General features: G+C 38.0%; 5 protein-coding genes and 1 long non-coding RNA gene across 11 annotated transcripts; 1 reads left to right on the top strand and 5 right to left on the bottom strand.

Annotated features, from left to right (window-relative positions):
• Window positions 1-4995: 4995 nt before the first annotated feature.
• LOC136223906 (protein phosphatase 2C 51-like) lies at window positions 4996-8405 on the bottom strand. 3 transcript variants are annotated; one of them, XM_066012089.1, is made up of 4 exons: window positions 7615-8405; window positions 7086-7191; window positions 5513-5865; window positions 4996-5170 (listed from the first exon to the last, which is right to left on the bottom strand). In XM_066012089.1, exons 1-3 carry the CDS (start codon window positions 8302-8304, stop codon window positions 5528-5530), a joined length of 1134 nt encoding a protein of 377 aa, XP_065868161.1. In that variant the 5' UTR covers window positions 8305-8405; the 3' UTR covers window positions 4996-5170; window positions 5513-5527. The 3 variants fall into 3 exon arrangements, with proteins under 3 accessions (XP_065868161.1, XP_065868154.1, XP_065868147.1); XM_066012082.1 differs by having other exon boundaries at window positions 4996-5161; XM_066012075.1 differs by having other exon boundaries at window positions 4996-5865.
• Window positions 8406-19809: 11404 nt separating this feature from the next.
• Window positions 19810-28966, bottom strand: LOC136220883 (uncharacterized). The gene is made up of 4 exons (XR_010684761.1): window positions 28852-28966; window positions 28638-28719; window positions 20814-20876; window positions 19810-20165 (listed from the first exon to the last, which is right to left on the bottom strand). It is a non-coding gene; the product is annotated as an uncharacterized lncRNA (long non-coding RNA).
• Window positions 28967-31262: 2296 nt separating this feature from the next.
• Window positions 31263-35139, bottom strand: LOC136217159 (uncharacterized mitochondrial protein AtMg00810-like). The gene has a single exon (XM_066003749.1). The coding sequence runs from the start codon at window positions 32328-32330 to the stop codon at window positions 31263-31265; it is 1068 nt and encodes a 355-aa protein (XP_065859821.1). The 5' UTR covers window positions 32331-35139.
• A 745-nt stretch (window positions 35140-35884) lies between these two features.
• LOC136223876 (rust resistance kinase Lr10-like) lies at window positions 35885-40330 on the bottom strand. The gene is made up of 4 exons (XM_066012045.1): window positions 38647-40330; window positions 38530-38562; window positions 37325-37354; window positions 35885-37075 (listed from the first exon to the last, which is right to left on the bottom strand). Exons 1-4 carry the CDS (start codon window positions 39395-39397, stop codon window positions 35991-35993), a joined length of 1899 nt encoding a protein of 632 aa, XP_065868117.1. The 5' UTR covers window positions 39398-40330; the 3' UTR covers window positions 35885-35990.
• On the top strand, window positions 40152-42067 carry LOC136217149 (rust resistance kinase Lr10-like). Its single transcript, XM_066003737.1, has 2 exons — window positions 40152-40839; window positions 40920-42067. The coding sequence occupies exons 1-2, from the start codon at window positions 40152-40154 to the stop codon at window positions 42065-42067; spliced, it is 1836 nt and encodes a 611-aa protein (XP_065859809.1).
• LOC136223859 (rust resistance kinase Lr10-like) lies at window positions 40579-47095 on the bottom strand. Of its 4 annotated transcripts, none has more exons than XR_010686175.1 (6): window positions 46244-47095; window positions 44648-44686; window positions 43971-44000; window positions 43432-43698; window positions 42488-43332; window positions 40579-42367 (listed from the first exon to the last, which is right to left on the bottom strand). XR_010686175.1 is itself a non-coding variant. In XM_066012038.1 (4 exons), exons 1-4 carry the CDS (start codon window positions 46962-46964, stop codon window positions 42557-42559), a joined length of 1932 nt encoding a protein of 643 aa, XP_065868110.1. In that variant the 5' UTR covers window positions 46965-47094; the 3' UTR covers window positions 42461-42556. The 4 variants fall into 4 exon arrangements, 1 of the variants encoding a protein (XP_065868110.1); XR_010686171.1 differs by having other exon boundaries at window positions 40579-41984; window positions 42251-42367; window positions 42488-43698; window positions 46244-47094; XR_010686169.1 differs by having other exon boundaries at window positions 42488-43698; window positions 46244-47094.
• Window positions 47096-71806: the final 24711 nt, after the last annotated feature.

Here is a 71806-nt window from a genome sequence, read left to right as displayed (position 1 = left end):
GATAACCATCCTTTGATCCGAAGGGGCAAGATTATTCCATAGTTTGTCATTCCTTTGCTTCCAAATAAACCACATCACTGTTAAAAACAAATCCCTTCCATGACAGGAAAGTAGCGAAAGGATACCAAAAAACCAACCCCCAAAACTATCAGCGGTAGCCTCAACCGACCGAACAGCTCCCGCAATACCCAATTCAACCCAGATAGCTTTGGCAAATTGACAGACAATAAAAGTATGCCAATTATCCTCAATATCAGTCCCACACAGAACACAATATTGATTAACATTAATACCTTTCTTCATTAAATTTTGTTTATTTGGTAAACAATCTCTAGACGCCCGCCACGCAAAATATCTGACCTTATATGGAATATTTGCCTTCCATATCAGACGCCAATCCCCCGGAACCACCAAGTCACCCAACGGCGAAAGGCGCGAAATTATCATTTGATATGACGATTTAACAGAATAACATCCCGATTTACTCTCCCTCCAAATGATAGAATCCGAACCAAAAGACCTAGAAGGCTGTAATTTCAGAATTTCAGAGACGTCTCTAGGCAAAAAATACTTCACTAGCAGCTCCCTATCCCATGAACATGAGTTAGTAATAAAAAGATCCTTTACCTTCATATTCCTTAACTCATCAATTGTCGGTGTAATTACATGACTGTTCTCATTGTCTTTCAACCACGGATCCCCCCAAACCATTATTTTGCTTCCATCACCAATCTTCCACCTATAACCTTCACTTAACACAAGTTGGGATTGCCAAATGCTCCTCCAAATAAAGCTCGGAGAATGCCCTAACCGGGCAGCGAGAAAATTCCCTTTTGGAAAATATTTAGCTTTGTAGATACGTGAAACAAGAGCATTAGGTTCCGTTGTAAGACGCCACCCTTGCTTTCCCAACATAGCCAAGTTGAAGGCAGAAAATTCCCTAAAATTTAATCCCCCCTCCCCCTTCGGCAGACACAGCTTCTCCCATCTCATCCAATTAATAGACCTCCCTCCATCTTTTTTACCACCCCACCAAAAGGAATTAAGCATACGTTGAATCTCCTCCGCCGTAGACACCGGAAGGAGAAAAACACCCATATAATACACCGGGATAGCTTGACCAGTCGACCGAATTAACATGGCTCTCCCCGCTTTCGACAAAGGTTTCCCTCTCCAAGATTGCAATTTCTTCCAACGCCTTTCTTTTAAATGAGCAAAAATCGCCTTTTTCGATCTTCCAACCAAAGAAGGCAACCCCAAATATCTCCCAGTATCAATTGGTCTAGAAACACCAAGAATTGCAGAAATACCAGTAAAAAGATCAGCAGCCACATTATTACTACACATCATACCTGATTTGTCAAAATTTATGGACTGCCCCGAAGCTTTTTCATAAATTTCCAAAATATTTTTCAGTTCTCTACATTCCGCAATATCCGCTTGACAAAACAGAAACGCGTCATCCGCGAATAGAAGATGAGAAATAGCGGGTGCACCTTTACATACTCGACAGCCATGAATCTTACCCTTAGACACCGCATCCCCGATCAGAACCGACAAGCCCTCAACACATAACAAAAACAAATATGGAGATAAAGGGTCACCTTGACGCAACCCGCGGTGAGGAGTAATTGGGCCAATTAATTGGTTATTCATCTTCACCGAATAGCTGACAGACGAGATACACATCATTATCAATGAAACCCATTTTCCTGCAAATCCCAATTTGAGCATAATAGCCTCCAAATAGCCCCAATCAACTCTATCATATGCTTTACCAATGTCGATCTTCAAGGCAACCTCTCCTTTCTTCCGGTGCGGATTCCGCTTCATACTGTGCAAAATTTCAAAAGCTAACATGACATTGTCTGTAATTGCCCGCCCTTTAATAAAGGCCGATTGCACATCAGAGATAACCTCAGGTAGAATGAGTTTTAGTCTGTTTGCAATAACCTTTGAAAAAATTTTATACGCCACATTACATAAAGCAATCGGTCTTAGATCCTTCATCGTCTCTGGATTTGCACATTTTGGAATCAAAGCAATGATCGTGTCATTAAAGTTTGATGGGAAGAAACCTCTCTCCACCCACACCAAGGCTGCCCTAAACAAATCTTCTCCCACCACATGCCAAAATTTCTGAAAAAAAGCCGGATTGAAACCGTCCGGCCCCGGAGTTTTATCGGGATGCATTTGGAATAATGCCTGTCTGAACTCATCAATACTGAAGTCCCGCATGAGCTACTGATTCATATGTTCAGAAACTCTTGGTTTGACTAAGCCAATCAACTGATCAAAATTGTTATTACCTCTTGAAAATATAGAGATGAAGTAGTCCATACCAAGCTTTTCTAGCCCTGAAGGATCAGATACCCAAGCCCCCTGATCATTCTTAAGTTTTCGAACCAAATTTTGACATCTCCGACCATTTGCAAACGTATGAAAGAACCTAGTATTTGCATCTCCCTCTTGAAGCCAAAAGATCTTGGATCGTTGTCTCCAGTGATCCTCTTCTTGAACCAACAAAGAAACCAATTCCCCTTTAGTTTGCTCAAACTCAGCCACCCCTTCTGACGACGAATCACCCCTGAGTTGATCCAATCTATTATGACACCTGCCAACAGCTTTGCGGAAATTAACATTTAGCGATTTCCCCCACTGACCAATAGCCTTGCTAAGAATTAACAGCTTATCCAAAAACGATTCCCCCCCACTAGAATTCCAATTAGACGCAATCAGCTCCGCCAGCTCCGGTTCTCTGAGCCATTTATTTTCAAACAGAAATTTCCTTGGGAGGTAACCAGCACTAGGAGTACAAGTTTGAAGCACAATTGGCGAATGGTCCGAAGTGGGAGCAAACGTATTGTATGATGAGCCCGAAGGAAAAAGCAGAGACCAAGATCCAGAGACTAAAGTCCTATCCAATTTTTCCTGAACTTCAGAGGGCTTACCTTTTTGACGAATCCAAGTAAATGGATAACCGGCCATTGGTAAATCCACAAGCCCACACGCAGCCACAGTATCCCTAAACCCAGCAATACACCAATCAGGATGAGGGAGCAAACCTTTTTTATCCGATTGAGATAACAAATCGTTGAAGTCCCCAATTACAGCCCAAGGCAGAGTTGCCCCCTGAGCCAGAGTCTTCAAAAATAGCCACGAATCCTTACGACGTTGTCGTTCAGGATAACCATAGAACCCCGTAATTCTCCAATTACCCTTATCCACATCATGAACACAAACATCAATATGATTTTGAGAGTATGAAAGCAAGGAGCAATCCGACGAACGCTTCCACAAAGCACAAATTCCCCCACTCCGACCAATACAATCAACCACAAACGATCCATCAAATCTGATCCTATTCCTAATCTCCTCAATGCGAGCACCATATACTAGAGTTTCAAAAAGAAAAATGATATCCGGCTTATGAACTCTGATGAGTTCAGAAAGGATAGGAACTGCCCTGACGTTGCCCAACCCCCGGCAGTTCCAACTCAAAATTTTCATAATCCCGGGCGAACCTCTCCCTCGAGGCCCGCCAAATCTCCGTTTTTTGGTATGGCTACCAGCTGAATTAAAGGGCTCTTCTTAGAATCCAGGCTAATATTCCCTAGTTTCACCACCCCTCCGTCAATCTCCATACCATTCTGATTCTTAGTGCCACTACTCGTTCTTTTTTGATACACCTCATTGTTCCTTCTACATTTACGATCATCACTAACTTCCACACCTTCATCAGCCATTTGCTTAGGCGATTGTGCCACCACATTGGACTTCCCTTTATCCAGCATACAAGCTCCTAGATTACACGCCAAGGAAGCCAGTTGATTAGCACCTATCAACTCCCCAGCGCTACTAGCAACCTCCCAACCCCCTGTGCTGGAATCCTTAACCTCTTCTTCCTTCAACCACCGAGATTCACCCCAGACCGCTCTCCTACTTGGTGCTCTTATAGATGAGTCCCATTCCCTAATTGGCTCTCCATTCTCCGCTTGATAGAACCGATCACAGTTGCGATCTATATGACCAATTAGCCCACATATGAAACAGAAGGTAGGTAGCTTTTCGTATTTGAAACAGCAATTAATCCATTCCCCTCCTGCCCTCCTAACCTTCTTCCCAATTTTGAGTGGTTGGCGAACATCCATTTTGACCCTAATACGCATGTATGGACGCACAAAAGACCAAGAATTCTTGACATCATAATCCAAAAATTCACCAATATAATTCCCTAATACCCTACCAACATTTTCAGAAAAGAAACCAACAGGTAACCTGTGGATTTGGACCCAAAATCTAGTCGTGTGAAGAGGAACATTCAGCGGATCTTCCCCAGCCTGCAATTCGTGTAACAGCAACAAATTGTTGTCGAAAGACCACGGACCTCCCTCCATAACCCAACGGAGATCAAGACTGTGATAAAAACGAAACAGAATCACTTTTAATCCTAGTTCTGTAACCGTCAACCCCCTACCTGGTCTCCAAATTTCAGCCAGTCTAAATTTTAAGGCCTTGAAGTTCACAGTGCGGTCTGTAAGTAACGTTCCCACCAGGCACAGTTCGTACAAATTTGCATCCGCATCTCCTCCCACATCTGCAAATTCAAAACCATCCTCAACGGAGATCGGTTGTGACGATCTTGAATCCATGGCATCCCCGATTGAATTTGCCGAAACCCCAAGATCCCGCGGAGAAAAGACCAAGAAAACCAGAAAAGTGAAAGAAATCCGTGAATCCGCCGTAAATCTTCAAACCCCACCGGAAACCAAGACTAAAAAAACTCCGATTAGGAATAGATTGGTTGAAAAAGACAAAACCCCAACCCAGAAAGACTCTTATGAAGTATCCTACTTAACAACCTATACACCTGTGCATAAATTGGTCGGCTTTGAATTTGAATTTGAATTTGAATTTTTAAATATTATTCCTACAACATGATTCATGGAGTCGTTGATACTTGCGAGAAGATTATAATCCTCGTACAAAAAACAATAATAAAAAAATATTATAGATCAATTCAACAAATATTTTTTAATCGGAACATCTAGACAAGAAAAACAAAGGAGCGCAGTTGTTATTATTACATGAAAAATAAACAAATGAACCACTGTATGTACTCCTCCAAGATGATCAAATTAACTCAAACTCCAGCCAAAACCTTGGTTTGCTCCACAGTAGAAAGAAAGAAACAAACAAAATAAACATTCTCAGCTTTTGTACATTTCATGATTTTAAAATAACACCAGAATGATCCCAAAACTGAAAACTAGTTAAAGGAGTAAGGTACAAAACAGTGCAATCTTAACATGTTTAGCCGTAATTGTAATTTCAAATCTCGTTAAACGAAGATGAGTAACAGAAAAGTGTGATTTCAAGTTTTATTAAGGACGCCAAAGGTTGTTAAAGAGGTTTGAAATTTCACATAAATGCTAAAACTGCACTGTTTTGTATGTGGTTATTAAATCCGCGCTCCTTCAGTAATCATAGGGCTAAGGTAAAAGATTTTTACCAGTTCGGGGCGAGACTAGTGTGTCACTTGGCAGCGATTGGGTGAGGTTTTTTTGGCAAATTTGTTAAGCTCAACCACAATGACACTAATATTATCTTTGCTACCTCGAGCAATAGCAAGTTCTACTAAAACTGCTGCTGCCTCTGCTGCACGAGCTTCACTTACTACTTGTTGTTGTGATTTCCTTCTCATTTTCCCACTTAAACATCTTCTCCCAATCTGGCATGCAACTTCATTGGAAACAACATCCCATAAGCCATCACTAGCTAGTATTAGAAATTCATCGTTCTCAGCTCGATTACACACTGTAACTTCTGGTTTTGATATTACAAATGGTTTCAGATACTGATCACCTGCATCCAAATTTTAAAACCAATGTATGATTAGGAGTTTGATCTATTACAATGCTCTAGTTCCTTATATGTAAATTCATGTTTAGGCCTACTGCGACCAAGCTGGTTCATATAATCACATTCATGGTATCTAAATTATAACACTACTAATATTATATGTATGCAAATTCGTGTTTAGGCCTATAGCACACCGGCAACATAGGGTAAATTATATTCATGGTCCCTTAATTATAAGGCTATTAAGGGTATGGCTCCTAAACTTTATTTCTAGTCATAAAAATCTTGAACGTTACAGTATTATAACATTAAAGTCTAAATAAACAAATATCCTTTAAACATTTGAACAAAATGATAAAGACTAAAATAAGTATTTAATTATAATTTATAGCCACATGGATAAAAAAATAATAATTATAGTAAAACTTATTTAGGTCATTATTTCGTTAATTTTTTTTTTGTTGATTTCAATTTTAATATTACAATATTATAAAGTTATATTATGTTAAGAAATAATTAGTCATAACCATAAATGTATTTTACCATATATGATTATGATTGGTGGGTACATTTGGTCTACCCTATGAAGATTAAGGTGTCATTTTCTAACTTGCATTCACAAAATTAGAAAAGCAATAAGTTTGACATGATTATCATCTAGTTGCATTTACATGAAATATATAAATACAATAATATTATTATGTCTAGTGTATGAAAAAAAATAATAATTGGGAGAGCGCCCATCTTCTACCTTAACAACATCGAACCAAATAATCGGATTAATTAGAAAAAATAACATTACAATAATGATGACACTACAACTCGAAATAACACCAAACTTTTATATGTCAACATTCAGCTAGATGTAAAACAATTGTGTCAAGCATTCCATGTTAGATAAGTGATTAGGGTTCGAATCCCCATTTATTTCAATTATTGTACACGCTTCAAGTCCAATGGACTTAGCGTGCAGGTTGGGTCAAATATTAATATGACAACTAAGTTTAACCTCCTTTTAGTTAAATTGGTTCATCACATTCCACACAAGTAACTAGTGAGCTATAATATCATTTGTCTATGTAAAACACTCTTGGGTGGAGTTCGGCCTAACTTTAGGCATGGAGCATAAATAATAGTAATAGATATATATATAACAAGAAACATAAGCAAGTATTGAACCAAATGGGTTGTAATCACATATGGGGGGCAAACTTTCTCCATACCTATAGATCTAGAAGTGGCAAGTACTCCTAAAACACGATGTCCATTCCAGTTTATAATTCTTCCACCGGCAGCTTCTACTCTCTCCAATTCATCAGGTCTTTCCGGCTGTGTTTAAAAATGGTGTCAACATACTGATAAACAAGTGAAACGATGCCTATATTTCCTAGCTCAAATCAGTATCAACATATAATCGAAAAAGTGCATACATAAGATTCATAGCAGTCGATTCTCGCATGGAATACCGTACTCCTCGAATATATCAAGATCGAACAATAAATTTTTACTCCATGCGTAATTGATTTGAGTTTTGTACTTTTTTTTGTCACTAAATTACTTCAATCGAAATTATAATTCAATGTGTGGCCTGTATTAATGTACCGTACCATTGGATCTAAGCTCCCAAATTGACATGTATGAAGATATCGTTTGGGAATTTCTACAATTATTTCATTTTGAACAAATTAAACCAACTATTTCTTCGTATTTTATGAGTATATCAAGGCTAATTTCCTTATGGACGAAAATTACCTTATGATCAACGGACAATGGCACAGCAACCCCTGCTCTACAAATCACTGCCCTAGAATCCCCGCAATTCGCAACCACCACCTCATCTTTGCCGACCACAGCCACAACCGCCGTCGATCCCATCATCTTATCCTTCACTACTTCTTCATCCATCTTCCGAAAGCACGTCTCCATCACATTCTCCCAATCTATTCCCTTCCCCTCCGCCATCTCCTCCTCAAGCACTCGATGCAACCTCTCCCTACAAGCATCCGCCACGCGTGCTCCACCGTGACCGTCGTAAACACCGAAAAAATCGTAGTTATCGTCTCCTCTAGTAGTAAAACCTAACTCCACTCTCACCGCATCTTCCATCTCCTTCCTCCTCCCTATCACGGACACCGATCCATAACATATCCGCGTAAAACCCCCCGGAGCGTCAGGTTTTTCCGAGTCGTCCTTTCCATAACCAGCCAAAACGACTTCGTTTTCAGCTGATCCGTTTTCCTCCGACGACGACGTTAAAGATAACGATATCTCCGTTGAGCAATTACTTAAGTTGGCTTCGCCAACACTACCTTCCATAGATTTTCGCTTCTCTACTACATGCGTCTTCGGATTAGATTCACAAGTGTACTTAAGTCGCCGGATATTCAACCTTCGGCGGCGAGAATCTATAGTTTTGATAACAGTAAGTTGATCCATAACCATTTCAAAAGAAACGAAAATAAAAAAACAGTTTCATTTCATGAATTTGTTCATATGCATGAAAAGAGTGTGACAGAGAAAGAGCAGAAAGTGAAAAGGTACAACCGAAGAGGTGTCGATATATATAGAGACGATGGATAAAGCATTTAATAAGAGCCGTTGGATGGTTTTTTATGTCAGTGCCACATGTGCCTCTAATTCTCAAGTAGGTTGGATATTTCAAGGGAGACGTGGACGGCTGAGATTCAATGAGGGAGCACGTGGACGATGGATCAGTCAGTTCGTGATTCGATTTGGTGAGAGCTTGTGGGGACCACGCGTGTAAGTAAGTCTAGAAGCGGTTACGTGGCGAGTCTTGATGGTTAAAAAAGTCTATGGGCCATTCTTTTTTTTTGCTTTTTAAAAGTGTTTCTACCAGACAGGGAAATCGTTTCTGACTTGGGTACGTTGATGCGACACGTGTTGAATTATAGTGAGTCGCGTGTCCGATTTGGACCTCGTAGTTTGTGTTTATTGCGCGATTTTTTGGTTTCGGCGTCGGTTCGTTCAACAGTGGCTGGTAGGGTATACCTCTTATTAATCGGTTCGAGATGGACCTTTGAGTTGATTTCTCTATTTATTTTTGAAAATAAAACATTTAAAATTAAATTATTCTAAGGAATATCAAAGAGTTTTTTATTTTTATTTGAAATTATTTTTATATATTCATAAAGGCCTAATGTATACCCAGCCCCTTAAAGTTGTCCGTTTTGTTCATTTAACTCCCTCACCTTACGGGACAACTCTTTAACCCCATAAACTCCATAAAAATGGTATTTCTCACCCCCTTAACTTGTCCATTTATCCCCCCAATTCATAGAATGTTCTATTTACCCCCTTAACTCCATAAAAGTGGTATTTTTCACCCCTTACAATCCGTTATCGAAGCCTAAATTGATAACTTTTTTTAAACGTTAAACCTATATTTATGTTTTCCATAAAAGTGGAACCTAAATTGATACTTCCCCAAAAATCATAGGCCCATTTCGGTACATTATCCCTACATATAATGTATTTAACTTGTTTATATTAATGTTCTTGTTATTTGTATTTTTTATTCGTTCTTTCTCCATTCAACTTTTTTTACTACTATAAAGGGATAAGAAATACCATTTTTATGAAATTAAGAGGGTAAATAGGATCATAAGTGGTGAGAAATACCACTTTTATGGAGTTAAGGGGGTAAATAGGATATTCGATGAGTTGAGAATAGGTAAAATGACAAATTTGGACAAGTTAAGGGGGTGAGAAATACCATTTTTATGGAGTTTAGGGGGTTAAAGGGTTGTCCCGTAAGATGAGGGGCTTAAATGAACAAAACGGACAACTTTAGGGGGTTGGGTATGCATTAGGTCATTCATAAAATATAGAGTCCAAAATCGAAATAGTAAAATGAATTTAAATATCAATTTAGTTTATAAATTATTTTCTCTGTCTCATTATATAAGTAATTTTAGAAAGTAACTTTTTTTTTTTGCAAAATATAAATCGTTTTGGTTTTTTAAGAATTTTTAGTTTAGTTTTTTGGTCAAGCATTAAATTTTTTATTTTTATCTATATGTTTTTTTAACATTCCAATATTTATTGTCCAACCATTATATGAAAGATAATTTTTTTTAACTTAACCAATGTAAAATTCATTAATTATGTTCTACATTAATTGTATTTCTTAATTTGTGTAAAAATTTCTAGAATGACTTATATTATGAGGCGGAGGTAATACTAAATTATCCGTCATATAATTTATAGTTTCGACTTAGAAAGATGTATTTTTTTGGAATGATTTTGTTTTATCGGTATGTAAGAAAAAAATAAAAGATAAAAATATTATTGGTTGTAATCTTTTTTGCATGAAAGATTGGGACATGATTAAGTGGTTAGACATCCCAATTAGGTTGGCACCCCTAACACATCAAATCAACCCGAAATATTATTAATAAAAAAAAAAAATTACAAAGGGAGGAGAAAGAAAATAAAAAGGTTCAAAACAGAAAATTAAGAAAAACGAACATGTGCAACATTACATAAGTCGTCAAAAACAGACGATTGACAAAAATGATGAGCCGAATGCCACCATATAAGAGCAGTAGCTGTTTTGCCAAAACAAACAAGTTGATCCGCCGCCTGATTGCCCTCTCGATAAATATGAGTGATTCTACAATTCATATTCAAAAATCTAGACAAACACTGAAGTCAGTCTTGTCTAATTTTTCAGGAAGCCATGGTAGACTTTCTGTTTAACATATTATTGGTTGTAATCAAAACTTAATAATATATTCATAAAAAAAAAAATTTAACAATATATTTGAATTACTTTATTTTATAAATAAAATATATCACAAACTTCTATTTGTAAATTTTTAAATCACATCGTTCTGTTTATAAATTTGACAAACTATAAGATTTTTTTATATATTTTTTGGATAAATAATTATAAGGTCCATGTGTTTTTACCTAATACGCTACTTAGTCCATTTGTTTTTAAAAATAATTATTTAATCCTTTAGTTTTTATTTTTCTTAACTCCTTAATCCTTATGTTTGAGTCAATGGTCAAACTACACTAAATCAATTTTAAAATACCAAAATGACCCTTTACTCTATGTTTTAATAATAAAACATCCATTTTTCCTTTTTTTTTTATATATATGATCACAATACCTTCAATATAAAGTAATTGATTTATTAATTTTTATATAATTATAAAACTTTAATTTAACAACGTAAAATTTATTGACAAAAAAATTGAATGAAAAATATTTTAAAAATTATCAAAATAGAGTAAGACTATAATATTGCAAAAAGTAATTGTTTATATCTCTAATAAAGTTTAGAAAAGAAGAAAAAAATAAATATGATTTTAAAAATCGTAGAAAAATAATAATAATTTATGTTAGTTTAAAGATACTATATTAAAAAAATAAAGAAATAAATCATTAAAATTTAAGAAAATAAATAATACAGTTTTTAAAGTATATTAATTTTGGAGTATATGTAGTTCAAAATTTTTATTAAAATTTTTAGATTAATCTTGACACTAAAAGATAATTTTTTTTTTATGTGTATAACTAGGGGCAATTTTGAACTTTCATTCATAAAAACAGATGGAAGGACTAAAAAATTGATTAAAATAAAACTTAAGGACATTATAATAACATGATGGACTTACTAGTATGTTAAGTAAAATCATAAGGATCTTATAATTATTTACCCATATTATTTTTTGTAATTGATCTCATTTTCAGTTGTCGACCACTCTTAAATGAATCTTCACGGTTAAAATTATCTCAATAGTGTTTGGTTTTGTATTTTGGATCAATTGTTTAGTGTTTCATTTTAAATGTGAGAAATATAGTGTTTAGTTACGTTTTATACAACATTAACTTTTAGTCTTTTTATGAGAATAGTAGCGTTTCAGAAAAAAAAAAACTAATTTTAAAGTTTTTTTTTTGTTTTTATTTGATATTATAAAATTAACGTTTTGGATTGACATTTTATTTCTCTTATATGATATATGTTTTTTTTTTAGAAACGACTAATTATTATTAAGAAATAGAAATATTGTTAATACAAAGAGCATTAGAATGAGAATTATCTAAATAACTAGAAACAACAACGTCACTAAAAAAATTAGTATTGGAACGGGAATGCCAAACCATTGAATGAGCTACACAGTTCGCTAATCTAGGGATAAAAGTAACACAACAATTTGAATAGATAAGTAACAAATCTCGAATTTCTTCGATAACAACCCCAAAATCAGTAATATCATGGACCTTTATCGAAATACAATCCACCACCCATTTGGAATCCGTTTCAAACTGAACATTCCAAAAGTAAAGTGAAACCATTTGGAGTATTGCACCACGGAGAGCTAACACATCGACTAGCGAAACTTAAATACTACCTGCTGCAAAAGAGCTACAACATGCAATAAAATTACTGGTACAACACCGAAGAACTGCTCTCACACCAAAACTATACAACATAACCAACAATTGGCTTTTGCTAATTGACCGTCGTCTGTTCCAATTCATACAGAACCTCCCAAACTCGACCAGCCGCCTCCTTCCGCACCTCTTCCCATTCTAACAAAAAACAACATACACTCATAACAGCAGCCATGGGAGACCGGTACTTTTCTATCTAACAAGAAATTTTAGTAATACTAAAGTCGGAAATAACTCATTTAGGGAAAAAAAAGAGAGTAACATATAAGGAGAGAAATACGAAATAAATAACAAAAATAATATTGATAAAAAATATATCGTTCTCAGAATGTCAAATCGTGAAACAAGATAATTGTTGTTTTAAAATTTTGGTAAATTAATTTGAAACTGAAAGAACAAAAATATCTAAGAAATTAGGTTGGGATGGTGGATGATGACGGGAAAGCAATTAGTGAACTTTCCATTTCAAAACCAATTTATCTATTTTAGATTTGCTTTCTTTAGTTTTAAAGATCCATAAATAGCATATATTTTTTTCTAAAAAAATTCTTTGAAAAATAAATTATTTTAAAAAAATAATTATTTATTAAATTATTAAAATCTATTGGCTTATTATAAAAAAAATGCTTCAGAGTGTTTTTCTTTTGCAAATTATAAATTATAAGAGTATGCTATTTGGTGCAAGTTGTGTGAATTAATTTTGACACAAGTCTTTTAGGTAGATTGAATTTATAATAATATCTTTAAATAAATCAAGCTCTAGAATGTGTTTTTTTTACAAGAAACTCCAACTTCTCTCTTTAACATTTTGCACAGGACAACTTCCTCTCCCGTGAAAAACTACAAACGCCAAAAACCTCTTCCAATTAATTCTTTTTGTTGTCGAAAAATCTAATAATTCGCCAAAAGCAAATTAAAGACTAATATGTTAACCCCAAATCTTATTATCTTGTTGAGACATTACCTCCTTAAAAGGCACTAAGAATATTGATAACGATAAAAAAAAAAAAAAAGTGGTTTAAGTAGCAGATGAGGTCATTACGAACTGAAACGTGTTACAATTACAATAATTTATTTTTATTAATGGGCGCGCGTCAAAGTACGTGATACAAAAAAACAAATTTTGCAACAGACTTTTTTTTTTGTGCCCGTTACATATTGGTATTGTTATTTTTATGCGTTTCTTTTGTACTCGTTACATCTTGACAAAAAGTATTAAGCTCGATAGAAGTTAGTAATGTAATTGCAACGTTTTTTCGTTACTTATATTCTCAAAAATTGTAATTATTGTCAAAAGAATATGTGATGAAGCATCTGGATCCAAAGGGTCACACATGATGCCCTAACGAGAAATCAACATGTTAGTCAGGGGCATTATGGAGTTTGTACCGCCTCACAGGCCTCACCTATAAATAAGGAGATCCCACTCCACGGTAAAAGATCTAACATTTTCTCTCTCTACCTTCCGTCCCTCCTATACATTGTAATCTTGCCCTCAATAACTTGATTGTCACAGTGTATCCCAGGGACATCTCCCAATGCAGGTACCGAAGATAAAACTCAACTTGAGGTCCTTCGATCCCAATTCTCATCAATATGCATGCTTCATCATGAATGAACGTGTTTCAAATAGGACCGGTCTTAATATTTTACGGGGTCTATGCGAAATAAGAGATAAAGAGCCCTTAATAATAATAATAATAATAATAATAATAATAGTAAAAGTTATACTTAAAAATTTAAAATAAAAATTTGGACCTATTTTAGACTTAAAATATTATATTATTTGATTCCTTTTAAGCCTATATGGATATTATAACTATATTTATAATAAAAAATATATATATATATATTAGACCTGGCAATTATCGTGTTCGAGTCGTATTCGAGTCGTGTCATTTCGGGTTCATGTCAAAAAGAGTAAACCCAAACCCAACCCAAAAACCTTCGTGTCAAAGTCGTGTTAACATGTTCGGGTTAGTATCGATTTCGTGTCGTGTTTTCGGGTTACATGTAATTTTGTTATGCATATATATTAATAATAACTCTTAAAAATATAAGAAGATATGGTACTGTTTTTAAACATTTTATATCATTTTTAGATTAGTATGTTAACAATAATTATTGAAAAGTTCGATAATATCATGTTAGAGGGTCATGTAATGTGTTTATAACAATTTAGGAAATTCAAATCAATATTTGCAATTAATAATTATAATTTTATTATCTTTATTAATAAAGTGACATAAAAAAACACGAGAGAATATAACAATAATTTTCAATATCCGCATCATTTCGTGTCGTTTTCGGGTTCACATATCAACACTAACCCAACCCAAAAATTAGCGTGTCAGTTTCGTGTCAACTCAAAAAAGACCCATGTTAATTCCTAATTTGGTGTTAATTTCTAATTAGTGTTAATTCCTTTTTATTATTAGATTAGGAATTGTTTTCCTTTTGTGTTAATTCCTAATTAGTGTTAATTCCTAATTTGGTTTTTCCTTTTCCTTGTGGACAAGATTTTGTACTTGTATAAATATGTGAATGAGAAAGAGGGGGATTTTTACCAAAATATCATGGTATCAGAGCCTTGAGAGAAAATTCACGTGAGAGAAATTTTTAAACCCTAGCCGACTTATAGGGTGTGACCGAAATTTTGAGAGAAAATTCCTCAGCCGAAGCTACGGATTTCAAGGGAGAAAACGAAGGCGTTCTTGACAGAGTTGCTCTACGTACGCTTCTCGAGATGACTGAAGGTGACAAGAAGGTTGATATTTATTACTTGGATTCCAATGATAATCCAGGTAATCTTATAACTCCGATTCAATTGAAGGGAGATAATTATGATGAGTGGGCAAGGGCTATTGGGATGGCCTTGAAAGCGAAACGTAAATTTGGTTTTGTTGAGGGGAAGGTAACAAAACCAACTGATGAAGAAAAACTAGAAGATTGGGGAGCTGTTCAATCTATGTTGGTTGTATGGATTTTGAATACGATTGACCTAAAAATTCGATCCACACTACCTAACTATGAAGAGGTCCATGATTTGTGGACTTATCTGAAGAACCGTTTCTGTGTGGTTAATGGCACCAAGATATTTCAATTAAAAACCGCCCTTAGTGACTGTCGCCAAGGAAAGAATGAAGATGTAGCGTCCTACTTTGGGCATTTTTCGAAGATCTGGGATGACTTGACGACCTATGTGACTTTACCTGAGTGTAAGTGTGAAGGTTGTAAATGTAATATGAAAGCGCAGGTCGCTTCTATTCAAGCAGAAGATATGCAACACCACTTTCTTATTGGGTTGGATTCTACTTTGTATGGGATGGTTCGGTCCAATGTGTTGTCTATGGATGTTCTTCCTGGAATGGATAAAGCTTATGCTCGAGTTATCCAAGAAGAGAGGTTGATAAAAGGAGAACATACGACAGTGGAACGGGATCAAGCCATGGCGTTCAAAGTTCAGTTCGATTCCCGAAGCAAGCAGACTGATAATTCTGGGAAGTTTTGCAATCACTGCAACCATGAGGGTCATGATGAAGGAAGCTGTTTTCAATTGATCGGGTTTCCGGAGTGGTGGGGAGATCGACCCAAAGGAGGAAAAGTGGCTGGACGGACTGGAAACGCTTGTGGCAGAGGCGGTGGAGCTGGGCAGCGTGGCAGAGGTGCAGGCAGAGGCGTTGTTCACGCCAACAAAGCAGCTGGAGCGAAACCCGGCGCTGGAACCTCCGGGTTCTTCACAGAGGAGGCTGAAGGTGCTGGTTTGGCAGGAAACACGACTGCACAATGGAGCCAGCTTGTTGAGTTGTTAGGGCAGGTCAAAACTAATGAAAAATTACATAGTAAGACTGAAGATTTTAATTGGATAATTGATACGTGTGCTACACATCATGTAACTGGTCATCAGGATCAGATTTCCAACATCCGCAGAATTTCTACATGTCCAATTGGCTTGCCTGATGGAGAAATTGCCGTGGCCACTCATGAAGGAGATGTGACATTACCTGGGGGCTTGAGTCTGACTAATGTTTTATTTGTTCCCAAATTAAACTGTGAGTCAGTTGCTTGGAAAATCTAAATTTATCATTCAATTAACTGATGAGTTGTGTGTTATCCAGGACCGCAAGACGAGGAAGGTGACTGGAATCGGTGAATTGTACGACGGACTATATTTCTTTCGTGGGGTTCCGAAGAGCAAATCAGTTGCAGTTGTGGGCAGAGATTCGTTGGAATTATGGCACAAGCGTCTTGGGCATCCGGGGGAAGGAGATTGCTCAATTTTTACCCTCGAATATGGTATCTAGTAGAGTTAATGATAAAGAACCTTGTGATGTGTGTTTAAGTTATAAACAAACTCGTAGTAGTTTTTCTACTAGTATAAATAAAGCGGATGATATTTTTCAACTTGTGCATTGTGATTTATGGGGTCCTTATCGGACTGTTTCGTCTTGTGGTGCTACTTCTTTTTTAACTATTGTGGACGATTTCTCGCGTGCGGTCTGGGTCTATCTTTTGACTAGTAAAACTGAAGTGTATGCATGTTTTATGCGATTTGTGGCTATGGTTGATCGCCAATTTCAGAAAAAGATTCTGACTGTCCGAAGTGACAATGGAACTGAATTTAATTGTCTTGGTAAATATTTTTCTGATCATGGCATATTGTTTGAGACTTCTTGTGTGGGTACTCCACAACAGAATGGACGGGTTGAACGTAAGCATAGACATATTCTTAATGTGGCTAGAGCTTTACGGTTTGAAGGTAATTTACCAAAGTATTTCTGGGGTGAGTGTGTACTTGCAGCGTGTCATCTTTTAAATCGCACTCCCTCCTCTGTTTTGAAAGGGAAGACGTCGTATGAGGTTTCATTTCATAAATTGCCTTCTTATGAGATGTTGAAAGTGTTTGGTTGTCTTTGTTATGCACACAATCAACGCACTCGTGGTGATAAATTTGAGACGCGAAGTCGTAAATGTGTTTTTGTTGGGTATCCATTTGGGAAAAAGGGGTGGAGATTGTATGATTTAGACACAAAAGAGTTTTTGTGTCTCGTGATGTGAGATTTTATGAGCATATTTTCCCATTTGGATCACCATCAAATATGGACAATGAACCTGTTTCTGCACTGTCTGATACACGGATCAATGATGAAGAGACGAACAGTTCAGAACTGGACAGTCCTGCGTCAAAAAATAGGACAGAACCAAACCCAGAGATTGCAGTACCAGGTTCTTCAGAAACCGAAGCTGAACCAAACCAGGTGACTGAATCTCCGGGTTCTTCAGAAGCAAGGCAGGAACCGAATCCGACAATTGAAAATCTGGGTTCTTCTTTACTGGCAGAATCGGGTCAGAATGAGACAGAACAGTTTGGGCAGAATGAGGAAGAGGAGCTAGGAAGGGGCAAACGAACAAAAGTTCCTTCATCTAAGCTCCGGGATTTTGTGACTCACATTGTAAAGAAATATAGTCCACCCCAAGCTTCATCGATTTCATCATCTCCCTTAGGTACACTATATCCTCTAACTCATTATGTTAATTGTGATAAATTTTCTGCAAAACATCGTAGATTTCTTGCAGCAATTACAAATGCAGTAATCCCACGTAATTACAAAGAAGCAGTCAAAACTGAAGGGTGGCGTGGTGCAATGGCTGCGGAAATCAGTGCTCTTGAGGAGCAACATACTTGGGAACTTGTGAAATTACCGCCTGGGAAGAAGGCTCTAGGCAGCACCTGGGTTTATACAGAAAAGCGAAATGAGAAGGGTGAATTGCTGCGTTATAAAGCGCGGTTGGTCTGCTTTGGCAATCATCAAGTGGAAGGGATTGATTACAATGAGACTTTTGCTCCAGTGGCCAAAATGACAACAATTCGAACTTTCTTATCCGTTGCAGCTGTGAAAAAGTGGTCTGTACATCAGATGGATGTTCATAATGCATTTTTGCATTATGATTTGGAAGAAGAGGTATATATGAAGCTTCCACCTGGGTTCAGTGTAGATTCGCAGGGTTTGGTATGCAGATTGCGCAAATCTCTGTATGGATTGAGACAAGCACCACAGTGTTGGTTTGGGAAATTGATGGAAGCTTTGAAGAGATTTGGTTTCAAACAATCTTATTCTGATTATTCTCTTTTTACCTTTACAAAAGGGAGTATTCAGATCAATGTGTTGATTTATGTCGATGATATGATCATTGCTGAAAATAATGATGCTGCTTTGAATGCTTTTAAAGCATATTTAGGGCGTTGTTTTAAGATGAAGGATTTGGGAGCCTTGAAATATTTTCTTGGCTTAGAAGTTGCTCGTAACTTTGAAGGTTTCTTTATAAATCAACGGAAGTATGCACTTGAGATTATTGCTGAGACTGGTCTTCTAGGCGGCAGACCTGCTGTCTGTCTATGGAGCAGAATCATAAACTTGCTCTTGCGACGGGGGCATTACTGGAGGATACGACAAAGTATAGACGGCTGGTGGGGAGGCTCATTTATTTGTCTGTTACTCATCCCGATTTGGCTTATGATGTGCATATTTTGGCGCAATTTATGCAACAGCCTCGTATAGAGCATTGGGAGGCGGCCCTGAGAGTGGTGCGCTACTTGAAGAAAAGTCCTGGTCAAGGTATTCTTCTTCGGTCTACTAGTGATTTGAGTTTAGTTGGATGGTGCGATTCTGATTGGGCTAGTTGTCCTCTTACTCGGAGATCTTTGACTGGTTGGATGATATTGTGGGGTTATTCCCCAATTTCTTGGAAGACGAAGAAACAGCACACGGTTTCTCGCTCTTCTGCGGAGGCCGAATATCGGTCGATGGCTGCTACTACATGTGAGTTGAAATGGCTTAAGCAGTTATTGAAGGAGTTGGGGGTTAATCATCCAAAGGGTATGCGCTTACTCTGTGATAGTCAATCTGCAATTTACATTGCGAAAAATCCAGTTTTTCATGAGCGAACAAAACATATTGAAGCTGATTGTCATTTTGTTCGTGATGCAATTCAAGACGGGCTTATTTCGCCGTCCTATGTGCCTACAAAAGTACAATTAGCAGATATTTTTACTAAAGCCTTAAAACGAATGCAGTTTGATTTTTTAATGCGCAAGTTGAGCATTTGTGACTTACATGCTCCGACTTGATGGGGGGTTTTAATTCCTAATTAGTGTTAATTCCTAATTTGGTGTTAATTCCTAATTAGTGTTAATTCCTTTTTATTATTAGATTAGGAATTGTTTTCCTTTTGTGTTAATTCCTAATTAGTGTTAATTCCTAATTTGGTTTTTCCTTTTCCTTGTGGACAAGATTTTGTACTTGTATAAAATTGTGAATATGTGAATGAGAAAGAGGGGGATTTTTACCAAAATATCAACCCATTACCTATTAAGCTCAACACTAATACTAAAAATTCATGTCGTGTTCGTGTCGTGTCGTGTAATCGGGTCGTGTGTCATTTTGCCACCTCTAATATATATAGTAAAAAAAAAATGGACTCCTTTTGGTCATGGATTTTGGACGGTTGTACTGCTTACCTATGCTCAAGGCTGACCTGGTTCCGAACTTCCTCTATAAAAAATCTCTACTTAATTCTTCTGTCACGACCCATCCCACAGACCGTGACCGGCGCTAGGGAACGGGTAAGCTTAAGCTACCGGAACCCGTAGCAAGCCTAGATTAACTTAGCTAATCAATCACATAAATTCATTTTTAGATAAAATATTTAAAAGTATTAAACATTAAGTCATTGCCCAATATAATTTAATAATTACTCGTATATCTGGTACCGCGGTCTAGAATTAGAATTTTATATTAGCTAGAAGGATTAACCAAATAAAGATAAGTGTGCCGTCCGGAAGAAAGATCATGGGCTGCAACTGACTTCTAGTCACCTGAAAAATTAAAGGAGTCAAACCTCCTATAGTGAATTAATTATATGCAATGCATGAGTAATTTAACATTTATGTCACACACAATAATAATAATAATAATATATAATATAAGTGATCACACAATATGCTTTTCATAAAATTGTCTTATAAATAAATAGATAGGTGGTTTAATACGTGTGTTGGACCCTAAACCTTAATACCCAATCTAATAATCCACCAATAATCACCATTTCACTCATATCCAATAACTGGGGGATCGAGAATAACTCAACCGACAACACACCCAGTTAGCTGGAGGACCGAGAATAACTCAACCGATTCCGTACCCAGTTTCACTTAAATCCAAAATCCACATATCATATAGCCCGAGAATATCTCAACCGAGCTTATCCATATATCACAACATTCACAATACTAGTATCATCAATATCCAATAACCTGATAGTACCTGTGCGCACAAGGTCCTGATGCCGCTCACCAGGAAGCATGTCCATAACACGTATTTATCCACAAATAATTACGTATAAATTATTATAAACAATAAAACACTTTTATAAGTAAAAATAATATTTTACTTGAAATATCATGAAATCATCTATTATGAATGCAAATGCTAAATTAAAAATGCATAACATATAATTAACTCACAAATTGCTCCTAGCCGACTGTCCTAATTTTCAGGTACTGCCGCTCCTCCTACCAGTTGAGTATCTAAAAGAGATAATATTATTTTTAGAATTTATATATGTTTAGGGAAATATTAAAATTTATTTTGTCTCGTTTTACAGACTGTCTACCGAAAATTCGGCAGAGTCTCCCCTATAAAACGAACATCCTCCTAGTAATAACTAGGGTCAACCCTGCAATAAAATACACTTCTATATAAAAAAATATTCAAAGTCCAAACCGGTACCCCATAGACTACAATTTATCAACCCAGTTGGACATCAATCATCCGATAGTTCCATAACTATCAGTAATTCCAATACTTTACTCCCAAAATTACTCATCATCAAACAACATATAAACATATAATCCATTTTCATAATACCTATATCAACCAAATTAACTAACCCATAATCTTAAGAGCATAATTAATTAATTATGCTTAGTCCCATCTCCCTTCAACCTTTATTTTTAAAATTATATATTCTTAAATGAGGATCCAAAAATCATTTTTAACCCAACTTAATTTATTTTCTTTAATTTCACCCAACTATATACTTTTGAAATTTATAGAGACTAAACGGTAAGGAATTTGGTCAAAGTCCAAGAATTAATGTTGCTCCAAATAATATTTAGAACATTTTGAAGTTAACCAAATAATTTTTCTGCACTTATTTCGTATATCACCGGAAAATATCACCGGTGTTCGGGATCCGCCTATCGGAAAAAATTAAAGTTGATTGTTTTGAGAAACTAATTATACCACTTTGTTCCTTATGATTCCAGGAGTATAGAATCACTCTCAAAACACCCAAAATCGACCGGAAAAAATTAAATTTTGGTTAGATTTCTTACTTTTTCCGATGTAGCTCCGATTACCCCTCAAAACTCCTTGCATGCATCAAAATCTATTGTATCCGTAGGTAAATCGACCCCCTGAGTCCATTTTTGGTGTTAGAATTGCAAAATAATGAACATAGGACCGAGAAATAGAGGGAATAGCAAAAGTGACAAATTTTCTCTCTCTAAATGATTTTTAAAAACTCAAAATCTCACCATAAAACTTACATGCACTTGTAGCTGGAGTTGAGAGCTTCGTTTCGGTATAAAGAACGCCAAAAACGGTGAAGAAATGAGGAAGATTGAGGTTAGAGGAGAAGGAGGAATGGAAATGGATGTCAAGGGAGAAGGCCATGAAGATGATCCGGATATCATCTGATATTTCCTAAATATTTGGCCAAATTTCACTTTGGTCCTTCCTCTTTTAATATCTTTAAAATTTTCTCAAAAGTAATTATATTTTACCTTTAACTCCTTCTAATTAATTCATTTTAGCAATTAGCTTAAATATATATAATTTGGGGGTATTACAATTCTTCCCCCCTTAAAGAAATTCGTCCTCGAATTTAAAATTGAAGGACTAACCTCATGTTTGAAATAGATAAAGATAATTGCCCTTCATCTCCAATTCGGATTCCCAAGTGCACTCTTTCTTGGAATGATTACTCCATAACACGTTCACCATTTGATCAAAGTTGGCGAACTTGACGATCCACAATTGTCACTAGTTGCTCATTACAAGATAAATCTTCACTAACTTATATCGCTTGAGGATGAAGAACATGAGAAGGATTAGGAACATATTTCCTTAGCATTGATATATGGAACACAGGATGAACTTGTGATAAGTTAGGAGGCAATGTTAATTGATATGCAACTTCGCCTATTCTCTTCAAAATCTCAAACGGTCCGATGTATCTAGGTGTCAACTTTCATTTCTTTCCAAATCTCATGATTCCTTTCATTGGTGACACTTTGATGAAAACATAGTCCCCTTCCATGAATACCACATCATTTCTCCTTGGATCCACATAGCTTTTCTGCTTACTGAAGGCAGTTTGTAATCTTTGACGAATGATGGGAACCTTTTCAAAAGATATTTGTATTATCTCGGGACCAGTGAGCTTCCTTTTACCAACTTCTTTCCAACATAAAGGAGATCTGCACTTTCTACCATATAATACTTCATAAGGAGCCATTTGTATTATTATATGCAAATTCAATGAGAGGCAAATATGTATCCCAATGACCACCAAATTCCAACACACACATTCTCAACATGTCTTCTAGCGTTTGAATTGTTCTTTCAGATTGACCATCTGTCTGTGAATGAAAAGCTGTGCTAAAATTTAACCTAGTGCCCAAAGCACTTTGGAGTTTTTTACAAAACTTTGAAGTAAATATCGAGCCTCTATCTGACACAATAGACACTGGTACTCCATGTAGGCAAACAATTTTATCCACGCACAACTGTGCCAATTTTGTCACTGAATATGTTGTCTTTACTCGAAGAAAATGCGCTGACTTGGTTAATATATCAACTATGACCCAAATAGAATTATATCTGGTTAAAGCACGGGGCAATCCAACTACAAAATCCATGGTTACTCGCTCCCATTTCCATTCTGGAATAAGCAATTGTTGTAATAATCCCGAAGGCTTCTGATGTTCGAGTTTCACTTGTTGACAAGTCAAACATCGAGATACAAACTCTGCTACATCTCGCTTCATATCATTCCACCAATACAGCCTCTTAAGATTTTGATACATCTTTGTAGAGCCTAGATGCACATTATAAGCTGCAAAGTGTGCTTCTTCCATTATCTCCTTTCTCAAATTATCTACATTCGAAACACACAATCGTTCTCCATGCCGTAGACATCCACCATCATCAATTCTAAAATCTCGAGCCTCACCACCATTCAATTCATCTGCAATCTTACACAACTGAGGATCTCTTGATTGAGCTGCCTTGATTCTATCAAGTAACACCGATCTAACCTTAAAGTGAGCTAAGAATGTGCCATGATGATTCAACTCTAGTTGCACTCCAGAATCATACAGATCATGCATTTTTTTTAATCAAGGGCCTTCTTTCTGAGCTAATATGAGCTAGACTTCCTGAAGATTTCATGCTTAGAGTATCTGCCATGACATTAGCTTTACTAGGATGATATAAAATGGCACAATCATAATCTTTCAAAAGTTCCATCCAACGTTTCTGCCTTAAATTCAAATCCCTTTGCTGGAATATGTATTTAAGACTCTTGTGATCAGTGTAAATTTCACAAGCTTCTCCATACAGATAGTGTCTCCAGATCTTTAGTGCGAATACTACTACTGCCATCTCTAAGTCGTGAGTTGGATAGTTTGTTCATGTTTCTTTAATTGTCTTGAAGCATAAGCTATAACTTTACAATTTTTCTATCAGTAAACGTCTCAAGCGAACTCTAGAAAAATTAGAATATACAATGCATCCTCCTGATCCAGATGATAATACTGATGTTGAAGTAAAACATTCTTTTAGCTTTTGAAAACTATTCTCACATGCTTTCGACCATATAAAAGGAACATTTTTCTGAGTTAGCCGAGTTAAAAGTGTTGATATATTGGAAAAATCTTGAACAAATCTCCTATGTTACCCGACTAAACTTAGAAAACTATGAATTTCTATCACTATAGTGGGTCTCTTCCAATTGGTGTTTGCTTCTACATTCTTAGGATCTACTTGAATTCCATCTTTGGACACTACATGTCCTAAGAAAGCCACACTTTCCATCCAAAACTCACATTTAGAGAACTTAGCATAAAGTTGATGTTCTCTCAAAGCATGCAATACCATTCTCAAATGGTGTGCACGTTCCTCCTCGTTTCGTGAATATATCAAGATGTTATCAATGAACACAGTCAGAAAATGGTCTAATAAGGGTCTAAACACCATATTCATTAGATCTATAAAGGTTGCTGGTGCATTGGTGAAACCAAACGACATTACCAAAAATTCATAATGGCCATATCGTGTTCTGAATGTTGTCTTAAGTATATCTTCGTTCCTGATTCTCAAATGATGATACCCAGACTGCAAATCAATTTTAGAGAAGTGACACGCACCTTGCAACTGATCAAATAAATCATCAATTCGAGGAAGAGGGTATTTGTTATGGATTGTCACTTTATTCAACTGTCTATAATCAATGCAAAGCCGAAGTGATCCATCTTTCTTCTTAACAAACAACACTGGAGCACCCCAAGGAGACACATTTGGTCGAATGAAGCCTTTATCAATTAAATCTTGCAATTGTTCCTTCAACTCTTTCAATTCTGTTGGCGCCATTCTGTAAGGTGGCATGGATATTGGGGTAGTACTAGGAACTAAGTCAATACAAAACTCAATTTCTCTTTCAGGAGGTAACCCCGGTAATTCCTCGGGAAAGACATCTGGGAATTCATTAACAACGGGAACATTCTCTACTTTACCATCATCTACCATCGTATCCTTGACTAAAGCCAAATATCCTTGGCACCCTTTATGCAACAACTTTCTAGCTGTTATGGCTGATATCAAAATTGAAGAGGAAGTACCCTTATTGCCTTTGAATTCGAATTCAACATCTCCCGGTATGTTAAATCTCACCACCTTCGCACGACAATCTAAAGTGGCAAAATATTGAGATAACCAATCCATTCCCAAAATGACATCAAAATCAATCACATCTAACAGAATCAAATCTGCTAGCAAATTTCTTCCTTCTACCGTAACAGGACAAGAAGAAAATACAAGATCTGTTTCCGCTGAGTTGCTCAGTGGAGTAATTAAGATAAGAAGTACCTTAAATTTATGGAGTTTATTTTATTCTTATAGGATATCATGAAGCAATAAAAGAAGGAGTAGTACTAGGATCCAAAAATATTGTAGCATCCCCCGAAACATTCTAGAATTAAGATGATGCAGAAAGATTCCCGATTTGAATAAGTAGTTTGTTCTTAATGCACTAGATGAGGACCGCTGAAAAAAAGGAGATTGAAATTCTTATTGCGAACATGATTTAGCATATTCTCACACTGCTTACGAAATATCTACTAGTTGTAACATAATCAGGACCATGGCAATTTATTGTCTTTCACCGATGGTTGCCCACTTTTTTTTTTACGACGACTTCATTAAATAATTTCTTAATTTTATCCCTCGTCATACTTTTTATCTAAGATTAAATGTTATCTTTGAACCATACTTATACATCACTCTTCAAAGAGCATTCTACCATATGGATAGTAAGATAGCTGTTGTATTTTTCTCTACTTAATTAGCTAGTCCATAAGGTAATCTGTGACACCATTATACATAGTATGTATCACTGTGAAAAACCTTTCAACTAACATCTCGCAATAACTTCCACCAATCTATTATCATCTTTTCAAAATTTGTACAAATTGAGTTGAGGTGAATAGTTGTGTCTGTGGTACGAAGGTTAATAGATGATCAATAGGAAATAAGTTCTAGGTTCGTTAGAGGCATGAAAAAAAACGAACCAAGTTATGGATATATGTGTCGCACTTAGAAATTAAAGGTAAAATGAGATAAGCTTTAATGTAAGGCATTGAAGTCACAATTCATAAGAAAATATAATAGCAGTTCGGTAGGCGAAGTTTGAGGAGAAATGTAATACTAATAGAATAGATGAAGCACAATGAAAAATAATTGATTGAACTTTAAATCGCCTACATTTCTAGAGAAAATTATTTTTTTATTGTAGAACTTGTTGGTTCAAATGAGATTCCACTTATTTTAGTCTTGTAGTTCGTTCGCCTTCTAAATTTGCATTTTTTTCTCTAAGGAGGTAGTTGGGATGATGGATCATTATTTATTTTTTTTTACGAACAAAAATAACATCATCAAGATCACGTATCATTGACTCATTTACTAGTTTGTTTTAAACTATTTTAGATATTGATTGCCTCATTTTGTGAACAAATAAAAGTTATTTGCAAATAATAAGATTCTTACGATACGCTGGATCTAACTAAAAGAAGACTGTCAAAGACGAATTCGAAACCTATTTCCGCAGTATCCAGATTTTCTATCATCCTAGGTCATACAATCTCTAACCTAGGTTCTGATACCAACTTTGTCACGACCCATTCCACAGACCGTGACCGGCGCTAGGGAACGGGTAAGCTTAAGCTACCGGAACCCGTAGCAAGCCTAGATTAACTTAGCTAATCAATTACATAAATTCATTTTTAGATAAAATATTTAAAAGTATTAAACATTAAGTCATTGCCCAATATAATTTAATAATTACTCGTATATCTGGTACCACGGTCTAGAATTAGAACTTTATATTAGCTAGAAGGATTAACCAAATAAAGATAAGTGTGCCGCCCAGAAGAAAGATCATGGGCTGCAACTGACTTCTAGTCACCTGAAAAATTAAAGGAGTCAAACCTCCTATAGTGAATTAATTATATGCAATGCATGAGTAATTTAACATTTATGTCACACACAATAATAATAATAATAATAATAATATATAATATAAGTGATCATACAATATGCTTTTCATAAAATTATCTTATAAATAAATAGATAGGTGGTTTAATACGTGTGTTGGACCCTAAACCTTAATACCCAATCTAATAATCCATCAATAATCACCATTTCACTCATATCCAATAACTGGGGGATCGAGAATAACTCAACCGACCACACACCCAGTTAGCTGGAGGACCGAGAATAACTCAACCGATTCCGTACCCAGTTTCACTTAAATCCAAAATCCACATATCATATAGCCCGAGAATATCTCAACCGAGCTTATCCATATATCACAACATTCACAATACTAGTATCATCAATATCCAATAACCCGATAGTACCTGTGCGCACAAGGTCCTGATGCCGCTCACCAGGAAGCATGTCCATAACACGTATTTATCCACAAATAATTACGTATAAATTATTATAAACAATAAAACACTTTTATAAGTAAAAATAATATTTTACTTGAAATATCATGAAATCATCTATTATGAATGCAAATGCTAAATTAAAAATGCATAACATATAATTAACTCACAAATTGCTCCTAGCCGACTGTCCTAATTTTCAGGTACTGCTGCTCCTCCTACCAGTTGAGTATCTAAAAGAGATAATATTATTTTTAGAATTTATATATGTTTAGGGAAATATTAAAATTTATTTTGTCTCATTTTACAGGCTGTCTACCGAAAATTCGGCAGAGTCTCCCATATAAAACGAACATCCTCCTAGTAATAACTAGGGTCAACCCTGCAATAAAATACACTTTTATATAAAAAAATATTCAAAGTCCAAACCGGTACCCCATAGACTACAATTTATCAACCCGGTTGGACATCAATCATCCGACAGTTCCATGACTGTCAGTAATTCCAATACTTTACTCCCAAAATTACTCATCATCAAACAACATATAAACATATATACTTATAATCCATTTTCATAATACCTATATCAACCAAATTAACTAACCCATAATCTTAAGAGCATAATTAATTAATTATGCTTAGTCCCATCTCCCTTCAACCTTTATTTTTAAAATTATATATTCTGAAATTTATTTAAATGAGGATCCAAAAATCATTTTTAACCCAACTTAATTTATTTTCTTTAATTTCACCCATCTATATACTTTTGAAATTTATAGAGACTAAACGGTAAAGAATTTGGTCAAAGTCCAAGAATTAATGTTGCTCCAAATAATATTTAGAACATTTTGAAGTTAACCAAATAATTTTTCTGCACTTATTTCGTATATCATCGGAAAATATCACCGGTGTTCGGGATCCGCCTATCGGAAAAAATTAAAGTTGATTGTTTTGAGAAACTAATTATACCACTTTATTCCTTATGATTCCAGGAGTATAGAATCACTCTCAAAACACCCAAAATCGACCGGAAAATTAAACTTTGGTTAGATTTCTTACTTTTTCCGATGTAGCTCCGATTACCCCCTCAAAACTCCTTGCATGCATCAAAATCTATTGTATCCATAGGTAAATCGACTCCCTGAGTCTATTTTTGGTGTTAGAATTGCAAAATAATGAACATAGGACCGAGAAATAGAGGGAATAGCAAAAGTGACGAATTTTCTCTCTCTAAACGATTTTTAAAAACTCAAAATCTCACCATAAAACTTACATGCACTTGTAGCTGGAGTTGAGAGCTTCGTTTCGGTATAAAGAACGCAAAAAACGGTGAAGAAATGAGGAAGATTGAGGTTAGAGGAGAAGGAGGAATGGAAATGGATGTCAAGGGAGAAGGCCATGAAGATGATCCGGATATCATCTGATATTTCCTAAATATTTGGCCAAATTTCACTTTGGTCCTTCCTCTTTTAATATCTTTAAAATTTTCTCAAAAGTAATTATATTTTACCTTTAACTCCTTCTAATTAATTCATTTTAGCAATTAGCTTAAATATATATAATTTGGGGGTATTACATCTTCCTAGATAATTCACACAATCAACATTTGATTTTTTAATTGGAATATTTATTTTCGTGAAAAAAAATGGTTGTTATATTGGTACTTCGAGATATAAAAAATATGAGTAACCTATAATCGAGATTTCAACGTATGACTTGTTTGGAACATCAACAAAGGATTATACTTGAGATTTTACAAGTGATAACGGAAAAATTAATTATGAATAAGCAAATCTATTAAATAAACCTTGTCCAAATATTAATTTGTCAATTGAAATAATTACAGAATATTATTCTAATCAAACTAATATAACAATTTAATACTTCTGTGAAATTAAAGTCAGATTAGCATGCAAATATATTAAGATGCCACAATTCAAATATTTTCTCATAATAAATTAACAGTAATATAAAGAGTACATGGTTTTAGAAATTGATGCGGGCATCCATTCGATTAAATGAGAGGAGACGAGTGATGGAAGAAACCAAGCTAAATAGACAATACATCGAAATAAAGAGGAAACCATTTATGGGAGAAATAGAGCCCATATGCCGTGCGGAAAACTCACACGTCGTGTAGATCTATAGAAGAGTTTCTGCTTCTTATTTAGTAATCCACACGTCATGTGGACTACAAAAATCACCAACTATATTTCGAATCTAAAGCCCACACCTGTGGGTCTATTCTTACACGTCGTGTGGACTTTTAAAAGAGCCTTACAAATCAATTTTGCCTTTACTCCAACAGTCTCCTAATTATAAGTTTGTCATCCCTTATTTACAACTCATGTTATCACCTTATTTACAAGCTTGTCATCCTTTTACTCTTATCGCATTTTACCATTTTAAGCTTTATCTATTTAACTATATGTATTTATCCTTAACTTAGTCTTAAGGTTTAAAGGTGATATAAATTCATCTATTTCCTAACTTTTTATCAATCAAATATCATTGTTCTTTTTGAGAGCTTGTTAGGGTTCATCCTTTAAATAATGAAGATTTTTCAATTCATACGGATTTAGCTCGTGAATATTTAGAGTTTCACGTTTCCTTCAAATTTAATTTGAAAATATCTTTATCGATTTAAGGTCAAAATCAACCTTATCTCATTAATCCGTATCAGAAATAGGAGAAATTTTAGGGTACTCCTAGAGTAATACTCCTTGCCAATCAATCCATGACACATGTATATATATTTCTCTTTCCACCAATCATACCCATGTAGTGAGATTCAAACACGATTTGATTGGCCGGGAGTATTACTCCCGGAGTACTGTAAAATTTCTCCAGAAATAGACTCACATCATTCATAGAGATTTGGCGACTCCGCCTATGGTTTTTCCTAAAGAACACGTCTTGAAGATTTTCTTTATCTTATTCATTTCCGGACAAGAATTAAGCATGTGTAGTCATTGCGACCCTAGAAAATACCCTATGAATATTTACCCAATACTCACTTCACTCAAGTTTACACGTACTTGAGAAACAACCCCTCAATTTTTACTAAGATCAGAGAAACTTAACCACAAATTTCTCAAACGATCGATGAGAAACTTGAATACAAAGATTTGATAATAAGAGTATTCTTCTTCTTCTTTGCAAATCACTCTTTAGCTTAACTTCTTTTAGCATAAAAGTTACTGTATATTCATTGGTTCGTGTTTAGTTTCTCAAAGAAATAAGGGATAGATAGTAAGAGTGATTCGCAAAAAATTTAGATTATCGGAGTTAAACTGTTATTATATTCTCTTACATCTTTTTAATCGTAAACACAACATGAAATTAACGATAATCTGATTAGGTTCACACAATTAAAATACAATAACTTTAAATTGGTGACATTAATCCGATAACTACACCACGATATGAATAATGTAATAATATGATTCTCAGTGATTGTTATTAATGTGAAGTTCAGTACTTATACAGGATACAGTTCACTCTAGGTGAACAACTATAATTAACAGCTTATCCTATATTCTAGGCTAGAGATAAATAATACAAAGAATAATAACTAAATACATAGTCTAATACACCCCCGTAGTCTTAAGGTTCGGAGGGCGAATGTTGAGACTATTTCGAAAATCCTCAAACAGTGTCGACGGTAGACCTTTGGTGAAGATGTCAGCGATTTGATAACGAGAGGACACGAACCTCTCCTTTGGCAACTCGTTCTCGGACAAAATGAATATCCATTTTCACATGCTTAGTGCGGTGGTGTTGAACCGGGTTGCCTGTCAGATAGACTGCGTTGATGTTGTCACAGTACACTAAGGAGGATTTCTGAATTGGACAGCCAAGTTCTAATAGGAGATTGCGGATCCAGCATGTCTCAGACACAACGTTGGCAACGCCGCGATATTCGGCCTCTGCGCTGGAACGGGACAGCGTTGGCTGTCTCTTCGCGGACCACGAGACTAGGTTGTCTCCTAGGAATACACAGTAGCCTGATGTTGAACGGTGAGTGTCGGGACAGCCTGCCCAATCGGCATCCGTATATGAAACCAATTGACTGAGAGGAGATGCTAGGAGTGTGAGCCCAAACTCAATAGTGCCTTTAACATACCTGAGAATGCGTTTAAGGGCAGCCATGTGTGTTGTTTTGGGGTTGTGCATGAACAGGCAGACTTGTTGAACCGCGTATGAGATGTCAGGTCGGGTAAGAGTAAGATACTGAAGTGCACCAGCCAATCTTCTATATTCAGTAGGATCATGGTAAGCAGAGCCAGAAGAGATACTTAACTTTTGCTTGGTGTCCACTGGGGTGGTGGCCGAATTGCAAGAGCTGAGTCCGGCTTTGTCAATAATTTCGGAAGCATACTTCCGCTGAGAGAGGAATAGTGACCATGGAGAGTGAGTTACTGATATTCCCAAGAAGTAATGTAGGGGACCCAAGTCTTTCATTGCAAATTCGGAGCTCAATTGGGACATTATGGAAGCCTGAAGTTTGTCAGAAGAGGTTATTAGCACTATATCATCAACATACAGAAGAAGGTAGGCCATGTCAGATCCTTGTTTGTAGACAAATAGAGAGCTGTCAGAGATGCTATTGGAGAAACCGATTTTGATGACAAAATTAGCGAATCGTTGATACCAGGCCCGAGGAGCCTGTTTAAGGCCATACAAGGATTTTTGCAGCAGACAGACATGATCAGGATACTTGGGATCCCGGAACCCCAATGGTTGATGCATGTATACTGTTTCGTGAAGGTCCCCATGCAAGAATGCATTTTTGACGTCCAATTGCCGAATTTTCCAATTTTTAGACAGAGCTATGTTGAGGACAGCACGAATAGTAGCTGGTTTAACCACAGGGCTAAATGTTTCACCACAATCAATCCCTGGCAACTATCCTGAACCATTGCCAACCAATCTTGCTTTATATCGCTCAAAGGAGCCATCTGACTTCGTTTTGTGCCTGAAAATCCACCAACTACGAATAATATTAGCACATTTAGGACGGGGTACAAGTACCCACGTCTTATTTTGAATAAGAGCCTCAAATTCATCAGTCATGGCTTGTATCCAGTTTGGATCACTTAATGCAAGAGAAGGTGTTTTAGGAATAGGAGATATGGGAGAATTGGTTAAGACAGAGAGATTTAACATTCGACGGGGTTTGTGGATTCCATGTTGGGCCCTTGTGGTCATTTTGTGAGTATTAGGAACCTGTATTTGAGGGGAAACGACAGAAGTATCAGACTGTGTTTGTGGTGCAGTAGAGGAGGATGTGGAAGATGATACGGACTCAGAGGTTTGTAATTGCGCTATGCGCGCAGACGACGACTCAGAAGGACTGAAATTATGGGACGAGACCGGAGATGATGGTGACGGAGTGGTGAGACTCGACGGAACAGCAGGTGACACGGACTGATTGGCGCGACTGGATATAGGGGTGGACGACGGTGATTGTTTCGACGCAACAGGAGATGAGGACGCGATGGGTCTTGGAACTACGACTGACTCGAGGCTGACGGAGGGGCGACGAGGTGAGGGATTGCGGAAATGGACAGCGGGTAGGAAGTTGATGTCCGACGCAGGAGGAAGTGAAGGGGAAGGATCGCAACTTTTAGGTGCGGTGGAAAACGGAAAGTTCGATTCGTCAAAGATAACATGTCGGGAGATGATTATTTTATTTTTAGACGTGTCCAGGCACTTATAGCCCCTATGATTGGATGGATATCCTAAAAATACACATGGAAAAGAACGAGATTCAAGCTTATTTCGAGTTTGGGATGGAATTAGAGGGAAACAAAGGCATCCGAAGACGCGCAAGTGAGAGTAACTAGGTTCCTGGTGATATAGAATTTTAGTTGGTGATTGATATCCTAGAACTCTGTGCGGATATATATTGAGAAGATAGGTGGCTAAATCGAGAGCGTGGTGCCAGAATTTAAGAGGGATGGAAGTATGATGCATGACTGTTCTAATCAGATTATTAATAGTGCGAATGGTGCGTTCTGATTTTCCATTTTGGGGTGAGGTGTACGGACATGAGAACCGGAATTGCATGCCGTTAGTTTGACAGAATTGTTTGAAAGAATTATTATTGAATTCACCCCCATTGTCACATTGAAAAACTTTAATTTCTCTTTCAAATTGAGTTCTGACATAGGACCGAAAAATAAGAAAGACAGAGTAGACTTGTGATTTGTGAGCTAGCGGAAAGGTCCATAAAAAATTGGTGTAAGAGTCGAGAAATAATACATAAAACCGATGACCACCTGAGCTAAGGACGGGTGAAGTCCAGATATCACTATGAATTAAATCAAAGGGCATACATGCAAAATTGTTCGAGGACCAAAAAGGTAATTTTACTTGTTTTCCATTAATACAAGAAGAACAAACAGAATCAACCTTAACTTTATTACAAGGAATCAAATTTTTATTGACCAGGGCGTTCAAAACAGGAGGCCTTGGATGTCCTAATCTATGATGCCAAACGGCGGAAGACAAAGCAGTAAAGACAGATGGAGACGACGGTGAATTGTGGGAGCTAGAGGTGACTGGATACAGAGCGCCGGAACTTTTACATCTCATGATAATAGTGCCTGTCTGTAAATTCTTCACAGAAAAACCGAAGGGATCAAATTCCACAGAAACTTGGTTATCTTTAGTAAATTGACGGACGGAAATAAGATTTTTGATAAGATGAGGTGCATGCAAAACATTGGTTAACTTTAAAGGGTGATGTTTAGAAGCTAAAACTGCATTACCAAATCCACAAACAGGCATACAATGACCATTACCGACAATGATATTTTCATTGAGGCTCGAATTAAAATAAGAGGTGAGTGTACCTTTGTCGGCTGTCATGTGTGAGGTAGCTCTGGTGTCCATGTGCCATTGATCAGAAGGTGGAGCTATTGTCATGGTGTGCATGGCTTCCGCAATGTCAGTGGGCACATATGATGATGCTTCCATATTAAGATGTGCTTGCTGCATAGGGGGACGAGGCCCCAAAATACCAGAACCTGACGGTTGTCTGCCTGATGTAGGATAAGGGCAGGGAGGAGATGCCCATTATTGCGGTGGTGCCCAAGGGTAGGTATATCCCCAAGGAGGAATAGCAGCAGGGCGATAATGTGGAGGCTGAGACGACCGATGATGATGTCGACCACCTCTGCCACGATACGGACGACCACCGTGTCGACCTCCGCGGTAAGAGAAGGAGCCGCGATGGTGCGCAGGTCGGGAAGATGAGTATTGCGACGGCGTAATAGCAGTGTCACCAGACGACACAGTCAATGCAACGGATTCGGACGGAGGGAGAATCTTACGGGCACGAGCTGTTTCCTCCAGAATCGGCATGGATCGAGCTCTCTGAAAAGTGGGAAGGGGATCCCCATGTCTAATTTGAGTGCCGACAGTATCATACGCATCAATCAAACTGGATATAAGCTGTAGCACCATCTGATCATTGGTAACCGGGCAATCCACATTTGATAATTGATCAGACAGGGATTTGAGGTGCTGACAGTATGTGGAGATGTCAGAATAGTCACTGAGTTTGGTTTTGGAGAACTCTTGTTGAAGAAATAGAGCCCGGGAATTTTTGTTGTCTGAGAAAATCTCCTGAAGACGGCTCCAAGCCCTGGCGGCTGTGGAGTCGGCTACAATAATAGTATGTAGAAGGTCAAGGGAGATGGTGCTATAGATCCATTGAAGAACAACAGCATCAATACAAGTCCAGAGAGCAGGATTGGATTGTTTGAGAGTATCAGCGGAAGGGTCTGTGGGTGAGGGAGGAAGTATGTGGTCCAGGACCTGAAATGCCGTGGCATGGAGTTTGAATAGAGCCGCCCAAATAGGATAATGTCCCTTTTCTATGTCGAGGGTTATTTTGATGAAGGTAGATATGTTGGATACGGTGAGGGAGGGATGGTGATTAGGGTTTGTGTCTGTGATGCTAAGGGTTGAGTTTGTGTTGTTGAGGTTCGAGTTTGTGTTTGGTGGTGTTCCGGCGGTGGAGTTTACCGTGTTGGTACTCATGATCGGCGATGGGAGGAGAGGGATTGTGTTTCGGTGTGGCTGGATCGGTGGAGATGGTGGCCGGAATCTGGGACGGCGGCGGCAGCCGTATAGTGGAGAAGAGAGATGGTGTTTCGGTGAAGGTAGGAGAGAGGGAGAGGATTAGGGTTAGGTTTAGGTCTCTGATACCATGTAATAATATGATTCTCAGTGATTGTTATTAATGTGAAGTTCAGTATTTATACAGGATACAGTTCACTCTAGGTGAACAACTATAATTAACAGCTTATCCTATATTCTAGGCTAGAGATAAATAATACAAATAATAATAACTAAATACATAGTCTAATAAATAAGACACTAACCCAATAATCAACACGCCTAGTCTTCAGTATCCGTAACCGAAGTTTCTTCGGGATATAGAAAGAGCCGAGGAGGCAACGGTATGCTTTCTAATTCTTCTAACATCTTCACAACTTTGTTCATCGGAGGCCTATTCGAAGGGTTTATTTGAATGCACCACAATGCCACCATTACTATCTTCTTAACTATCTTCTTTTCAAATTCTTCGGTTCCGTCATCAATCTCAATCTCCTTTCCATCCATCAATTGATCATACATACTAAAAGGAAAGTAACTTTCCTCCGAACTTGAATCAGCATCTTCAACGCCTTTCTTTTTATTTCTTTTACCAGCCATTTCCATCAACAACATTCCGAAACTATACACATCCGCTTTATACGAAACACCCCCAATGTTCTTATAAAGCAACTCGGGCGCTATATATCCTATTGTCCCTCGTACTCCGGTAAGAGTTACACCAATGTTGTTACTGTTATTAGGACACAGTTTCGCAAGCCCGAAATCCGAGACTTTCGGAGTGAAGTTCTCGTCGAGAAGAATATTGTGAGGCTTGATGTCAAAATGGAGTATTTGCATGTCGCAACCGCAATGCAAGTACTCTATACCACGAGCTACTCCTAGAGAAATCTCGTATATTTTTTCCCAGCTCAAGGATATGTTGTTTTCGGACGAAAGGACATACTTATCGAGGGATCCATTAGGCATGAATTCGTATATGAGAGCGCGTTTTGATCCGTCCGCGCAGAACCCGATTAGTTTGACAATGTTGACATGATGAATTCTTCCTATTGTGGCAACTTCATTGACGAATTCTTGGCCTTCTGCTCTTGATTTAGATAGTATTTTTACTGCTACAAAGTTGCCACTTCGGAGCTTTCCTTTGTAGACAGAACCACAGCCTCCTTCTCCTAATTTGTTCTTGAAATCATTAGTCATTTTCTTGAGTTGAGAATATGAGTATCTTATTGGCATGAGATTGTTGTGATTTTGAAGAAATTCTTCTACCGAATCGAACATTGATAAATGTCTTTTTCGCCATTTGAGAATTAAGAAGATGAACACAACCGGTGCTCCACATATACATTTTGTGGCTGTAAGTAATCCTGCAATTGGAAGCGGAATTGTCAATTTTTGACACGATAACACGATTTATAGTGACAATATCGTGTATCATTTCTAATGAAATCAAAAGCAGGAAACAAGGAGAAGTTTTATTATGGACCGAGATGAGTACTCTCATCTCTCCACTCAGATGATGTCATATGAGTAGTTGGGTTGATGTGGCATCATATGAGTGGACGAGACCAATACTGGTCCGAGCCATTGTAGAAATTTTCGGAGACAAATCTTACCGATGAAGAAGGTTATGTTGAATGAAAGAACTGCAAGAAAAACAAAAAAGAGATTAAACCAGCCAGCCATTGGATCAAATATAATCTACATCATTAATTGGTTTAGATTAATTATTCCGAGTGCTCGTTTGATTCTCCTTTTTATCGTTTTACTATAAAAAGTAGATATAAAGTGTTTGATTAACGCTTGTTTACTTTATAAGGTGTTTCTCAATCTTAATCGAACACTTTTATTCTGCTGTTTGGGGGTAAAAAATGCAAAAAGGAGATACGAAAAAGAAAAGAAAAAATAAACCGGCACTAAGATTAAGGACATGCTTGGTTCAGTTGTTTACATCTATTGTTGGTTGTTTGTTGTTCGTTGTTCGTTGATAGAAGTTAGTTGATTTTCATTCTGAAATAGCTATCAATGACTATTTTTCAATACTAACCAAACACTTCTATTCTACTGTTTGGAGTAAAAAATGCAAAAAGAGATACAAAAAGAAGAACCAAACTGATACGGTTGAGAAACATCTTCAAATAGCTATTTTGAAAAAAAATTTAGCTAATATCTACCACAAACAACAAACAAGTAACAATGACATCGATAGTTGAATCAAACTGATCCTAAAGATGTAAAAAGGTCGTAGGATTAGCACTGACATAATCAGCTATCATCTTAATCCCTATCCCAAAACTAGGGCTACAATGAGCCGACCCGCTAATGAGCGGCTCGGCGTTTGGCTCGATAAAAGCTCGACCGTGTTCGAATCAATTTATGAACGAGACGAGTTTAACCACGGTGAAACCCGGCTCAAAAACTCGCGAGCACACTCGATTATAGGATCATGAAGAAACTCGATTACCCATGTTTATGATCACACTCGTGAGCAAGGTTGGTTCGCTTATTTTTTTAATAATAATATTTCTAAAAGAAGAAAAATATAAAACAATATAATTTTGTGTAAACTTTAATTTTGTACTATTTAGTTTTGTGTTAAAAAAATTTCAAACGAACATAATTACTGAGTTGTTTGCGAGCGAAGTTTATGAATAGAATTAACGAGCTGTTCACAGGTAAAGCTCCAACAGTTCACGAACAAAATGTTTAGCTCGAGCTCAAACACCATGCTCGTCAATTTTCTAACCACCCGAGCATGAGCGGCTCGGCTCGATTACACCTACCAAAACCAGTGCCACATTGAAATATTAGAAGTACTTACAAACGAAATACACGGGAGCGAGCTGCACAGCACCTACATTGTACACAAGACAGGAATCAATCAGTTAAAACATATTCAAATGTTTCATACTTAAACATTACTGAACATTTTACTTACAATGTAAGGAAGACACATGATAAAAACTACAAGCCTCAGTGCATCTAACCATTGATGTATCTCTTTCAAATATACAAAACCCTTGCTTTCTGCAATCTCCACAGACAATGTTAGACCAAGACAGCTCAAACCCGGACTCAAGACTCCTCCGAACATCCTTAATCGAAACGTTTCCATACTCGTTTCGCAAAATAGCTAAATCAATTGGAGATATTTGATCAATAGTACACCAATCTCCAACTTCAGAAGCCATTACTTCCCCCACTAAAACATACTGATAACCTTCTCCATTTACACATGATGAAGCATCAATGTAAACATCAGATTCCATTGAAGTTCTACAACTTAAGAACATCAAAACATCATCTCTGTTATTGTGTGAGAGATGAAATGGATCTTTCCAGTGAAAGTTAGCGTAACTTAAGGTATATAAAGGGATTGAAGAACAGTTTCCATCCGAAACACCAACATCGACAACTCGAATAGTTGAGTTGTTGTAATTGATTGATCTAACATGGTATTTTCCTGAATATAAGTTGAGGAAAGGTTGGTTGTTTTCACAGGAAAGTTCGTAGTTAGCGTCTCCGCAATTTGATGGATCGGATTTTAGGCGAAACGGATAGGAGATGTTAATGAGGGTGCCACAGGATGATGGATGTTCACAGTGATGAAGTTTTTGAGATGTACAAGGTTGTTGTTGGAAGAGGAAGAGGAAGATTATGAATGCAAAAGTAAGTGTTTTGTGTAACATTGAGGGAATGAGAAATGGAGAAAAGAAAAGTTGTTTGTTGATCTGTTCTTGGCTGTGTTACAGATTTGATAAAATTGATGATTCCTATAAATTTCAGGCGAAGATTTCCATATGTTTTTGTTTAATTAGCTTGTTTTGGTTACAAGGATGATTTTTATTATCTATTAGAGTTTTTTCTGGCCATAATATTTTTTTTGTTTTGTTTTTCCAACAAGTGCAAAATACGTGGATAAGAATCCGAACAAGAGGGAATATAGAATCCGAACAAGATGGAATATACGATATCACGTCTGTATACATGTATTTGATTTATTAGCAATGAGCGATAACATGCCGCACATGTGAAGTGAAATACGGGACTCATGGTTAAAGAGAAGAGAAACTACAGGTTCATCTGGTTTATCTACCATTTGCTATTACGGTTTTAGAAAAAATTACTTGTTTACCATGATTTATTAGCTCTCTGAACGGTAATGTGTGACGGATTTGTCTATTTCCACATTCCTTCAAAAACAATGTCTCACATGCCTAAACAAATCAAGCTACTGAAATCACAAGAATACATCCTATATTTTAAATGGTTCTTACATAGAATTTCATTGATTTCTTCATCAAAAATACAAACCATATATTATTTCATTTCATTATTATTTTTTTTTTCCTGATGAACATATTTGGGTAGCAGCAGTATGATAGAGATTTCTCTTTCGCCAAAAGGAGTATGTCACTATGTTTAACATTCTGAAAATCTATGATGAGCAACTTCAAAGGACTAGTCGTCATCGTCATCGTCGTCACCATTTTCTACCTCTCTCAGGTAGCAGCAGAAGAAGATGAGTGTCTCGAAACAAGTTGCAGAGAAGGCGGACCAGTAATCCGGTTTCCCTTTCGACTCAAAGATAGGCAACCGTGTCGCTGTGGCTATCCCGGGTTCGATCTATTTTGCACGAAACACAACCACACTTTATTAGAACTACCATTTTCAGTTAACCTTTTCGTTAAGAGAATTGATTACAAGAACCAAATGATACACCTTCAAGAACCAGCTATGTGTCTACCTAGACACCTTCAAAACCTCAATTTATCTTCATCTCCTTTCCATTTCAATCAACCATACCAGCATGGCTTCACCTTCTTCAATTGTACATCTGTAAATGAGTATGTTCTGAACATTTCTTGCCTCGGAAGTCCCGGATACAAGGTTTATGCTGTCCTTTCCGACACAAATATGGCCTATATTCCATCCTTCTCATCTTGCACTAAGATGTATGATATATCACCAGTTCCGTATGATGTGTTCGACGAGAATAATGACCTTGTTTTGAACTGGTGGGAACCATTCTGCTCTGATTGTGCAGACCACAAGCAGAAGTGTAGATTGAAGAGTGATACTACTAGCCCCCTCAAAACCGAATGCTACGGGAATCTCGAAACAAGAAAAGGTATTCATTTCACTCAATTTCATGTAGAAAGTCCTGTTTCAGCTCCATTGCATATTAGTATTTCTTCATTTTCTTGTCAGGTGAAACCCAAACGCAACTGATTGCAGTATCAGTGCTGTGTTTCCTCATTCCTGTTGTTGTAATTGCTATAATATGCTATATATACAGGGCGAATAAGGCTGAGAGAGAAAATCAGGTCCGGATTGAAAGGTTTCTGGAGGATTACAAGGCTCTTAAGCCGATAAGATACTGTTATGCTGATATTAAGAGGATCACGAATAATTTCAAGGATAAGCTAGGCGAAGGAGCTTATGGGACGGTATTCAAAGGAAAGCTCTGCCATGGAATTACTGTCGCTGTTAAGATCCTCAACTTTTCCAAAGGGAATGGAGATGAATTCATCAATGAAGTTGGAACCATTGGTAGAATTCATCATGTGAATGTGGTTCGTTTGGTTGGCTACTGCGCGGATGGATTCAGAAGGGCTCTAGTTTACGAGTTCCTGCCGAATGAATCATTGGAGAAGTTCATATTTTCAAAAGACAGAAACAAGCATGTTCTCGGCTGGGAGAAACTTCTGAAAATTGCCTTAGGTGTGGCCAAAGGGATTGAGTATCTTCACCAAGGATGCGAACAACGAATCCTACATTTTGATATCAAACCTCAAAATGTTCTCCTTGATTACAATTTTAATCCAAAAATTTCAGATTTTGGTCTGGCAAAGTTGTGTTCCAAGGACCGAAGTGCAGTAACAATGACAGCAGCTCGGGGCACAATGGGCTACGTTGCACCTGAAGTGTTCTCCAGGAACTTCGGAAATGTGTCCTGCAAATCAGATGTTTATAGTTTTGGTATGTTGCTACTAGAAATGGTTGGAGGGAGGAAAAATACTGATGAAAAAGTGAAGAACGGTTCCGGAATTTACTTCCCGGAATGGATATATAATCACTTGAATAAAGGGGAAGAGCTAAGAATCTGCATTGGGGGAGAAGAGGGAGATGCTGAAATTGCAAAGAGAGTTGCAATTGTTGGTCTTTGGTGCATTCAATGGCACCCGGTAAATCGCCCTTCCATGAAAACTGTAATTCAAATGCTGGAAAGAGACAATTTGAGAATTCCTCCAAACCCATTTTCCTCCAACAGATCTTATACAAGTAGTCAAATTATGAACCAAAAATCATCAGAACAAGAATTAGCAGCAACTTTGAAACATAAATATCAAATTTGATCTTGTTTCCTTTTACTGCGTGATGTTATTTAGCACTATTGCCAAGTTTGAAGACCAAAGTCCAATGCAGGACTGGGACTGTAAAAGCCTGACTCAATACCTTAGGTATTGTCGGCTTTGGTCCAATTCCTATTTATTGAGCCTCACAGATTTAAAACGTGTCAACATGTATTGGAAACACACCTGAATTCAGTTCATTCATGCTCTCATTGCTATCCTTTAGGGTAGCTCCTTCCTCAGATCTGCTATCCCGGCAACACCCCTCAGGACCGGTCGTTACAAGGACAAAGTCCCTTCTCTCTTTCCAACAAAGAGACCATGAGTTCATCAGCAATAATTAACAAAATTGCATATAGAATTTGATCTGTTTATACATATATATCGGTGGTTGGAGATTGCAAATATTGACAGATTTATTACCTTTAATATAATGAAAACATTGTTCTGCATATGTATTGATCGGAGAAGCTGACTAAATGGTTATGTCATTCAATAAGAATTCTCAAGTAAACTAACTGAATCAGAAGAATCAAGTAACATAGAGGATGACCAAGTTTCATCATCTGTATCGTCTTCGAATCTCATTGGCTTTTCTTCTGTGTATAGACTAGGTTTAGGAGGTACAGGTAGACTTTCGGAATCTGCTTCAAGCATCTCTAGTACTTTATTCATCGAAGGACGATCACTAGGCTTCATCTGTATGCACCACAATGCTACTGTGACCATCTTCTTCACCAATTTTTCTTCACCATCTTTAGCATTTTTTATTGCAACTTTTCCATCCACAACCTCATTATATACCCAGTTCGGGAAGTATGTTTGGCTCGAATGTCCTGTTTCCGCATTCAAATTCTTCTTCTTTCCTACCATTTCCAATAACAACATTCCAAAACTATAAACATCAGCTTTATATGATACACCACCAATGTTTTTATAGAACAATTCCGGTGCTATATAACCGATTGTTCCTCTTGCTGCAGTAAGAGTCAATGTAGTATCACTTGTTGCACATAGTTTAGCAAGACCAAAATCAGATACCTTCGGAACAAAGTTCTCATCAAGAAGAATGTTGTGAGGTTTGATGTCGAAATGCAGAATCTGCATCTCACAGCCTCGGTGTAGATAATCAATTCCTCGAGCAACTCCCAACGAAATCTCGTGCATTTGTTTCCAGCTCAAATGTATATTCCCTTCCCGTGATAAGACATACTTGTCGAGAGATCCGTTAGGCATGAAATCGTATACGAGAGCACGCCTCGATCCCTCTGCACAAAAACCAACCAGTTGTACCACATTAACATGATGAACCTGTCCAATGGATCCTACTTCATTGATAAAATCTTGACCGTTTGCTTTGGACTTGCCTAACATCTTTACTGCTGCAAATCGACCACTGCGAAGCTTCGCTTTATATACAGAGCCATAGCCGCCTTCGCCTAACTTGTCCTTGAATCCATTGGTCATTTTCTTGATTTGTGAGTAAGAGTATCTTACAGGGGCTAGATTGTTTTGGTTTTGTAGGAATTCTTCAATGCTGTCATACATTGATTTATGCCTCCTTGACCAAGTATAGCCCAAAAATGCAACCACAAAAGGGGTGCAGCAGATACTTCTTGATATAATGATTGCTCCTGTGAAAATATATAATATATAGATAATATAAAGCACTTATAACCCCATAGAGGTGTTGACACAATAATAAGATTTACAGAGACAATCATACTGGTACCAATTATCATTTTCTTTCATTTATACTATATGTAACCATATGAGACATATATATCACATGACACGATTTTGACACCACAATCCGAATTACTAACCCTATTAAACCATATGAAATTAGTGTCTACTTGACAGTGTCCAAAAATAAATTGATTACAAGGAATTGCACGGTGCTTACCAATGAGCATTAGTATGAACCAACGCCCCCCTGCAGAAAAGGAAAATTGAAGTTGTAAGATGGTTTAGATTCAAAACTACATAAAAATTAGCCCATCAGCACAAATTTGCCTAAGATGCACCGAGACATGGACGGTAACTGAAATTTGAGGTATGTTTCACAAAAGTAACTTTCATATTTGATTTCAATGAATTCATTTTAGCCAATTTGTGTATAAAAACTCACAGAAGACAATTGAATATATACTAGATGTGTTGACTTTTAAGGGTGACATGTGCCACATGTCACATCCTAAGCTGATAAAAAAAAGTTAAAGATCACATCCTTGTCCGACATTACGCTTAGTTGGCATATCAACGTTCCAGATTTTTATACACAAATAGGCTGGTATTACTTTATTGAAATCAAATGTGAAGTTTAGTGATTTTATTAAAAAAAAAAGAAAAAGAAAGAAGAAGTTCAATCACCTTTCTGAAACAAATTAATCACAAAATCCAATAACCCTCCATGTACATGCAATATACCCCCACAAATTTAGATAAAATGCATGCATAGCATTAGGCTGATACTAAATTTGTTATTCATCTATAATCGTACTCCGGCCAAATTATGTATCCTACAAGCGAGAAGGAAAACCTTCAACAAGGAAACTCAACAGAATTTTAAATGGACTTTACCTTCCAATAGGTCTCCCAAACGTCTGAAAAAGCTGGGTCCTGCAACATGTGAATACAGACAAAAATCAGCTCAACCAAACATATTTGTACATTAGATAATTACTCATTGTAAAAACGGTTGTAGTACATGTAATGTAATAGGAGAAACAACGACAAATCTCGGAGTTAATTTGTCAATTAAATCTCTCAGTGGGAGCAGCCATTTGGAAAAGACAAATTTCATCACAAAGATTGACACAAACGCTCTTGTAGAAACTATGAAAAGAATGGGAAGTTTATGTCCTTGTATTGTTTATTGGAGAATTTCTATAGTACTCTCGGAACAATATATTCGACCAGTTGATGTCACTAGCACACTTTTATTTCTTAACACCAATCATCTTCCATAAAGTATGCATCCTTTTCTGATTTGCTTGCTATCAATTGTTTCGAGAATCTCTAGCCTTCGGATAATCAAACAAGAGTAGAAGGTGTAGATTTTTAAATATATATATATATATAAGGTACAAAAATACTCTATTATTACCAACTAAGAGCAATTTTACCGCTAACTCCCTAAATGGTAATAATTGAGGGTCTGACGTATATAATTGTGCCAATTTTAGACTCATCATGAAGTCCTCTACGAGTCATGAATCTCATTATTCCACTTCATACGTCATGTAATCACTTTTAAGTAACATATGAAAGACACGTGTACAGACGTAACATCATGTGAATTCCATCTTGTTCAAATACCAATAATGTGTTTTGCAAGTGTTAGAACAAAAAGATTAACAACAAAAAAATCAAATGTTTTATCGGGCTTAAATACATTTCATTCCTAAACCTATACTAAAATCCCAAAAAATACAAAACTCTTGCGAGGTGTTTGTTAGGAGGGATATAGGAGGTGAGATAAGGATAAAAAATACGAGATAAGTTATTTCGTGTTTGTTTGGAAGATAGAAAAGTGAGACAGATGAGGGATAAACTTCTTATCCCTCAAATCCTATACTCAGGAGAGGGGTGGTATATAGGCCGTGTTTGGGAATTAGCTGTTAGCTGTTAGCTGATTACATTAGCTGTTAGCTGATTTGACTAGCTGATTTGATTAGCTGTTTGTGTAGAATTAGCTGATTGATAATAGCGGTTTGTGCAAAAAGACGAATAAGGGCATTAATTTTGGCGCAGGAGAAGAGGGAGTCTATCTATTAGGGTTACAGAAGTCTATTAATTTTAATATTGCAAAACGCTAATGGAAAAAAGCTCTTGGAGCTTTTTCTAAATTAGCGTTTTCATCCCAAAACTGTCTCCCAAACCTCTCACCACTAAACACTCCAATTAGCGGTTTCAGTGGTCAAACCTCTAAAGTTGGTCAAAACCACTATTTATAGAGACGTTGGGTGCTCCTTCTCGTGCTTCCTAAAATAGACTTATTTTTTTACCTAGCGATTTTTCTGAATTTAGCTGGCCAAGTTCTCGATTTTGTAAAAGTTCATTCATTCATTTGCATCAATTATATTAACCAATAAATAGTTAAACAAGTATGTGAAATTGAAAACTCAATGAACTTTTGAGGGAAAAAAGAAAGAAAGAAATAGAAGATTAGTTTACCATCTGAGCATTGGGGCTGGTTCAAGCCATTTGGAAGACGACAGATTTCTTTACCATCCCGGCAAGTTTCACAGCTAATTGGATTCCACCAAATCACAAACCCATATACCAAATCACTATGAATCTCCCTGAATGAAACATTCTCGCCAACCCTCGCCGGCAACCGCGACACAACCATAAGCTCTACGCTGCAAGAATTCTCCACATCTGCAACACTGGTAAAATTATCCATAACATAAGAATAGCTCCGATTAACACAAGGAGCAGTCTCCACATACTTAACCGAATTCACGGGATTATCACACTTCATGAACACTATAAGCTTAGCTGGTTTGCTATCGAAATTCCAATACGGAGTAAACCAAACGTAAGGATCATAAGAAGTGAAATTAGCTCCGGTTAGAGAATATTGGGGAATAGAGGAGCAGCTATTTTGATTAACGGAAGCATCAACGACTCTAATTGTGAAATCGGTGTAATTGATAGCTTGAACAAGGTATTTTCCGGCGTATAAAGATAAGACTGTTTGGTTGTTTTCACAAGAAAGTTCAAAAGCAGAAGAAGGGAAACCGCAATTTTGAGGATCGGTTTTTAATCGGAAAGGGAAGGTTATGTTGTGGAGATCACCGCAGGAGGAAGGAGGACATGTATAGCTAGTTTGGGAATAGCAAGAGTGGAAGTGTATGATCAGAGAAAGAAGAAGAATGGTTAATTTGCCCATACTGGAGCAGGAGCAGCAAGATTGAAATCCAGCAATGTTCAATTATGATTCTCCATCGTCTTATTTCCTAAAGATGAAGTTCAGGTCAAACTCGTAGTCAAAAGCGACGAATTCTATTTGGGTTAATTACACAATTTATCACAAGAAATTTATTTCATATCTCACGATCTAAACTAAATCATTGAAAAGCTCACGGTAATAACTCCTCACAATATGTTTGACACGTGTTATCACGTGATAATTAGACAATTCTTCATCAGAGATCTCATGCTCTGGTGTACTAAGGCACCTCAAACTCAACTCGAAAAAGTGCACCTTAGTATAGTCTCCGACAAGTTCCTCGGTTTATGATTTCTCAAAGAGGAATCGAAGCAAATCCGTTCAAGATTTATGGAGATTATCACATGGCTCCTACAAAGAAAGGCAATGATGTTTAAAAATATTAATACTTTCGGACTTCATCTCTTGCTTGGTTGAAAGATGCATGCTTTTTACAAAAGTCTAAAGGAAGCTAATGACTTTAATTGGACTTCATCTCTTACTCGGCCACATCGTTTGAGCGATTGAAAGAATTCATATCCTCTCCGCCTCTCTTGAGTCACCCAATGTTAGAAAAATACTTTACCTATATATCAATGTGGCCGAAGAATCGATAGGAACCATTTTCATCGGAGAGAATGGAATAAAGTAGTTTTTTTATATTACATCAGCAGAGTTCTCAGGAATGTATAAATGTGGTACCCAAAGCTAGAAAATCTATCTTATGGAGTAGTTATCACCGTCCAAAAGCTTTGGCACTACTTTCAAACAATTGTAGCGCAGTACTTTCAAACAATTGTAGTGCAGATAGGCACAACGCTAAGAAAAATTCTCCAACGCGTAAAAACATCGGGCAAGCTAGTCGAATGGTCTCTACATTTAACATAGTTTATCTAAAATTCGAACCTTGTAAAGCCTTAAAGGCACATGAATTGCCGATTCCTGGTTAAAATCCCAAAGACCGAATCAGAGGCTCAAGTAACACCAGATCTGTGGGAATTATTCATCAATGGTAGCTCCAGCAATAATAAGAGTATATGTCAATGGACTAGATAGAATTGCACTCCAATACGTAGCTACTGTAGCCTTCCTCGCCTCTCACAATGCTACAAAATATGAAACTATGCTAGAAGGACTTCAAATCCTAACGTCATAAAATTGGACTGAGCAATCTTCAAAAGTGATTCTAAATTAGTGGCCAATTAGCTGCCAAAAAGCTACGAAGCTAAGGATTCAATGATGAAACAATGCTTATCTCTAGTTAGACAACTTATGGCTTCGGCGCAACATGAGGGGAGGAAGATAGAAATCAAGCGCATTCCTAGAGAAGAAAATTACGAAGCAGACGAACTAGCAAAGGCAGCATCCAACCCAAAGGACCAAAGTGTTGAAACACCTTTTCACATGATTTTGATTTGACAAAATTATTTATGTGAATGATAAAAATATTCTAACACATTAAATTTAAATGCTTTGATTTATTCACACTAATGTGTTTGTTCAATGTTGAGTTAATTTGATTTATAAGACATTAAGATAAGAAGCCTAAAGGCCCATAAGAGGAAGTCAAGCCCAAGTCAAATAGATCAAGACCTCACGGCCCAGGAAGACAAAACGCAGTCGTTTTAAGCAAAGCACTAACTCAGCATGAAGAAGGATCAAGAAGCCTTCTATCAATTGCTTCAAGATGAAGCTGCTGAGTTGAACGACAAGAAGTACAAGTCGGCGGCAGAACAGAACCAACTTAGAGACAAATTATTTCTACTTTGGGTAAAGCTCAGAAGACGCAGTAAGCTGTCTGGAAGACTTTACTATTAATGTTGAAACATTATGTTCATCTGACGAAAAGCTGTTGAGCACTGCCGTAGACAGAAGATACAAGAATCTCATTGGCCAACGACACTGAGCACGTCCAGAGTGAAAGCGACAGGAAGCCGTTAGCCTCCAACGGTTATTTTGAAATTCGAAATCACCGGTGCTTGAAGTGTCACTATAAATAGGCCTTTCAAATGCTTCATTCGAGGCAGATCTTCAATCAAGTCGAAACGCTGACCAAATTCATACTTGAAGTTTTGTGAGAAAAGCAAAGCAAATCTTACACCAATTCCAATCATTGTGTAAAAGTATAGAGTGATTTCATTCATCTAAAGTGTCTTAGCAATTGTTGTTTAGGACAAACACTTATCATTTCTAGAAGAATAGAATGGAGAAGCTGAGTACTCAGTTATAGTACTCAGCGGTAGGTATAGGAGTGAGTAGAGGAATAGAGGAAGGTACTCTTGTATACTCAGCTTCTGTTGTAAAAGGTTTCGTGCTCTACCTTTAAAGAGCTCAGTAGAGGATTCAAAAAGCTCAGAACGAGTTCCGGGGACTGGACGTAGGCGGAGAGGCCGAACCAGGATATGTCTGCTGAGTAACATATTTCTAACCTTTAAACTCCTTTATATATTGCTTGCTATAAAACTGACTAAGTAACGAACTCACGCTGAGTTGATTGCACTAAGAAGCTGAGTTCAGGAATAGACTTAAGTGCTATCTCCTGACTCAAGGAAAGAAACAAACTTAGTCACCAGTTGACTAAGCTTGTGTCTTAAAACTACTTAGCGCCGCTGTGTAAACCTTTTTTTAAAGAAAAGAAGTCAGCCTTAACGGACAAAATTTTAAATAGTTCCTACCCCCCCCCCCCCCCCCTTGGAACTAACCTTGTCATGTTATACGGGACCAACAAGTGGTATCAGAGCTTAAAAGCTCACTGATCAAGATATAACTATCTTGAGCTGATCCCCACAATGGCTGAGAACAACACTCGTTTCCTCCCAGGAAATCAGACAACTCAGATTCTTCCTGAGGGACTGTCCATTACTCGGCCTCCTCTGTTCTTCGGGTCTAACTACATCTTTTGGAAGAACAGAATGAAAAATTTCATTCAGGCAACAAATATGAGTGCATGGCTTTCTATAGTCCAAGGCCCATTTGTTCCTGTTGAAACTGTTGACGGACAAACGGTTGTCAAAGCTGAGGCTAAGTGGACAGAAGATGACCTCAAGAAGCTACAAAATTATGCTTCGGCTATAAACATGCTTCACTGTGCGTTAGATGCTGCAGAGTACCATAAGATTTCAGGTTGTGAGTTAGCGCAGGAAATCTGGAAGAAACTGGAGGTCACCTATGAAGGAACCAACAAAGTTAAGGAGTCCAAGGTGAACCAACACATGAGGTTGTATGAGCTGTTTGAAATGAATGATGATGAAGGAATCTCTGAAATGAACTCAAGATTCACAAATATAATCAACGAGCTCAAAAGACTTGGCAAGATCTTTACTGAGGAAGAGCAAGTCAAGAAGATACTGTTGGTCCCTTATAACGTTGCAAGTATAGTTCCAGGGGGGGGGGGGTTAGGAACTATTTAAACTTTTTGACAACTTAGGGCAGACTTCTTTTCTTAAGAGAAAAGGTTTTAAACAGCGGTGCTGAGTAAACAGCAAGATACTGGCTTAGTCAACTGGTGACTAGGTCAGTTTCTTAACTTGAGTCAGGATATAGCACTTAGAGTCTATTCCTGAGCTCAGATGTTCGATGCACACAACTCATCTTGACCTCTTTACTTGGTCAGTTTTTGGTTATTTAAGCAAGCAATATATATAAGGAGTTTAAGGTAAGAAATACGTTACTCAGCAGATTTATCCAGGTTCGGCTTCCAAGCCTACGTCCTGTCCCCGGAACACGTTCCGAGATTTCAAATCCTCTACTGAGCTCTTTAAAGGTAGAGCCTCAAACCTTTTACAATCTTAGCAACTGAGTATAACAAGAGTACCTTCCTCTATACCTCTACTCAATCCTAATCTCTCGCTGAGTACTATAACCGAGTACTCATCCTCTCCTTTCTAATCTCTAGAAATGATAAGTGTTTGTCCTAAACAATGATTGCTAAGACACCTTAGATGATTGAATAATCACTCTAGACTTTTACACAAAAGATATGAAATTTAGTGTAAGATTGCTTTGCTTCTTGCTTGCAGAACTTGCGTAGAAATTTGGTCAACGTAATGGCTTGATCAAGTTCTGTGTGGAATGAAGCTTCTGATGGCACTATTTATAGAGACGTCTTGAGGCATCGGTCATTTTGAATTTCGAAATAACCGTTGGAGGGAAACGGCTTCATGTCGTTGTCATCCTGTCTTGCTCAGAGCTCTCGGCCAATCAGATTTGAGTATCTTCTGTCCTCGGTCAGCTTTTGGTCAGCTCGGCAGAGTGTCTCTCCTTTTATGGTAAAGTCAACTGGACAGCATACTGTGTCGTCTGAACTTTACCCAAAGTAGAAATACTTTGTCTGGAAGTTTTCCTTAGCCAGCAGCTTCGTTCCGAAGTTGTTCCCTGAAGGTCTTCTAGATCCTTCTTCCGCTGAGTTGCGTTTTGTCCACTACGACAACGTTTTGACATTCACGGACCGAGTTGTTTTGAATTGTTTGACTTGGGCTTTGACTCTTGTATTGGCCTTGGGCCTTTTAATCCTTGTGTCTTATAAACAATTTAACTCAACATTGAACAAACACATTAGTAGAATAAATCAAAGCATTTAAACTTAGTGTTTTAAGAATATGTTTTTAATTATACTTAAACAATTTTGTCAAATCAAAATTATGTGGCAAGGTGTTTCAACAAACTCCCCCATTTTGATGTTGGCAAAATTATTCAGCGAGGAACTCAGTGTTGAGCTCCCCCATGATAGTTGACCTAATATAACTTAGCAAACTCCCCCATAAGGGTTGAGCTACTGACTTAGTTTTACTCTAAACAATTGAAGGTTTAATCGAGTAAGTCTAAGGTCAGTTTTCAGATATAGGTCAGCTCATGGAACATATTCTATTTTACTCAGTGTTTAAGCGGAAGGTTTTATCATTCAGAGGGCGCTGAGTAATTTGTTGTTCAATGAGTTTTATAAGACAATGTTTTATAAACATATAGGTCAGTGTCAAACATGTTATCAGCATTTGGTTCAATCAATAAATTTTATAAGTATTAAACATAGCTGATTTCATTGAAGATACATAATGACATAATACACAGCATCGTATAGAAATAATTCATAACTCAGAGTTTGAACAGAAGATGCAAGTGTTGATATTTAATATAGGTAGTCAGCGTTTACAAACAAAAGGTAAAGACAGGCATAGAGACTACATACTTAGTCTATACTGAGCTAGCCTATATCTATTTCTTTTTCTTCTGTTTGGACTGACTAGACTCATGCTGTGTTCTCGCTTGTGCTTTCTCCCCCGTTTTGTCAGCATCGGGAGGAGGAATCCTAAAGGCGTCGGTTAAGACGGCTCTGATCAGTTCTGTGGACAGCGCTTTAAGTCTATCGGCGCTTTCATTGACACCATCAAAAATATCCACTCCATTATCTGAGACCTCGGCGGGTATATTAAGCTCAGCAGCGCTGATCATGCTGATAGTGAAGGCTTCAGCTTTGCCTATCCATGTAAGTGCATCGGTCAGACCAGCAATGACTTGATGGAATGTTTTGAGTAAGTAGGTGTCATAGTATTGACGCTGAACATTGCTGTGACGTATGTGGTTAAAGGTTTGTCTGGTAATGGACAACATTTCATTTTGCTTCATAGCGTCAGTATCCATCTCTTGCTTGTTCAGGTTCAGCAGTCGAACGGCCTCACCAATTTGCTCCACTGAGCACTGAGAATAGGAGACCATTTGCTCGTTGGTTTTGATTTGCTCGGTGTGAAGCTGAGCAAAGAGCATTTTAACTTCATCAGAAGTAGCATAGCGTGTGTTCGCAGCTGACAAAGTCTGAACTTGTTCTTGAAGAGCGTTGAGATGTTTAACTGTTGTCAGCTGGATCTCAGCCAGCTTTGCGATGGAATCCTGCTTAGCTTGCTGTGCTTGAAAGGTAATGATGACGTTTAGCAAATCCTTGAATCCCTTAACTTCGTTGAGAAGCTGAGTGACTTGGGAAAGCTGAGTTGTCTCAATAGTGGAAGACCCAGCAGCAGGAGGAGTAGCTTGTTGAAGGTCTTTGATCAAAGCTTGCACTGAGTCGATTATTCTTTTGCCAGACTCAGTGGCATTTAAGTAACTTTGAGAGCCTTCAGTGACATCAGTATGACCGATGGGAAGAGGAGTCAAGGGAATGACGTGGTCAGTGACTGGTAGTGTGGTTCCAATCTGCACTTGAGGTTCTAGTAGAACTGATTGATCGGCAGATATGTTGAGTGGAGAAGAGGAAATTCTAATGCTGTCAGTGCTGACTGGAGCAGGAATGTCCTGAGTCAGTGTAATGCTTGTGGTAACAGCATTGACAGGAATCGGCTCAACTTGACTTGTTGAGTTGGCAGAAGCATTTAAGTCGGCGTGTTCCTTTGGTGAAGAAACAGAGGCTTGCTTTTCAATGGAAGCCGATGTAGTAGAGGTTGGTTGTCTTTTGAAAAATTTCAGCTTGAGTTTAGAAGGGTCTTGGGTTGGCTTCTGAATAACAAAGTCAGGGACAGTTGGTGGTTGAACAGGAGGGTCACTGACTATCTTCTGACTTGCCTTAACCAATCTTCTTCGTCGAGGAGGTGTGTCAGCTTGAATGGATTCTCCTGAGTGAGATCGAGAAGTTTCTTCTTGATCAGCTTCCTGATTAGCTCCTTGATCAGGATTAAGCTGGTCAACTTGTTCTTGCACTTGATCAACACTATGTTGGTCATGTTCTTGTTCTTCTCCAGTAGCCAACTCAGTATTGGCTTGCTCAGCTTCAACCTCACTGGTTGTCTCCTCATTTTCCTCAGCGTCATCCTGACCGCTGGCCTCTTCTTCTTCTTCATCTTCTGAAGTTTCACCATCTAATTCTTCCTCAACTTGTGCAATGAACTGATCGTCCAAGTGCACCTCATCTTCTTGATGCTCAGCTACAGTTCCTTGACACTGTGTGTAGTGAGAGTCACCAGGAACAATGCCGTCAGTAGGGATTGTGTCAATTGGAGTTAGTGAAGAAGACTTCTGCTTCTTTTGAGGCTGCACATCAGCATCGGTTCTTTCCTCAGTTTCAGGCTCATCTTGCCTGCTTCTTTTCTCAGTTGACTGAGGTCTTTCCTGACTTGGTTCAACAACTGACTTAGGCTTCTTTGCCTTAGGCTCAACTTTCTTTGAAGTGGTCTCAAGCGGGAAGCTGGAGCCTTAGTTCTTCTCCCTTTCTTCGGGACAGCTATTTCCTCAGCTTCTTGTTCACCAGTAACAGCAGTTTTTCCTTTCTTCAGAGGCTGATTGAACTTCAAGGCCCTCAGCGAAGCTGCTGTGATTTCCGATCCTCTAGCTTTAACTTCATCAGTTAGGTCTATTTGATGATCAATGAGGATCCTGGTGATGAGCGAGCCCAGTCTTAGAGTTCTAGTGCTTCGTAGGAAGCCAGCAATGAGGAATACTAGCATGTTGATCGGCTTATATGTCAGCATATGCCATATGAAGCATTGCTCAAAGTTCGTTGCTGAGGTTGTGCAGTTGATCTTCGGATAAATGAAGTAGGACAGCAGATAGTGAGTCATCTTTTGATGCTGACCCATAGAGGAACTGGAGACTTCTCCTGAGTGACCTTCAGGTTTACAGAAGGTGACTTCGTACCCAGTACCTTCATAATCTCCAGATCTTCTCAGCTTTGCTCCTTCATTTTTCAACTTCAGCAAATTCGCCAAATAGTTAGGGTTTATGAAAATGGTCTTTTCTCTTACCACAGTTGCCAGAAAGTCCTGGTTGTCATCAGCAACGCGGAGATTGTGGTAGAACTCCCTTACGAGGTCAGGATAAGTGTGATCCCTAATAGAGAACAGCTCGGTCCATCCATTTTGCGATATCCATTCGCAGAAGGGTTGCTCGGAAGTTACGAAGGACTCAGAGACCCATCGTGAGAAGTCCACCTTCCATTAGCTAATATTACCAAAGACTTTGGTATAGGTTCTGGTTTTGGTCGGTTTTTCTTTGGAGGAGGTAGCTTGCCCAGTTTTTCCTTTACTCGGTGTAGTGACTTTTGTAGATTTAGGCACAAAAGTTTGCCTTGAGTGTTCATCGGAGCTGGTCTTAGGGTGACTGGCACCGGAGATGTTGACGGAAACTTGAGTCATAGTTTCAGAAAGGGTTTGGGAAGCTTTGAGAGTTTTTAGAGAGAAAGCGTTTGCCTTAGAATTCGGTAGATATAAAGAAAATAAAGAATGGTGATTTGCCCATTATTTATAGCAGTGAAGTGTGGATCTTATCGAATCCATGTGTCAGTTTTGCCTTGGGATTGTCAACCGACAAAGATCCTGGCTTTTATGACACATTCGGCGCATACGTCATCCTAGGTGGCTATACGCGTGCTTTTGCATTTAAAGCAACAGATCTAACACTCAGCGTTTAGAATACTAAGCGGTTTGGATTTTGAGTGGTCAGTAGTATTTGAAAGGATGATTTCTCAGTTTAAGATTACTACTCGGTGTGCATATTGACTCAGTATTGATGTGTATTTTGTGTTAAGTACTCAGCAAAACAATCACTCAGCATGCATTTGCATAAATCATTCAGCATAGTAATTCACTCAGCATAAATTTACATTTTAGAACAGAAATTTACTGAAGAGGATTAAACATACCAATGGCTTCTCTCAGTATGCTGAACTGTTCACGAGCCAGTGGCTTTGTGAAGATATCCGAAAACTGCTCATCCGTTGGGACGTATGTCAGCTTTATCTCAACTTTGAGTACATGGTCTCTAATGAAGTGATGCCTTATGCTGACATGCTTCATTCTGCTGTGTTGAATTGGGTTCTTTGATAGATCAATTGCACTTTTGTTGTCGCATTTGACCTCAATTGTCTTTGTTTGAACACCATAGTCTTCAAGCTGTTGCTTAATCCATAGGACTTGAGCAACACAATGACCAGTAGCAATGTACTCAGCTTCAGTGGTAGACAAGGCTACTGACGCCTGCTTCTTGCTGAACCAAGATACAAGACAACTTCCTAAGAAATGACATCCTCTAGAGGTGCTTTTTCGTTCTAGCTTGTCTCGACCATAGTCAGCGTCAGTGTATCCAACGAGTGTAAAGCCATGTGTGCTGGGATACCATAAACCTGCGTTCACTGAGCTTTGCAAGTATCTAAGGATTTTTTTTACAGCTATGTAATGAGATTCCTTAGGGTTAGATTGATATCTAGCACAGTAGCATACTGAGAACTGAATGTCCGGTCTACTGGCTGTTAAGTAAAGTAGAGAGCCTATCATACCTCGATACAATTTGCTGTCTACTGACTTACCATTCTCGTCAGCGCAGAGGACAGTGTCAGTGCCCATAGGAGTGGATATTGGATTGCAATTTTCCAAGTCATATTTCTTTAATATCTCCTTGGCATATTTAGCTTGACTGATGAAGATGCCATTCTTTCCTTGTTTAATTTGAAGTCCGAGGAAGAAGTTGAGTTCTCCCATCATCGACATTTCAAACTCAGTCTGCATTTGTTTGGTAAATTCCTTGCACATTGATTCGTTAGTTGCACCAAATATTATATCATCAACATAAATTTGAGCCAGCAGGGTATCTTTACCCTTTCTCTTAATGAATAAGGTTGTATCAGCTTTGCCCCTGACATAATTTCTAGTCAGCAGCAAACTGGTCAGCCTCTCATACCAAGCACGTGGTGCTTGCTTGAGGCCGTACAGAGCCTTTTTGAGTTTATAAACGTGGTTTGGGAATTTTGGGTCCTCAAACCCTGGAGGTTGATTAACATAAACTTCCTCGTTTATAACTCCATTAAGAAATGCACTCTTAACATCCATTTGGAATAATTTAAAGTTCATGTAAGATGCATATGCACATAAGATCCTAATAGCTTCTAGCCTTGCCACTGGGGCAAAGGTCCCACCGTAGTCAATACCTTATTGCTGACTGTAGCCCTGAGCTACAAGCCTTGCTTTGTTCCTGACTACATTTCCTTGCTCATCCAGTTTGTTGCGGAAGACCCATCTTGTTCCAATGGTCTTCTGACTCCTTGGATGTGGCACTAGCTCCCATACATCGTTTCTTCTGAATTGATCAAGTTCCTCTTGCATTGCGCTCATCCAGAATTCATCTTCCTCAGCATCAACGAAGTTCTTAGGTTCCTGAACTGAGACGAAGGCTACATTGCTGAGGTACTTCCTGAGTTGATTCCTCGTCATCAGGGTATTCCTAGCAGAATCAAGGATTGCACTCTCTGAGTGCCCTCTTGGAATCCTTATCTCTTTAGGTAGATTTATGTCTTATGCTGTCTGTGTTTCAACAATCTCTGCAGAAGTAGACTGGTCAGTGAAAATAATCTTAGGTTCACTCTTACTCTTGGTCAGCCTTTTAGTGAATGACTCAGCAGCTGGTTCTTGGTCAGCGGTTACTGAGTGTGGATCATCCTCGGTCAGAGGCTGGTATCTACCTGCAGGGTTAGTCTCGTCGAACTCAACATGTACTGACTCTTCTAAAATTTGAGTTCGTTTATTGAAAACTCTGTATGCTTTGCTGTTTGTTGAGTAGCCTAAAAAGATAGCCTCATCAGCTTTTGAGTCAAACTTTGCTAAGCTATCTTTGGTATTTAAAATAAAACATTTACAGCCAAAGGCACGAAAGTATCCAATGTTGGGCTTTCGTCCTTTCCAAAGTTCATAGGGGGTTTTCTTGAGTATAGGTCTAACTAGAGCCCTATTAAGAATATAGCACGCTGTGTTAACAACCTCTCCCCAAAAATACTTTGGAAGCCTATGCTCATCCAACATTGTCCTGGCTATTTCAACCAGAGTTCTGTTCTTCCTTTCAGCAACCCCATTTTGTTGAGGTGTTCTAGGAGCAGAAAAATTGTGGTCAATGCCGCTGGCTTCACAGAATTCAACAAACTTTTGGTTTTTGAATTCTCCACCATTATCACTTCGGATGTGAGCAAATTTTAGGTCTTTATCATTTTCAATTTTTCTAACCAAATTTGAAAATGTCTCAAAGGTCTCATCTTTGCTACTCAGCAAGATGACCCAAGTGTACCGAGAGAAGTCATCTACAATGACCAAGGAAAATCTTCTTCCACCCAGACTCAGCGGCTGGACTGGACCGAAGAGATCCAAGTGTAGTAATTCTAACGAACACTTAGTTGAGACAATATTTTTGCTATGAAAAGATTGTTTGGTTTGTTTTCCAGCTTGGCAAGCGTGGCATAATTGATCTTTTTCAAATTTAAGTTCAGGAAGTCCCTCAACCATTTGCTTGCTTGCTAATTTGGCCAGGAGGTCCATGCTTACATGACCGAGTCTCCTGTGCCATAGCCAGAAATTTTCTTCCTCTGATACTAAGCATACAGTTTTTGAAAACTTTTTCTCTAAGTCTAGCATAAAGACATTATCTATGCGAGGGGCAGTTAAAATTAACTCATTTGATTTACCCTCATATATTTTACATCCAGTAGCATCAAATATAACTTTTCTCCCATTGTCACATAGCTGAGCTACGCTGAGTAAGTTATATTTGAGTCCGCTGACTAGGGAGACAGATTCAATAGTAGGACTACCTCCAATGGTTCCTGACCCTACTATCTTACCCTTCTTGTTGTCTCCAAAACTTACGCTTCCTCCTCGTTTACGCTCAAACGTGATGAACTGAGTTTCATCACCAGTCATATGCCTCGAGCATGCGCTGTCAATATACCACATCTTTGACTTCTCAGCACATCTCAGGTTTACCTGCATTGTAACTAGTTACTTTTAGGTACCCAATTCTTTTTGGGTCCTTGCTTGTTAGGTGCAACAGGTAAAGCATCATATTTTATTTTATGGCGACATACATGGACAGTATGGCCATTCTTTCCACAGAAGTCACAGCTGACCTTCTGTTTAGGTTGTCTCACTGACTGGTCAGCACTCCAGTGCTGAGCATGCCAGCACACCTTTGTGGTGTGACCTTTCTTCCCACAGAAGTCACACTGGACATTCCGCTAGGGATTCCATCTCTGCTGAGTACCTTGGTACTGAGTTCTCAGAGGAATGTTTCTTTTATTTGGAACCTTTAATTGGTTCTGGATAGTTGTGACATCCTTTCTCAGTTTCTTTGAAACTAACTGGACTTCAGAGACGGACTCATGTATGATCTTCATATTATCATGCAAAGTTGAGTTGTCCTGAAGAAGGTATCTGAGGTCACTCAGCTTGACCTCTTCAACCTCATCATAGCGCCTGCTGAGTGCTCTAATTTTCTTATTACACTTTTTGACAAGTGTATAGAGATCACTCAGGGCATTACCCATTTCGTTTCTGAGCTGGGAAAGTGATATTACCTCATTTGATTGCTCCTCATCGTCAGATGTAACAGAGGGGTCAGCATGCTTAGAGACGCACGGCTCAACAAGTTCGTCAGCCATGAAGCATATCTTCGCTGACTCGGTGGCCTCAACTTCTGTTGATGAAGACTCATCACTGTCGCTCCATGTAGCCACCATTGCCTTTTTGCCGTTCTTCTTATCTTTCCTCAGCGTGGGGCAGCTTGACTTTATATGACCAGTTTGATGACATTCAAAGTATGTAATAGGCTTTGAGTTGTCTTTCTTGTATTTGTTGTCGCTGGAGTCAGCTTTATACTTATCAAACTTTCTGTAAGGCTTCTTAGAATATTTGTCATTCTTCCTGAAGAGTCTTTTCATCTTCCTTGTGAACATAGCCATCTCCTCATCATCTGTTGAGCTCCCATCAGTGGAGTCAGCTTTCATGACAAGAGATTTCTGCTTCTTATCTTCAGATTTTTCCTTCACCTCGAAATTTTTCATAGATATCTCATGGGTCAGCAACGAGCCGATGAGTTAGTCATATTTGTAGGTGGTTAAATCCTGAGCTTCCTCAACAGCGGTCTTCTTTGCTTGCCAGTCTTTAGAAAGACTCCTGAGTATCTTTTTGACTTGTTCTTCCTCAGTGAAGATCTTCCCAAGTCTCTTGAGCTCATTTATGATGTTGGTAAACCTTGCATTCATGTCAGATATGACATCATCATTGTTCATCTCGAACAGCTCGTACAGTCTCATCTGCTGGTTCACCTTGGACTCCTTTACTTTATTTGTTCCTTCGTAGGTGACCTCCAGCTTCTTCCAGATCTCTTGCGCTGACTCACAACCTGAGATTTTATTATATTCTGCAGCATCGAGCGCACAGTGAAGCATATTAATAGCCGAAGCGTGATTTTGAAGCTTCTTGAGATCATCCTCTGTCCATTTGGCCTCAGCTTTTACAACTGTTTGGCCAGCCACAACTTCGATAGGTACAAATGGGCCTTGCACTATAGATAGCCAGGCACTCATATTTGTAGCCTGAATGAAATTTTTCATCCTATTCTTCCAGAAGGTATAATTAGACCCGAAGAATAGGGGAGGCCGAGTGATGGACAGCCCCTCAGGCAATATCTGAGTTGTTTGGTTTCCTGGGAGAAACCGAGTACTGTTTTCGCCCATAGTGGGGATCAGCTCAAGGTTGTTAAACCTTTTACAGTGAGCTTTTAAGCTCTGATACCACTTGTTGGTCCCTTATAACGTTGCAAGTATAGTTCCAAGGGGGGGTTAGGAACTATTTAAACTTTTTGACAACTTAGGGCAGACTTCTTTTCTTAAGAGAAAAGGTTTTAAACAGCGGCGCTGAGTAAACAGCAAGATACTGGCTTAGTCAACTGGTGACTAGGTCAGTTTCTTAACTTGAGTCAGGATATAACACTTAGAGTCTATTCCTGAGCTCAGATGTTCGATGCGCACAACTCAGCTTGACCTCTTTACTTGGTCAGTTTTTGGTTATTTAAGCAAGCAATATATATAAGGAGTTTAAGGTAAGAAATACGTTACTCAGCAGATTTATCCAGGTTCGGCTTCCAAGCCTACGTCCTGTCCCCGGAACACGTTCCGAGATTTCGAATCCTCTACTGAGCTCTTTCAAAGTAGAGCCTCAAACCTTTTACAATCTTAGCAACTGAGTATAACAAGAGTACCTTCCTCTATACCTCTACTCAATCCTAATCTCTCGCTGAGTACTATAACCGAGTACTCAGCCTCTCCTTTCTAATCTCTAGAAATGATAAGTGTTTGTCCTAAACAATGATTGCTAAGACACCTTAGATGATTGAATAATCACTCTAGACTTTTACACAAAAGATATGAAATTTAGTGTAAGATTGCTTTGCTTCTTGCTTGCAGAACTTGCGTAGAAATTTGGTCAGCGTAATGGCTTGATCAAGTTCTGTGTGGAATGAAGCTTCTAATGGCACTATTTATAGAGACGTCTTGAGGCATCGGTCATTTCGAATTTCGAAATAACCATTGGAGGGAAACGGCTTCATGTCGTTGTCATCCTGTCTTGCTCAGAGCTCTCGGCCAATCAGATTTGAGTATCTTCTGTCCTCGGTCAGCTTTTGGTCAGCTCGGCAGAGTGTCTCTCCTTTTATGGTAAAGTCAACTGGACAACATACTGTGTCGTCTGAACTTTACCCAAAGTAGAAATACTTTGTCTGGAAGTTTTCCTTAGCCAGCTGCTGTCTTGTACGCTTTGTCGAATCAACTCAGCAGCTTCGTTCCGAAGTTGTTCCCTGAAGGTCTTCTAGATCCTTCTTCCGCTGAGTTGCGTTTTGTCCACTATGACAACGTTTTGACATTCACGGACCGAGTTGTTTTGAATTGTTTGACTTGGGCTTTGACTCTTGTATTGGTCTTGGGCCTTTTAATCCTTGTGTCTTATAAACAATTTAACTCAACATTAAACAAACACATTAGTAGAATAAATCAAAGCATTTAAACTCCACTGATGGGAGCTCAACAGACGATGAAGAGATGGCCATGTTCACTAGAAAAATGAAAAGGCTGTTCAGAAAGAATGATAAATATTCCAAGAAGCCTTACAAGAAGTTTGACAAGTACAAAGCTGAGTCTAGCGACAGCAAGTACAAGAAGGACAGCTCAAAGCCCATCACATGCTTTGAATGTCATCAAACTGGCCATATCAAATCAAGTTGTCCTACGTTGAGGAAGGAAAAGAAGAACATCAAGAACGCAATGGTGGCAATGGCGGCAACCTAGAGTGATAGTGATGAGTCATCATCATCAGGAGCTGATGCTACTGAGTCAGCAAAGATCTGCTTCATGGCAGATGAGCTTGCTGAGCCTTGTGTTTCTGAGCATGATGACCCCTCTATTGCATCTGATGATGAGGCACACTCAACTGAGGTAATATCACTACCCCTGCTCAGAAACGAAATGGTAAATGCCCTGAGTGACCTCTACACACTTATCAAAAAGTGTAACAAGAAGGTTAGAGCACTCAGCAGGCGATGTGGCGAGATTGAAGAGGTCAAACTGAATGACCTTCGATATCTTCTCCAAGACAACTCAACTTTGCATAGCAACGTAGAAACTATGCACAAGTTTGTCTCTGAGGTCCAATCAGATTCTAAGAAACTGAGAAAGGATGTCACATCTATTCAGAATCAATTCAAGGTTCCGAATAAAAGAAATATTCCTCTAAACACTCAGTATCGAAGTACTAGTTAGCAGAGATGGAATCCTCAGCGGAATGTCCAGTGTGACTTCTGTGGGAAGAAGGGACACACCACAAAGGTGTGCTGGCATGCTCAGCACTGGGGTGCTGACCAGTCAGTGAGATATCCCAAATGGAAGGTCAGTTGTGACTTCTGTGGGAAAAATGGACACACTGTCCAAGTGTGTCGTCATAAGATTAAGTATGATGTTGTACCTGCTGAGCCTAACAAACAAGGACCCAAAAAGACTTGGGTACCTAAAGATAACTAGCTATATTGCAGGTAAGCCTGAGGTGTGCTGAGAAGTCAAAGATGTGGTACATTGACAGCGCATGCTCGAGGCATATGACTGGTGATGAAACTCAGTTCATCACACTTGTGCGTAAATGAGGTGGAAGCGTAAGTTTTGGAGACAACAAAAAGGGTAAGATAGTAGGGTCAGGAACCGTTGGTGGCAATCCTACTATTGAGTCAGTCTCCCTAGTCAGTGGACTTAAATATAACTTACTCAGCGTAGCTCAGCTATGTGATAATGGGAGAAAAGTTATATTTGATAACGCTGGATGTAAAATACTCGAGGGAAAACCAAATGAATTAATTTTAACTGCCTCTCGTATTGATAATGTCTTTAATGTACGCTGAATTTGGAAAAGAAATTTTCGAAAAATGTATGCTTAGTGTCAAAGGAAGAAAATTCATGGCTATGGCACAGGAGACTTGGTCATGTAAGCATGGACCTCCTGGCCAAATTAGCAAGAAAGCAATTAGTTGAGGGACTGCCAGAACTTAAGTTCGAAAAGGATCAATTATGCAACGCTTGTCAGGCTGGAAAACAAACTAAAACATCTTTTCACAGTAAAAATATTGTCTCAACCAAGCGTCCACTCGAGTTGCTACACTTGGATCTCTTCGGACCAGTCTAGCCGCTGAGCTTGGGTGGTAGAAGATTTTCCTTGGTCATTATAGATGACTTTTCTCGGTACACTTGGATCATCTTGCTGAGTAGCAAGGATGAAACCTTTGAGACGTTTTCAACATTAGTAAGAAAACTTAAAAATGATAAAGACCTAAAGTTAGCTCACATCCGAAGTGATATTGGTGGAGAATTCAAAAACCAAAAGTTTATTGAATTCTGTGAAGCCAGCAGCATTGACCATAATTTTTCTGCTCCTAGAACGCCTCAACAGAATGGGATAGTTGAGAGGAAAAACACAACCTTGGTTGAAATAGCCAGGACAATGCTGAGTGAGCATAGGCTTCCAAAGTACTTTTGGGGAGAAGCTGTCAACACAGTTACATACTTAATAGGGCTCTAGTCAGACCCATATTAAAGAAGACTCCCTACGAACTTTGGAAAGGACGAAAACCCAACATTGGATACTTTCGTGCCTTCGGCTGTAAATGTTTTATTCTGAATACTAAAGACAGCCTTGCTAAGTTTGATTCAAAAGCTGATGAAGCTATCTTTTTAGGCTACTCAACAAACAACAAAGCATATAGAGTTTTCAATAAACGAACTCAGGTCTTAGAAGAGTCAGTACACGTTGAGTTCGATGAAACTAACCCTGCAGGAAAAGACATGCAGCTGTCTGAGGATGATCCATACTCAGCATCCGCTGACCAAGAAATAGCCGCTGAGTCACTACCTCAAGGGCTGACCAAAGGTAAAAGCGAAACTCAAATTGTTTTCACTGACCAATCTATACATGCAGAGATTGTTGAAACACAACCAGCTCAAGACATCACTCTGCCAAAAGAGATCAGAATACCAAGAGGACACTCGGAGAGTGCCATTCTTGATGCTGCTGAAAACACGCTGATGACAAGAAATCAACTCAGGAGATACCTCAGCAACGTGGCATTCGTCTCAGTTCAGGAACCAAAGAACTTCGCTGAAGCTGAGCACGATGAGTTTTGGATGAGTGCAATGCAAGAAGAACTCGATCAGTTCAGAAGAAATGAAGTGTGGGACTTAGTGCCAAATCCAAGAAGTCAGAAGACCATAGGAACAAGATGGGTCTTCCGCAAGAAGCTAGATGAACAATGGAACATGGTCAAGAACAAAGAAAGACTAGTAGCTCAGGGCTATAGTCAGCAAGAAGGTATTGACTACGGTGAGACCTTCGCCCCAGTGGCAATGCTAGAGGCTATAAGAATTTTATGTGCATATGCAAGTTATATGAACTTTAAATTATTTCAAATGGATGTTAAGAGTGCATTCCTTAATGGAGTTATAAACGAGGAAGTTTATCTTAATCAGCCTCCAGGGTTTGAGGATCCCAAGTTCCCAAACCATGTTTATAAACTCAAAAAGGCTCTGTATGGTCTCAAGCAAGCACCACGTGCTTGGTATGAGAGGCTGACCAGTTTCCTGCTGACTAGAAATTATGTCAGAGGTAAAGCTGATACAACATTATTCATTAAGAGGAATGGGAAAGATACCCTACTGGCTCAGATATATGTTGATGACATTATTTTTGGTGCCACTAATGAGTCCATGTGCAAGGAATTTAGTAAGCAGATGCAGACTGAGTTTGAAATGTCAATGATGGGACAACTCAACTTCTTCCTTGGACTTCAAATCAAACAAGGGAAAAATGGCATCTTCATCAGTCAAACTAAGTATGCTAAGGAAATATTGAAGAAGTATGAACTTGAGAACTGCAAGTCAATATCTACCCCTATGGGCACTGACACTATCCTCTACGCTGACGAAAATGGTAAGTCAGTAGACAGCAAACTGTACCGAGGTATGATTGGCTCTCTACTCTACTTAACTGCTAGTAGGCCGGACATTCAGTTCTCAGTATGTTATTGTGCTAGATATCAATCTAACCCTAAGGAATCTCATTACATAGCTGTAAAAAGAATCCTTAGATATTTGTAAGTCTCAGTGAATGCATGTTTATGGTATCCCAATACTTATGATTTCACACTCATTGGATACACTGACGCTGACTACGGACGAGACAAGCTTGAACGAAAGAGCACCTCAGGAGGATGTCACTTCCTTGGAAGCTGTCTTGTGTCTTGGTTCAGTAAGAAGAGTCGTCAGTAGCCCTGTCAACCACTGAAGCTGAGAACATTGCTGTTGGAAGCTGTGTTGCTCAAGTCCTTTGGATTAAGCAACATCTAGAAGATTATGGCGTTCAGACTAAAACAATTGAAGTCAAATGTGACAACAAGAGTGCCATTGACCTATCAAAGAACCCAATCCAGCACAGCAGGATGAAGCACGTCAGCATAAGACATCACTTCATCAGAGATCATGTACTCAAGGGAGAGATAAAGCTGACCTATGTCCCAACGGATGAGCAGCTTGCTGATATCTTCACAAAGCCACTGGATCGTGAGCAATTCAACATACTTAGAGAAGCCATTGGTATGTTTAATCCTCTTCAATAAATTCCAAGTATAATATGTGATATATGCATGCTGAGTTGATTACCATGCTGAGTGATTTATGCTAAATCAATGTCTATTACATGCTGAGTAGACATACACGATGAGTGGTTATCTTAAGCTGAGTTACCAAGCACACGAATAATTCCTTTGCGTAGAACTGATTACTCAGAACATTAAATGTTTAGAATTCTTAACACTGAGTAAAAGATCCGTTGCACAAATTAATGCTAAACACGCGAATTAAATAGCCACCTAGGATGACGTAAGCGCAATAATTAGAAAATACATGCGCCGATTGTGTCATAAATGCCAGAATCCTTATCGGTTGAGTATCTCGAGGTCAAACGGCCACCTCAACGCTTCAGATCAACTCGACACCTCTATAAATAGTGGACGAATTCCCACTTGTACCTCTTTACGCTCAGAAATTTCTGGTATTCAAATCCTCTCTTTTCTAAAATTCTCAAACTTCTCAAATTTCTCTAAGAATCATGTCTAACGATTTTCAGAACGTCTCCGGTGCCGGTTACGACGATAACCGCTCCGATGAAAACCCTCCATCTCTTGCTCAGCAGGAATATAGCGAGACTCCCACCAAGTCTCAAGAACCTGGTCAGCGTGACCATTCTAAGGTCACTACCCCGAGCAAGAAAACCCAAGCTGACCAAGCTACCTCTTCGAAAGGGAAAAAGAAGCAGGATAAGGGAAAGAAACTGATGGAACGTACCTACTCCCTTATTTACAACAGCGTAAGGGGATATAAGGTTGACCACTCCCGCTGGTTCTCTAAGGGCTTTGTGGAAGCTAAGCAACCCTTCTGTGAGTGGATCTCAAAGAACGGCTGGACCGAGCTGTTCTCGACTCGAGAAGCCACCTACCCTGAGTTAGTGAAGGAGTTCTACACTAACCTAAGAGCCGCAGATGATAACCGGGATTACATGGTCACCAAGGTTCAAGGAAAAGATATCTTCATCAACCCTCCTTACCTTGACAAACTGCTAAAGCTGAAAACCGAAGGAGCTAAACTTAGAAAATCAGGTGACCAAGATAAAATTGATTATCCCGCTGAGTTTTGCAAACCTGCCGGTCATGTCGGGGAAATCTCGAGCACCTCCATGGGTCAGAATCAAAAGATGGCTCATTACATACTGACCAACTTCCTCTTTCTAAAGGTCAACTCCACTTCCTCAGCGTCGAACTTCGAGCAGTGCTTCGTCTGGCACATGCTGACCTACCAGCTGATCAACATGCCAGTCTTTCTAATTGGTGGTTTTCAACTATCCTAATCAATACCTATTACTTACACCTATTTATATCACCTATTTTTACACCAATCAATCATCTTTTCTCTTCCCAATAACAAGATTCACTCATCTTCCCCATAAATATTTACCCTATTCATCTTCTTCTTCCCCAATTCACCACCATTATCTTTCATTCTAACTTTCATCCTTTCAAATTTTCTTCACCTATTTCACCCAAATTTCATCTATTTTCACCCTATTTCACAAACAAAAACAATATGCCTAGACAAAAGACCGTCGCTAACAAAACTAAGGCCACCGAAGTCAATCGATTACGGGTTCAATATGGAGCACCGTTCGATATTACGTCGGAAGCCGAAGGACGCAAATATCGCCGATTTTCTAATGTCCTAATAGAGTTCGTCGACATGCTTTTTCTTGACACCGACACGGTAAATACTCTTTCTTTTACCGAGCGTATTGATGAATTTCTTACCGTTCTTGGTTGGAAACGATTTTCTAGTATGCGTTTTCCTAGTCTTAAATCGCATATTATTGAGTTTTTGGTTACTCTAACCTATGACATGAAGAAAGGAGTTATCTCTTTTCGGAATGATGGAGTTCGTTATGATGTTGGGTATGCGGCCATGAACCGTTGGTTTGGTTTTCCTACTCGAAATTTTTATTCAAAGCCAAAGCCTTTTGATTCACACACGGTTTGGAATTCTTTAACCGGTTTAGATGTTTTTAGTCCAAAGAATACATCTAGTAAGCTAATTAAGGATGATTGTATCTTCTTCTTTCACAAGTTTTTATCATTTTCCTTATTTGGTCGGGTTGAAAGTTCAAAAGTGCAAGTTCGTGATTTGGTTGTGTTAGATGCTATTTTTAAAGGTTTGACCATTGATAGTATCGAGATGCTATTTACTAATTTAGTTCGAGCTTCCAAGTCCCGCAATAAGCAAGTGCCTATGGGTAATTTAATTACCGGTATTGTTTTGGGCGCTCGAGGTGAATTAGCGGATTATCAAAATATGTCTCATGTTGGTTTACCTTCATTGGATCTCACGGCACTTCAAAGGGCCAATTTATTGAAGAAAATGGGACCGCCCGCTTTTATATCTTATGCGGATCGCACAAGACGTGTTTTTGCTACCATGGGTAGTGAAGCCTCGGGTTCTCAAGGTTTAGGTGCCCAAGATGATGATGAGGAGGATGAAGAGGAATTTGATGAAGAAGAAGAGGCGGAGGAGAATGTTGATGTTAATGCCACCGAGCAAGCAAATGTGGAACCGAATGAAGAAGAACAAGTTGGATGGCCACGTGTTTTGACACAAATGAACGAGCATAACCGTCACATGAATTTGCGGTTAGATGAAGTCGTTACCAACAATACCGAAATGAGTTCGAGGATAAACACGGTGGATGCCAATATCACTACTTTGAGACGTGAGCACAAATCTACTCGTCGCCGGTTGCTATCTTTCTTCCGCCGCCAAGGAGTTGAGACTACGCCTTCTCCACCACCTTCACCTTGATAGGTTTTATCCTTTCTATCTTTAACTCATTTTCGTTATTATTATTATGTCTTGTTCAATTTGGTACAATATTTAAAATTATGTTTGGTACAATTTTCTTTATTATTATGTTTGAATGTTATGGTATTCTATTTTTCAATTCTAATTCGTATGGTTTATTTCGTACTATTTTTCGTGTTTTATCGCCTTTTGCACCAATGAGGACATGGTCCAAATTAAGTGTGGGAGGAGGTATTTCATATTCATTTTATTTAAGTACGAATGAATGCAGCGAATGAGAATGAATGCTATTTATTTAAAGTATAAATGCATGTTGTTATTCAATTTTCAAATATAATATGCAACATTTTTCCAAATCAATTGCAACATTTTTGCTTATAAAGTGCAACACTTTTAAAAATAATAGCAATTTTTCATAAACATATATTTTTGTTAAGTATATATTTCATATGTTTCAAACATTTTAACTTTCAAAATAATGTTAAGCATATTTTAAGGTTATCATTATTGATAGAAATAATATTTCTATACGGGCTATATTTTTACAGATATTTTTACAAGTCTCCGATACGATTTTATCAAAAACGTCTCGAGTAAATGTATATAAGTAAAATTTCTTTAGTTTCAAATCTCTACTTTATACCATGAATTCATGATAAATATAAATCTTATTTTCAGTTTTCAATTAGGTTTATAGGCATAAATCGAACTAACAACTTTAGCTTTTTAGCTCGATATTATTTTTCGTCTTACATTAAAAACCAATTGAAGTTTTTAAGGAAACTTTAGCCATAATACATGTTGAATTTCAAGTCAATATAGGATGAATGTGCTATTTTTCTTTCCCAATTTTATTTTCGTGTTAATTAAATCAAGTAGTCGTATTCTTAACTTTTGGCCACGATTGAGACCAACCTTATCACAATCGAGGTATGAAAGGGAAGAACATTAAGTACCGTTTACTTTTGGCCACGATTGCGACCACCCTTATCACGGTCGAGGTATGAAAGGAACGTTAGAAATTAAAGCAAAATTAAACGTGTTTAAAGTTTTAAGTAACGATTGCGTCCACCCATGGCATGGTCGGTACCTCTTAAACGAACACGAAAGCAAATTAATGCGTATAAAGTTACGATCGAGACCACCCTTATCTTGGGCGTAACTAAGCAAATATATTAAACATAAGTCCTTAATAAATCTATATTTGTAATAGATTAGGTTTGAGAAAGGAAATTTTGTGCTTAGAAATGCCTTGAGACGAAAGATTCTGAAACATGCGTGCTTACACCGTCCCGAATACTTCAATATAAAAATTGAGATACAAGACGAGTGATATATCTCTTTTACACAAGCTAGTTTGATGCTTTGCGTATAAATTTACCGTGAAAAGTTTATCTTTCGGTTTAACTAATTCAAAAAGGAATATATGGGTATATGTTCTATTTATAAAGAGATTGATTAAAGGATAAATTTAGTGAAATTTTTGCTCGGGACTAGCAAAAGCTTAAGTGTGGGAGTTTGTTAAGCCCAAAATATACCTAAAATATCATACATAAATACATTAAATTTACATTGAAATCGTGTTAATTATGTTCATTTGGAATACTTTTACGTCCTTATTTACTTCTTTGATACAAGGTACCTAAATATTTGGTAAAATCCAAATAGGAGCGAAAACGGAGCTAAAACGGAGCTAAAATGGAGGAAAAACCTTAAAAACGTACCAAGAATGCATATCAGTCAGAAGTACACTCAAGGAGGACAAGAAGCAGTCGAGAGACGGGGAGAAAAGCCCCTGTCGCGACTGAGATTCTCAAAATCTCAGTCGCGACTTTCTAAATCTCAAACACCAAAGTCGAAGTTTTCAGCCTTTTTCTGCACCCCCTGTCGCGACTGAGATTCTCGGAATCTCATATGAGACATCGAAGAATTCTGCACAGTTTTCACATGTTTAAATCCAAGAAACGCGTCTGTTCGTTTGGATAAAAGCGACCCTTCACCAGCGGACATGACCCGTCATTTACAACCCTTCAACAACTATAAATAAGTGATCCAATTCAGAAATCAAGGTTGGAAAAGTTAGAGAAATTAGAGAAGAAAGTTATTATGTTGAAACTCTGACTCAGAAATGAGTCAGAAAGTTAGAGTTCGTTTCTGTAAGCAATCGTGCTATACACGAATTGTATTTAGATTAGTTATATATAGTATTAGTTTAGTTTTCATTCTGATAGTGGACGAGACCAGTCTCTATTCCGAAGATCCAGCGAGAAGAATTGACGGCTGAAGCGCATGAGGTTTGACGAGCCTACGGAGTTTGAGAGAAAGATTGACGACCCGGATCTCAAAGTTTTCGTTACAATGCTATCCAAGTTTCTACTTCTCTGTTAACTTGTGAAAATTCACATTTCATTAATGATATACTTATTTATTCAATACATTCTTACTGTTTGTTATTTTGATATCGTTCTGACAAAAATGATTTTCAAAATGATAAATTGGTGTTTTTATTAAAACGTTCTATTCCATCTTATTCATATAAGAACTTTGTTGAACACTTAACAAATTTAGTTTTTACGGATGACATGATCGCTGATCGCGGCTTATCAAAAATAAAACACTAGTTTGATTAAGGTAGGAATCATCTCTACGCTAGGGGGATTTCTATAGTTCGAAGCCATTTAATTGAGTAAATCGCTATATTGTTACATGTCCATAATCTCACAAAGTTAAAGTTGTTTACTTTGCTTTATGAAAATAAGTTCTATTTTATTCCAATTGCGGAAGTATCTGTCTTGTAATCAAAACCTCAAAGACGGAACTGTTCTCTAACCTCAATATAATCCTTCTATCTAATCCTAATTTACCAAAACCAATTCAATCAATTAAACGATATTCTTTTGTTAAACCTAAACACGTGACTAAACTGAATTAAATAAAGTTTTAGTTAAAAAGCGTTCCCTGTGGGTTCGATATCTTTTATTACTACAAGCGTATACCGTGCACTTGCGGAAATCGCTCAACACAAATCATGATGGATCCTATACTTATCTGAATGCCACTGAGTCTGGTCGAAGAATCATTG

The sequence above is a fragment of the Euphorbia lathyris genome, chromosome 1, assembly GCF_963576675.1.
Source record: "Euphorbia lathyris chromosome 1, ddEupLath1.1, whole genome shotgun sequence".
Taxonomy (NCBI): domain Eukaryota; kingdom Viridiplantae; phylum Streptophyta; class Magnoliopsida; order Malpighiales; family Euphorbiaceae; genus Euphorbia; species Euphorbia lathyris.
The sequence above is the reverse complement of the archived record's forward strand: the minus strand, read 5'-3'. Positions and strand labels throughout refer to the sequence as shown.

Coding starts and splice junctions, on each gene's coding strand:
- LOC136217159 (XM_066003749.1), bottom strand. CDS start 32,330: ATGCATCAACCATTGGGGTTCCGGGATCCCAAGTATCCTGATCATGTC.
- LOC136223906 (XM_066012075.1), bottom strand. CDS start 8,304: ATGGTTATGGATCAACTTACTGTTATCAAAACTATAGATTCTCGCCGC. Junction 7,192..7,614: donor CATTGTCCGTTGATCATAAG/GTAATTTTCGTC, acceptor TTTTAAACACAG/CCGGAAAGACCTGATGAATT. Junction 5,866..7,085: donor TGCCACTTCTAGATCTATAG/GTATGGAGAAAG, acceptor ATTTGGATGCAG/GTGATCAGTATCTGAAACCA.
- LOC136223859 (XM_066012038.1), bottom strand. CDS start 46,964: ATGGGCAAATTAACCATTCTTCTTCTTTCTCTGATCATACACTTCCAC. Junction 44,687..46,243: donor CCAGCCCCAATGCTCAGATG/GTAAACTAATCT, acceptor CACATGTTGCAG/GACCCAGCTTTTTCAGACGT. Junction 44,001..44,647: donor TTTGGGAGACCTATTGGAAG/GTAAAGTCCATT, acceptor CCTTTTCTGCAG/GGGGGCGTTGGTTCATACTA.
- LOC136223876 (XM_066012045.1), bottom strand. CDS start 39,397: ATGTTACACAAAACACTTACTTTTGCATTCATAATCTTCCTCTTCCTC. Junction 37,355..38,529: donor CGCTCCCGTGTATTTCGTTT/GTAAGTACTTCT, acceptor TTTTTCTTGCAG/TTCTTTCATTCAACATAACC. Junction 37,076..37,324: donor CAACATAACCTTCTTCATCG/GTAAGATTTGTC, acceptor TTCCAATTGCAG/GATTACTTACAGCCACAAAA.
- LOC136217149 (XM_066003737.1), top strand. CDS start 40,152: ATGAGCAACTTCAAAGGACTAGTCGTCATCGTCATCGTCGTCACCATT. Junction 40,840..40,919: donor GAATCTCGAAACAAGAAAAG/GTATTCATTTCA, acceptor TTTTCTTGTCAG/GTGAAACCCAAACGCAACTG.